The sequence below is a fragment of the Schistocerca americana genome, chromosome 3, assembly GCF_021461395.2.
Source record: "Schistocerca americana isolate TAMUIC-IGC-003095 chromosome 3, iqSchAmer2.1, whole genome shotgun sequence".
NCBI lineage: Eukaryota > Metazoa > Arthropoda > Insecta > Orthoptera > Acrididae > Schistocerca > Schistocerca americana.
The window spans coordinates 83,664,512-83,736,600 of NC_060121.1; positions in this window are offsets into that span (position 1 = coordinate 83,664,512).

The window sequence follows — 72,089 nt, forward strand, 5'->3', positions numbered from 1 at the left end:
GTGAAGCATCGGAATCTACAATTGACTGACAGGAGACGTTCAAATTATAGAAAGTAAGAGAGTCAGTCCTCTTGTACTTAAGTCGGCATTGTGCCTTCTGTATTAATTTCGGATGCATTCTCTGTGCTACATCGTCAATAAGAAGGGCCACGGTATACAGTAAACCTGAAGTGAAGCATCGGAATCTAAAACTGGACTCACAGGAGAGGTTTAATTCATAGAAAGTTAGAGTGTAGGTCCTCTTGTACTTAAGCTTTCATTGTGCCTTTTGTATTAATTTCGGATGCACTTTCTGTGTTTCATCGTCAATAAGCAGGTCCAAGGTTTACAGTAAACCTGAAGTAAAGCATCGGAATCTAAAACTGGACTCACAGGAGATGTTTAATTCATAGAGACTCTAGTGTAAGGCCTCGTGAACTGAAGTCGACATTGTGCCTTTTGTATTAAATTCGGATGCAGTTTCTGTGTTTCATCGTCAATAAGCAGCTCCAAGGTATACAGTAAACCTGAAGTGAAGCATCGGAATCTAAAACTGGACTCACAGGAGAGGTTCAAATCATAGGAAGTTAGAGTGTCAGTCCTCTTGTACTTAAGTCGGAATTGTGCAATTTATAATAAATTCGGATGCAATTTCAGGGCTTCATCGTCAATAAGAAGGTCCAAGGTATTTTTTAAACCTGAAGTGAAGCATCGGAATCTAAAACTGGACTCACAGGAGAGGTTTAAATCATAAATAGTTAGAGTGTCAGTCCTCTTGGATTTAAGTCGGCATTGTGCATTTTGTAATTAATTCGGATGCAATTTGTGTGTTTCATCGTCAATAAGAAGATCCAAGGTACACAGTAATCCTGAAGTGAAGCATCAGAATGTAAAACCGGACTCACAGGAGAGGTAAAATCATAGCAAGTTAGAGTGTCAGTCCTCTTGTACTTAAGTCGGCATTGTGCCTTTTTATTAAATTCGGATGCACTTTCTGTGTTTCATCGTCAATAAGAAGGTCCAAGGTATTCAGTAAACCTGAAGTGAAGCGTCGGAATCGAAACTGGATTCACTGGAGATGTTTAATTCATAGACAATTAGAGTGTCAGTCCTCTTGTGCTTAAGCTGGCATTGTGCCTTTAGTATTAAATTCGGATGCAATTTCTGTCTTCATCGTCAATAAGAAGGTCCAAGGTCTACAGTAAACCTGAAGTGAAGCATCGAATCCAAAAATGGACTTGCGGAGAGGATTAAATCATAGAATGTTAGAGAGTCAGTCCTCTTGGACTTATGTCATAATTCTACCTTTTGTATTAAATTCAGATGCAATATCTGTGTTTCATCGTCAATAAGAAGGTCCAAGGTATACAGTAAACCTGAAGTGAAGCATCCGAATCTAAAACGGAACTCACACGAGAGGTTTAAATCATAGAAAGTTAGAGTGCCAGTCCTCATGTACTTAAGTGGGCATTGTGCCTTTTGTATTAAATTCGGATGCAATTTCTGAGTTTCATCGTCAATACGAAGGTACAAGGTATACAGTAAACCTGAAGTGAAGCATCGGAATCTAAAACTGGACTCGACTAGAGGTTTAAATCATAGAACGTTAGAGAGTCAGTCCTCTTGTACTTAAGTCGGCATTGTGCCTTTTGTATTAAATTCGGATGCAATTTCTTTGTTTCATCGTCAAAAAGAAGGTCCAAGCAATACTGCAAACCTAAAGTGAAGCATCGGACTCTAAAACTGGACACATAGGAGGGGTTCAAATCATAGAAAGTTAGAGTACCAATCCCCTTATACTTAAGTCGGCATTGTGCCTTTTTTATTAAATTCGGATGCAATTTCTGTGTTTCATAGTCAATAAGAAGGTCCAAGGGATACTGTAAACCAGAAGTGAAGCAACCGAATCTAAAACTGGACTCACAGGAGAGGTTCAAATCATAGAAAGTTAGAGTGTCAGTCCTCTTGTACTTAAGTCGGAATTGTGCCTTTTGTATTACATTCGGATGCAGTTTCTGTGTTTCATCGTCAATAAGAAGGTCCAAGGTATACAGTAAACCTGAAGTGAAGCATCGGAATCTAAAACTGGACTCACAGGAGAGGTTTAATTCATAGAAAGTTAGAGTGTAGGTCCTCTTGTACTTAAGCTTTCATTGTGAGTTTTGTATTAAATTCGGATGCAATTTCTGTGTTTTATCGTCAATAAGAAGGTCCAAGGTATACAGTAAACCTGAAGTGAAGCATCGGAATCTAAAACTCAATTCACAGGAGAGGTTCAAATCATAGAATGTTAGAGTGTCAGTCCTCTTGTACTTCGGTCGGCATTGTGCCTTTTGTATCAAATTCGGATGCAATTTCTGTGTTTCATCGTCAATAAGAAGGTCCAAGGTTTACAGTTAACCTGAAGTGAAGCATCGGAATCTACAATTGACTAACAGGAGACGTTCAAATTATAGAAAGTAAGAGTGTCAGTCCTCTTGTACTTAAGTCGGCATTGTGCCTTCTGTATTAAATTCGGATGCATTCTCTGTGCTACATCGTCAATAAGAAGGGCCACAGTATACAGTGAACCTGAAGTGAAGTATCAGAATCTGAAACTGGACTCACAGGAGAGGTAAAATCATAGAAAGTTAGAGTGTCAGTCCTCTTGTACTTAAGTCGGCATTGTGCCTTTTGTATTAAATTCGGATGCACGTTCTGTGTTTCATCGTCAATAACCAGGTCCAAGGTATACAGTAAACCTGACGTAAAGCATCGGAATCTAAAACTGGACTCACAGGAGATGTTTAATTCATAGAGACTCTAGTGTAAGTCCTCTTGAACTGAAGTCGACATTGTGCCTTTTGTATTAAATTCGGATGCAATTTCTGTGTTTCATCGTCAATAAGAAGGTCCGAGGTATACAGTAAACCTGAAGTGAAGCATCCGAATCTAAAACGGAACTCACACGAGAGGTTTAAATCATAGAAAGTTAGAGTGCCAGTCCTCATGTACTTAAGTCGGCATTGTGCCTTTTGTATTAAATTCGGATGCAATTTCTGAGTTTCATCGTCAATACGAAGGTCCAAAGTATACAGTAAACCTGAAGTGAAGCATCGGAATCTAAAACTGGACTCGACTAGAGGTTTAAATCATAGAACGTTAGAGAGTCAGTCCTCTTGTACTTAAGTCGGCATTGTGCCTTTTGTATTAAATTCGGATGCAATTTCTGTGTTTCATCGTCAATAAGATGGTCCAAGGTATACAGTAAACCTGAAGTGAAGCATCGGAATCTAAAACTGGACTCACAGGAGAGGTTCAAATCATAGGAAGTTAGAGTGTCAGTCCTCTTGTACTTAAGTCGGAATTGTGCAATTTGTAATATATTCGGATGCAATTTCAGGGCTTCATCGTCAATAAGAAGGTCCAAGGTATTTTTTAAACCTGAAGTGAAGCATCGGAATCTAAAACTGGACTCACAGGAGAGGTTTAAATCATAAATAGTTAGAGTGTCAGTCCTCTTGGATTTAAGTCGGCATTGTACATTTTGTAATTAATTCGGATACAATTTGTGTTTTTCATCGTCAATAAGAAGATCCAAGGTATACAGTAATCCTGAAGTGAAGCATCAGAATGTAAAAACGGACTCACAGGAGAGGTAAAATCATAGAAAGTTAGAGTGTCAGTCCTCTTGTACTTAAGTCGGCATTGTGCCTTTTTATTAAATTCGGATGCACTTTCTGTGTTTCATCGTCAATAAGAAGGTCAAAGGTATGCAGTATACCTGAAGTGATGCGTCGGAATCTAACACTCAACTCACAGGATTGGTTCAAATCAAAGAAAGTTAGAGTGTCAGTCCTCTTGTACTTAAGTCGGAGTTGTGCAATTTGTAATAAATTCGGATGCAATTTCTGGGCTTCATCGTCAATAAGAAGGTCCAAAGTATACAGTAAACCTGAAGTGAAGCATCGGAATCTAAAACTGGACTCACAGGAGAGGTTTAAATCATAGAAAGTTAGAGTGTCAGTCCTCTTGGACTTAAGTCGGAATTGTGCATTTTGTATTAAATTCGGATGCAATTTCTGTGATTCATCGACAATACGAAGGTCCAAGGTATACGGTAAACCTGAAGTGAAGCATCGGAATCTAAAACTGGACTCGACTAGAGGTTTAAATCATAGAACGTTAGAGAGTCAGTCCTCTTGTACGTAAGTCGGCATTGTACCATTTGTATTGAATTCGGATGCAATTTCTGTGTTACATCGTCAATAAGAAGGTCCAAGGTATACAGTAAACCTGAAGTGAAGCATCGGAATCTAAAACTGAATTCACAGGAGAGGTTCAAATCATAGAAAGTCAGTGTGTCAGTCCTCTTGTACTGAAGTCGGCATTGTGGCTTTTGTATTAAATTCGGAAGCAATTTCTGTGTTTCATCGTTAATGAGAAGATCCAAGGTTTACAGTTAACCTAAAGTGAAGCATCGGAATCTAAAACTGGACTCACAGGAGAGGTTTAAACCATAGAAATTTAGAGTGTCAGTCGTCTTGTACTGAAGTCGGCATTGTGCCTTTTGTATTAAATTCGGATGCAATTTCTGTGTTTCATCGTCAATAAGAAGGTCCAAGGGATACAGGAAACCTGAAGTGAAGCATCGGAATCTAAAACTGGACTTAAAGGAGAGGTTCAAATCATAGTAAGTTAGAGTGTCAGTCCTCTTGTACTTAAGTCGGAATTGTGCCTTTTGTATTAAATTCCGATGCAATTTCTGGGCTTCACCGTCAATAAGAAGGCCCAAGCTATACAGTAAACCTGAAGTGAAGCATCGGAATCTAAAACTGGACTCACAGGAGAGGTTTAAATCATAGAAAGTTAGAGTGTCAGTCCTCTTGGACTTAAGCCGGCATTGTGCATTTTGTATTAAATTCGGATGCAATTTCTGTGTTTCATCGTCTTTAAGAAGGTCCAAGGTATAGAGTAATTCTGAAGTGAAGCATCGGAATCTAAAACTGGACTGACAGGAGAGGTTCAAATCATAGAAAGTTAGAGTGTTAGTCCTTTTGTATTTAAGTCGGCATTGTGAATTTTGTATTAAATTCGTATGCAATTTCTGTGTTACATCGTCAATACGAAGGTCCAATTGATACAGTAAACCTGAAGTGAAGCATCGGAATCTAAAACTGGACTCACAGGGGCGGTTCAAATCATAAAATGTTAGAGTGTTAGTCCTCTTGGACTTAGCCGGCAATGTGCATTTTGTATTAAATTTCTGTGTTTCATCGTCAACAAGCTCCAAGGTATACAGTAAAGCTGAAGTGAAGCATCGGAATCTAAAACGGGACTCACAGGAGAGGTTCAAATCATAGAAAGTTAGAGTGTCAGTCCTCTTGTACTTAAGTCGGATTTGTGCCTTTTGTAATAAATTCCGATGCAATTTCAGGGCTTCATCGTCAATAAGAAGGTCCAAGGTATACAGTAAACCTGAAGTGAAGCATCGGAATCTAAAACTGGACTCAAAGGAGAGGTTCAAATCATCGAATGTTAGAGTGTCAGTCCTCTGGTAATCAAGTCGGCATTTGCCTTTAGTATTAAGTTCTAATGCAATTTCTGTGTGTCATCGTCAAGAAGAAGGTCCAAGGTATACAGTAAACCTGAAGTGTAGCATCGGAATCTAGAACTGGACTCACAGGAGAGGTTCAAATCATTGAAAGTTAGAGTGTCAGTCGCCTTGTTTTTAAGACGGCATTGTGCCGTTTGTATTAAATTCGGATGCAATGTCTGTGTTTCATCGTCAATAAGAAGGTCCAAGGTATACAGTAAACCTGAAGTCATTCATCGGAATCTAAAACTGGACTCACAGGAGAGGTTCAAATCATTGAAAGTTATAGTGTCAGTCCTCTTGTACTCAAGTCGGAATTGTGCCTTTTGTAATATATTCGGATGAAATTTCTGGGCTTCCTCGTCAATAAGAAGGTCCAAGGTATACAGTAAACCTGAAGTGAAGCATCGGAATCTAAAACTGGACTCACAGGAGAGGTTTAAATCATAGAAAGTTAGAGTGTCAGTCCTCTTGGACTTAAGCCGGCATTGTGCATTTTGTATTAAATTCGGATGCAATTTCTGTGTTTCATCGACAATAAGAAGGTCCAAGGTATACAGTAAACCTGAAGTGAAGCATCGGAATCTAGAACTGGACTGATAGGAGTGGTTCAAATCATAGAAAGTTAGAGTGATAGTCCTCTTGTACTTAAGTCGGCATTGTGCCTTTTGTATTAAATTCGGATGCTATTTCTGAGTTACATCGTCAATACGAAGGTCCAATTGATGCAGTAACCCTGAAGTGTAGCATCGGAATCAAAAACTGGACTTACAGGAGTGGTTCAAATCATAAAAAGTTAGAGTGTCAGTCCTCTTGTACTTAAGTCGGCATTGTGAACTTTTGTATTACATTCGGATGCAATTTCTTTGTTTCATCATCAATAAGACGGTCCAAGGTATACAGTAAACCTGAAGTGAAGCATCAGAATTCAAAACTGGACTTACAGGAGAGGTTTAATTCATAGAAAGTTAGAGTGTCAGTCCTCTTGTACTTAAGTCGGCATTGTGCCCATTGTCTTAAATTCGGATGCAATTTCTGTGTTTCATCGTCTGTAATAAGGTCCAAGGGATACAGTAAACCTGAAGTTAAGCATCGGAATCTAAAACTGGACTCAAAGGAGGGGTTCTAATCATCGAAAGTTAGAGTGTCAGTCCTCTTGTCCTCAAGTCGGCATTTGCCTTTGTATTAAATTCGGATGCAATTTCTGTGTTTCATTGTCAATAAGAAGGTCCAAGGTATACAGTAAACCTGAAGTGTAGCATCGGAATCTAAAACTGGACTCACAGGAGAGGTTCAAATCATAGAAAGTTAGAGTGTCAGTCCTCTTGTACTTAAGTCGGCATTGTGTATTTTGTATTAAATTCGGATGCAATTTCTGTGTTACATCGTCAATACGAAGGTCCAATTGATACAGTAAACCTGACGTGAAGCATCGGAATCTAAAACTGGACTCACAGGAGAGGTTCAAATCATAGAAAGTTAGAGTGTCAGTCCTCTTGTACTTAAGTCGGAATTGTGCCTTTTGTATTACATTCAGATGCAGTTTCTGTGTTTCATCGTCAATAAGAAGGTCCAAGGTATACAGTAAACCTGTAGTGAAGCATCGGAATCTAAAACTGGACTCACAGGAGAGGTTCAAATCATTGAAAGTTATAGTGTCAGTCCTCTTGTACTTAAGTCGGAATTGTGCCTTTTGTAATAAATTCGGATGCAATTTCTGGGCTTCCTCGTCAATAAGAAGGTCCAAGGTATACAGTAAACCTGAAGTGAAGCATCGGAATCTAAAACTGGACTCACAGGAGAGGTTTAAACCATAGAAAGTTAGAGTGTCTGTCCTCTTGGACATAAGCCGGCATTGTGCATTTTGTATTAAATTTGGATGCAATTTCTGTGTTTCATCGACAATAAGAAGGTCCAAGGTATACAGTAAACCTGAAGTGAAGCATCGGAATCTAGAACTGGACTGATAGGAGTGGTTCACCTCATAGAAAGTTGGAGTGATAGTCCTCTTGTACTTAAGTCGGCATTGTGCCTTTTGTATTAAATTCGGATGCTATTTCTGAGTTTCATCGTCAATACGAAGGTCCAATTGATGCAGTAACCCTGAAGTGTAGCATCGGAATCTAAAACTGGACTCACAGGAGTGGTTCAAATCATAAAAAGTTAGAGTGTCAGTCATCTTGTACTTAAGTCGGCATTGTGCCTTTTGTATTACATTCGGATGCAATTTCTTTGTTTCATCATCAATAAGACGGTCCAAGGTATACAGTAAACCTGAAGTGAAGCATCAGAATTCAAAACTGGACTTACTGGAGAGGTTTAATTCATAGAAAGTTAGAGTGTCAGTCCTCTTGTACTGAAGTCGGCATTGTGCCTATTGTCTTAAATTCGGATGCAATTTCTGTGTTTCATAGTCTGTAATAAGGTCCAAGGGATACAGTAAACCAGAAGTGAAGCATCGGAATCTAAAACTGGACTCAAAGGAGGGGTTCTAATCATCGAAATTTAGAGTGTCAGTCCTCTCGTCCTCAAGTCGGCATTTGCCTTTGTATTAAATTCGGATGCAATTTCTGTGTTTCATCGTCAAAAAGAAGGTAAAAGGGATACAGTAAACCTGAAGTGATGAATCGTAATCTAAAACTGGACACACAGGAGAGGTTCAAATCATAGAAAGTTAGAGTGTCAATCCTCTTATACTTAAGTCGGCATTGTGCCTTTTGTATTGATTTCGGATGCATTTTCTGTGTTTCATCGTCAATAAGAACGTCCAATTTATACAGTAAACCTGAAGTGAAGCATCGGAATCTAAGACTGGACTCACAGGAGTGGTTCAAATCATAGAAAGTGTGTGTGTTTGTACTCTGGTACTTAAGTCGGCATTGTGCTTTTTGTATTAAATTTGGATGCAATATCTGTGTTTCATCGACAAAAAGAAGGTCCAAGCGATACTGCAAACCTAAAATGAAGCATCGGACTCTAAAACCGGACACACAGGAGAGGTTCAAATCATAGAAAGTTAGAGTGCCAATCCTTTTTATACTTAAGTCGGCATTGTGCCTTTTGTATTAAATTCGGATGCAATTTCTGTTTTTCATAGTCAATAGTAAGGTCCAAGGGATACAGTAAACCTGAAGTCAAGCATCGGAATCTAAAAACTGGACTCACAGGAGAGGTTCAAATCATTGAAAGTTAGAGTGCCAGTCCTCTTGGACTTAGCCGGCATTGTGCATTTTGTATTAAATTTCTGTGTTTCATCGTCAACAAGGTCAAAGGTATACAGTAAACCTGAAGTGAAGCATCGGAATCTAAAAACGGGACTCACAGGAGAGGTTCAAATCATAGAAAGTTAGAGTGTCAGTCCTCTTGTACTTAAGTCGGAATTGTGCCTTTTGTAATAAATTCCGATGCAATTTCAGGGCTTCATCGTCAATAAGAAGGTCCAAGGTATACAGCAAACCTGAAGTGAAGCATCGGAATCTAAAACTCGACTCACAGGAGAGGTTTAAATCACAAAAAGTTAGAGTGTCAGTCCTCTTGGACTTAAGCCGGCATTTGCATTTTGTATTAAATTTGGATACAATTTCTGTGTTTCATCGTCAAAAAGAAGGTAAAAGGGATACAGTAAACCTGAAGTGATGCATCGTAATCTAAAACTGGACACACAGGAGAGGTTCAAATCATAGAAAGTTAGAGTGTCAATCCTCTTATACTTAAGTCGGCATTGTGCCTTTTGTATTAATTTCGGATGGATTTTCTGTGTTTCATCGTCAATAAGAACGTCCAATTGATACAGTAAACCTGAAGTGAAGCATCGGAATCTAAGACTGGACTCACAGGAGTGGTTCAAATCATAGAAAGTTAGAGTGTCAGTACTCTGGTACTTAAGTCGGCATTGTGCTTTTTGTATTAAATTTGGATGCAATATCTGTGATTCATCTCTCAAAAAGAAGGTCCAAGCGATACTGCAAACCTAAAGTGAAGCATCGGACTCTAAAACCTGACACACAAGAGAGGTTCAAATCATAGAAAGTTAGAGTGCCAATCCTTTTTATACTTAAGTCGGCATTGTGCCTTTTGTATTAAATTCGGATGCAATTTCTGTTTTTCATAGTCAATAAGAAGGTCCAAGGGATACAGTAAACCTGAAGTCAAGCATCGGAATCTAAAACTGGACTCACAGGAGAGGTTCAAATCATTGAAAGTTAGAGTGTCAGTCCTCTTGGACTTAGCCGGCATTGTGCATTTTGTATTAAATTTCTGTGTTTCATCGTCAACAAGGTCCAAGGTATACAGTAAACCTGAAGTGAAGCATCGGAATCTAAAACGGGACTCACAGGAGAGGTTCAAATCATAGAAAGTTAGAGTGTCAGTCCTCTTGTACTTAAGTCGGAATTGTGCCTTTTGTAATAAATTCCGATGCAATTTCTGGGCTTCATCGTCAATAAGAAGGTCCAAGGTATACAGTAAACCTGAAGTGAAGCATCGGAATCTGAAACCGGACTCAAAGGAGAGGTTCAAATCATCGAATGTTAGAGTGTCAGTCCTCTGGTAATCAAGTCGGCATTTGCCTTTAGTATTAAATTCGGATGCTATTTCTGTGTTTCATCGCCAAGAAGAAGGTCCAAGGTATACAGTAAACCTGAAGTGTAGCATCGGAATCCAGAACTGGACTCACAGGAGAGGTTCAAATCATAGAAAGTTAGAGTGTCAGTCGTCTTGTTTTTAAGTCGGCATTGTGCCGTTTGTATTAAATTCGGATGCAATGTCTGTGTTTCATCGTCAATAAGAAGGTCCAAGGTATACAGTAAACCTGAAGTCAAGCATCGGAATCTAAAACTGGACTCACAGGAGAGGTTCAACTCATTGAAAGTTAGAGTGTCAGTCCTCTTGTACTTAAGTCGGAATTGTGCCTTTTGTAATAAATTCGGATGCAATATCTGGGCTTCCTCGTCAATAAGAAGGTCCAAGGTATACAGTACACCTGAAGTGAAGCATCGGGATCTAAAACTGGACTCACAGGAGAGGTTTAAATCATAGAAAGTTAGAGTGTCAGTCCTCTTGGACTTAAGCCGGCATTGTGCATTTTGTATTAAATTCGGATGCAATTTCTGTGTTTCATCGACAATAAGAAGGTCCAAGGTATACAGTAAACCTGAAGTGAAGCATCGGAATCTAGAACTGGACTGACAGGAGTGGTTCAAATCATAGAAAGTTAGAGTGTTAGTCCTCTTGTACTTAAGTCGGCATTGTGCCTTTTGTATTACATTCGGATGCAATTTCTTTGTTACATCATCAATAAGACGGTCCAAGGTATACAGTAAACCTGAAGTGAAGCATCAGAATCCAAAACTGGACTTTCAGGAGAGGTTTAATTCATAGAAAGTTAGAGTGTCAGTCCTCTTGTACTTAAGTCGGCATTGTGCCTTTTGTCTTAAATTCGGATGCAATTTCTGTGTTTCATCGACAGTAATAAGGTCCAAGGGATACAGTAAACCTGAAGTGAAGCATCGGAATCTAAAACTGGACTCAAAGGAGGGGTTCTAATCATCGAAAGTTAGAGTGTCAGTCCTCTTGTCCTCAAGTCGGCATTTGCCTTTGTATTAAATTCGGATGCAATTTCTGTGTTTCATTGTCAATAAGAATGTCCAAGGTATACAGTAAACCTGAATTGTAGCATCGGAATCTAAAACTGGACTCACAGGAGAGGTTCAAATCATAGAAAGTTTGAGTGTCAGTAATCTTGTACTTAAATCGGTATTGTGCCTTTTGTAATGAATTCGGATGCAATTTCTGGGCTTCATCGTTAATAAGAAGGTCCAAGGTATACAGCAAACCTGAAGTGAAGCATCGGAATCTAAAACTCGACTCACAGGAGAGGTTTAAATCACAAAAAGTTAGAGTGTCAGTCCTCTTGTACTTAAGTCGGAATTGTGCCTTTTGTATTACATTCAGATGCAGTTTCTGTGTTTCATCGTCAATTAGAAGGTCCAAGGTATACAGTAAACCTGAAGTGAAGCATCGGAATCTAAAACTGGACTCACAGGAGAGGTTTAATTCATAGAAAGTTAGAGTGTAGGTCCTCTTGTACTTAAGCTTTCATTGTGCCTTTTCTATTAAATTCGGATGCAATGTCTGTGCTTCATCGTCAATAAGAAGGTCCAAGGTATATAGTAAACCTGAAGTGAAGCATGGGAATCTAAAACTGGACTCAAAGGAGAGGTTCAAATCATCGAATGTAGAGTGTCAGTCCTCTTGTACTTAAGTCGGCATTGTGCCTTTTGTATTAAATTCGGATGCCATTTCTGTGTTTCATCGTCAATAAGATGGTCCAAGGTTTACAGTAAACCTGAAGTGAATCATCGGAATCTACAATTGAATGACAGGAGACGATCAAATTATAGAAAGTAAGAGTGTCAGTCCTCTTGCACTTAAGTCGGCATTGTGCCTTCTGTATTAAATTCGGATGCATTCTCTGTGTTACATCGTCAATAAGCAGGTCCAAGGTATACAGTAAACCTGAAGTAAAGCATCGGAATCTAAAACTGGACTCACAGGAGATGTTTATTTCGTAGAGACTCTAGTGTAAGTCCTCTTGAACTGAAGTCGACATTGTGCCTTTTGTATTAAATTTGGATGCAATTTCTGTGTTTCATCGTCAATAAGAAGGTAAAAGGTTTACAGGTAACCTAAAGTGAAGCATCGATATCTAAAACTGGACTCACAGGAGAGGTTTAAATCATAGAAAGTTAGAGTATCAGTCCTCTTGTACTTAAGTCGGCATTGTGCTTTTTGTACTAAATTCCGATGCAATTTCTGTAATTCATCGTCAATAAGAATGTCCAAGGTATACAGTAAACCTGAAGTGAAGCATCGGAATCTAAAACTGGACTCACAGGAGAGCTTCAAATCATAGAAAGTTAGAGTGTCAGTCCTCTTGTACTTAAGTCGGCATTGTGCCTTTTGCATTAAGTTCGTATGCAATTTCTGTGTTTCATCGTCAATAAGAAGGTTCAAGGGATACAGTAAACCTGAAGTGAAGCATGGGAATCTAAAACTGGACTCAAAGGAGAGGTTCAAATCATCGAATGTTAGAGTGTCAGTCCTGTTGTACTCAAGTCGGAATTTGCCTTTTGTATTAATTTCGGATGCAATTTGTGTGCTTCATCGTCAATAAAAAGATCCAAGGTACACAGTAATCCTGAAGTGAAGCATCAGAATCTAAAACCGGACTTACAGGAGAGGTAAAATCATAGAAAATTAGAGTGTCAGTCCGCTTGTACTTAGGTCGGCATTGTGCTTTTTTATTACATTCGGATGCACTTTCTGTGTTTCATCGTCAATAAGAAGGTCCAAGGTATACAGTAAAACTGAAGTGATGCATCGGAATCTAACACTCAACTCACAGGATTGGTTCAAATCATAGAAAGTTAGAGTGTCAGTCCTCTTGTACTTAAGTCGGCATTGTGCATTTTGTATTACATTCGGATGCAATTTCTGTGTTTCATCGTCAATAAGAAGGTCCAAGGTATTCAGTAAACCTGAAGTGAAGCAACGGAATCTAAAACTGGACTCCCTGGAGATGTTTAATTCATAGACAATTAGAGTGTCAGTCCTCTTGTACTTAAGCCGGCATTGTGCCTTTAGTATTAAATTCAGATGCAATTTCTGTCTTCATCGTCAATAAGAAGGTCCAAGGTATACAGTAAACCTGAAGTGAAGCATCGAATCTAAAACTGGACTCGAGGAGACTATTAAATCATAGAACGTTAGAGAGTCAGTCCTCTTGTACTTAAGTCGGCATTGTACCTTTTGTATTAAATTCAAATGCAATTTCTGTGTTTCATCGTCTATAAGAAGGTCCAAGGTATACAGTAATCCTGAAGTGAAGCATCCGAATCTAAAACGGAACTCACACGAGAGGTTTAAATTATAGAAAGTGAGAGTGCCAGTCCTCATGTACTTAAGTCGGCATTGTGCATTTTGTATTAAATTCGGATGCAATTTCTGAGTTCCATCGTCAATATGAAGGTCCAAGGAATACAGTAAACCTGAAGTTAAGCATCTTAATCTAAAGCTGGAATTACAGGAGAGGTTTAAATCATAGAAAGTTGGAGTGTCAGTCTTCTTGTACTTATGTCGGCATTGTGCCTTTTGTATTAAATTCGGATGCAATTTCTGTGTTTCATCGTGAATATGAAGGTCCAAGGTATACAGTAAACCTGAAGTGAAGCATCGGATTCTAAAACTGGACTCAAAGGAGAGGTTCAAATCATCGAATGTTAGAGTGTCACTCCTCTAGTACTCAAGTCGGCATGTGCCTTTTGTATTAAATTCGGATGCAATTTCTGTGTTTCATGGTCAATAGGATGGTCCAAGGTATACTGTAAATCCGAAGTGAAGCATCGGAATCTAAAGCAGGACTGACAGGAGAGGTTCAAATCATAGCAAGTTAGAGTGTCAGTCCTCTTGTACTTATGTCGGAATTGTCCCTTTTGTAATAAATTCGGATGCAATTTCTGTGTTTTATCGTCAATAAGAAGGTCCAAGGTATACAGTAAACCTGAAGTGAAGCATCGGAATCTAAAACTGGTCCGACAGGAGAGGTTCAAATCATAGGAAATTAGAGTGTCAGTCCTCTTGTACTTAAGTCGGCATTGTGCCTTTTGTATTATATTCGGATGCAATTTCTTTGTTTCATCGTCAATAAGACGGTCCAAGGTATACAGTAAACCTGAAGTGTAGCATCGGAAACAAAAACTGGACTCACAGGAGAGGTTTAAATCATAGAAAGTTAGAGTGTCAGTCCTCTTGTACTTAAGTCTGAGTTGTGCACTCTTTAATAAATTCGGATGCAATTTCTGGGCTTCATTGTCAATAAGAAGGTCCAAAGTATACAGTAAACCTGAAGTGAAGCATCGGATTCTAAAACTGGACTCAAAGGAGAGGTTCAAATCATCGAATGTTAGAGTGTAAGTCCTCTAGTACTCAAGTCGGCATGTGACTTTTGTATTAAATTCGGATGCAATTTCTGTGTTTCATGGTCAATAGGAAGGTCCAAGGTATACTGTAAATCCGAAGTGAAACATCGGAATCTAAAACAGGACTGACAGGAGAGGTTCAAATCATAGAAAGTTAGAGTGTCAGTCCTCTTGGACTTAAGCCGGCATTGTGCATTTTGTATTAAATTCGGATGCAATTTCTGTGTTTCATCGTCAATATGAGGGTCCAAGGTATACAGTAAACCTGAAGTGAAGCATCGGAATCTAAAACTGGACTCGACTAGAGGTTTAAATCAATGAACGTTTGAGAGTCAGTCCTCTTGTACTTAAGTCGGCATTATACCATTTGTATTAAATTCGGATGCAATTTCTGTGTTTCATCGTCAATAAGAAGTTCCAAGGTATACAGTAAACCTGAAGTGAAGCATCGGAATCTAAAACTGAATTCACAGGAGAGGTTCAAATCATAGAAAGTTAGAGTGTCCGTCCTCTTGTACTGAAGTCGGCATTGTGGCTTTTGTATTAAATTCGGATGCAATTTCTGTGTTTCATCGTCAATAAGAAGATCCAAGGTATACAGTTAACCTAAAGTGAAGCATCGGAATCTAAAAGTGGACTCACAGGAGAGGTTTAAACCATAGAAAGTAAGAGTGTCAGTCCTCTTGTACTTATGTCGGCATTGTGCCTTCTTTATTAAATTCGGATGCATTCTCTGTGTTACATCGTCAATAAGAAGGGCCACGGTATACAGTAAAAATGAAGTGAAGTATCAGAATCTAAAACTGGACTCACAGGAGAGGTAAAATCATAGAAAGTTAGAGTGTCACTCCTGTTGTACTTAAGTCGGCATTGTGCCTTTTGTATTAAATTCGGATGCACTTTCTGTGTTTCATCGTCAATAAGCAGGTCCAAGGTATTCAGTAAACCTGAAGTAAAGCATCGGAATCTAAAACTGGACTCACAGGAGATGTTTATTTCGTAGAGACTCTAGTGTAAGTCTGCTTGAACTGAAGTCGACATTGTGCCTTTTGTATTAAATTTGGATGCAATTTCTGTGTTTCATCGTGAATAAGAAGGCTCATGGGATACAGTAAACCTGAAGTGAAGCATGGGAATCTAAAACTGGACTCAAAGGAGAGGTTCAAATCATCGAATGTTAGAGTGTCAGTCCTCTTGTACTTAAGTCGGCATTGTGCCTTTTGCATTAAGTTCGGATGCAATTTCTGTGTTTCATCGTCAATAAGAAGGCTCATGGGATACAGTAAACCTGAAGTGAAGCATGGGAATCTAAAACTGGACTCAAAGGAGAGGTTCAAATCATCGAATGTTAGAGTGTCAGTCCTCTTGTACTCAAGTCGGAATTTGCCTTTTGTATTAATTTTGGATGCAATTTCTGTGTTTCATCGTCAATAAGAAGGTCCAAGGTATACAGTAAACCTGAAGTGTAGCATCGGAATCTAAAACTGGACTCACAGGAGAGGTTCAAATCATAGAAAGTTAGAGTATCAGTCCTTTTGTTTTTAAGTCGGTATTGTGCCGTTTGTATTAAATTCGGATGCAATTTCTGTGTTTCATCGTCAATAAGAAGGTCCAAGGTATACAGTAAACCTGAAGTGAAGCATCGGAATCTAAAACTGGACTCACAGGAGAGGTTCAAATCATAGGAAGTTAGAGTGTCAGTCCTCTTGTACTTAAGTCGGAATTGTGCAATTTGTAATAAATTCGGATGCAATTTCTGGACTTCATCGTCAATACGAAGGTCCAAGGTATTTAATAAACCTGAAGTGAAGCATCGGAATCTAAAACTGGACTTACAGGAGAGGTTTAAATCATAAAAAGTTAGAGTGTCAGTCCTCTTGGACTTAAGTCGGCATTGTACATTTTGTAATTAATTCGGATGCAATTTGTGTGCTTCATCGTCAATAAGAAGATCCAAGGTATACAGTAATCCTGAAGTGAAGCATCAGAATCTAAAACCGGACTCACAGGAGAGGTAAAATCATAGAAACTTAGAGTGTCAGTCCTCTTGTACTTAAGTCGGCATTGTGCCTTTTTTATTAAATTCGGATGCACTTTCTGTGTTTCATCGTCAATAAGAAGGTCCAAAGTATACAGTAAACCTGAAGTGATGCATCGGAATCTAACACTCAACTCACAGGATTGTTTCAAATCATAGAAAGTTAGAGTGTCAGTCCTCTTGTACTTAAGTCGGCATTGTGCATTTTGTATTACATTCGGATGCAATTTCTGTGTTTCATCGTCAATAAGAAGGTCCAAGGTATTCAGTAAACCTGAAGTGAAGCAACGGAATCTAAAACTGGACTCACTGGAGATGTTTAATTCATAGACAATTAGAGTGTCAGTCCTCTTGTACTTAAGCCGGCATTGTGCCTTTAGTATTAAATTCAGATGCAACTTCTGTCTTCATCGTCAATAATAAGGTCCAAGGTATACAGTATAACCTGAAGTGAAGCATCGAATCTAAATCTGGACTCGAGGAGAGGATTAAATCATAGAACATTAGAGAGTCAGTCCTCTTGTACTTAAGTCGGCATTGTACCTTTTGTATTAAATTCAAATGCACTTTCTGTGTTTCATCGTCAATAAGAAGGTCCAAGGTATACAGTAAACCTGAAGTGAAGCATCCGAATCTAAAACGGAACTCACTCGAGAGGTTTAAATCATAGAAAGTTAGAGTGCCAGTCCTCATGTACTTAAGTCGGCATTGTGCCTTTTGTATTAAATTCGGATGCTATTTCTGAGTTCCATCGTCAATATGAAGGTCCAAGGAATACAGTAAACCTGAAGTTAAGCGTCTTAATCTAAAGCTGGACTCACAGGAGAGGTTTAAATCATAGAAAGTTGGAGTGTCAGTCTTCTTGTACTTATGTCGGCATTGTGCCTTTTGTATTAAATTTGGATGCAAATTCTGTGTTTCATCGTCAATAAGAAGGTCCAAGGTATACAGTAAACCTGAAGTGAAGAATCGGATTCTAAAACTGAACTCAAAGGAGAGGTTCAAATCATCGAATGTTAGAGTATCAGTCCTCTAGTACTCAAGTCGGCATTTGCCTTTTGTATTAAATTCGGATGCAATTTCTGTGTTTCATGGTCAATAGGAAGGTCCAAGGTATACAGTAAACCCGAAGAGAAGCATCGGAATCTAAAACAGGACTGACAGGAGAGGTTCAAATCATAGAAAGTTAGAGTGTCAGTCCTCTTGTACTTAAGTCGGAATTGTCCCTTTTGTAATAAATTCGGATGCAATTACTGTGTTTCATCGACAATAAGAAGGTCCAAGGTATACAGTAAACCTGAAGTGAAGCATCGGAATCTAAAACTGGACTGACAGGAGAGGTTCAAATTATAGGAAGTTAGAGTGTCAGTCCTCTTGTACTTAAGTCGGCATTGTGCCTTTTGTATTATATTCGGATGCAATTTCTTTGTTTCATCGTCAATAAGACGGTCCAAGGTATACAGTAAACCTGACGTGTAGCATCGGAAACTAAAACTGGACTCACAGGAGAGGTTCAAGTCATAGAAAGTTAGAGTGTCAGTCCTCTTGTACTTAAGTCTGAGTTGTGCACTCTTTAATAAATTCGGATGCAATTTCTGGGCTTCATCGTCAATAAGAATGTCCAAAGTATACAGTAAACCTGAAGGGAAGCATCGGAATCTAAAACTGGACTCACAGGAGAAGTTTAAATCATAGAAAGTTAGAGTGTCTGTCCTCTTGGACTTAAGCAGGCATTGTGCATTTTGTATTAAATTCAGATGCAATTTCTGTGTTTCATCGTCAATAAGAAGTTCCAAGGTATACAGTAAACCTGAAGTGAAGCATCGGAATCTAAAACTGGACTCGACTAGAGGTTTAAATCATAGAACGTTTGAGAGTCAGTCCTCTTGTACTTAAGTCGGCATTGTACCATTTGTATTAAATTCAGATGCAATTTCTGTGTTTCATCGTCAATAAGAAGGTCCAAGGTATACAGTAAACCTGAAGTGAAGCATCGGAATCTAAAACTGAATTCACAGGAGATGTTCAAATCATAGAAAGTTAGAGTGTCAGTCCTCTTGTACTGAAGTCTGCTTTGTGGCTTTTGTATTAAATTCTGATGCAATTTCTGTGTTTCATCGTCAATAAGAAGATCCAAGGTTTACAGTTAACCTAAAGTGAAGCATCGGAATCTAAAAGTGGACTCACAGGAGAGGTTTAAACCATAGAAAGTTAGAGTGTCAGTCCTCTTGCACTTAAGTCGGCATTGTGCCTTTTGTATTACATTCGGATGCAATTTCTGTGTTTCATCGTCAATAAGAAGGTCCAAGGTATACAGTAAACCTGAAGTGAAGCATCGGTATCTAAAACGGAACTCACACGAGAAGTTTAAATCATAGAAAGCTAGAGTGCCAGTCCTCTTGTACTGAAGTCGGCATTGTGCCTTTTGTATTAAATTCGGATGCAATTTCTGTGTTTCATCGTCTTTATGAAGGTCCAAGGTATAGAGTAAACCTGAAGTGAAGCATCGGAATCTAAAACTGGACTGACAGGAGAGGTTCAAATCATAGAAAGTTAGAGTGTCAGTCCTCTTGTACTTATGTCGGCATTCTGCCTTTTGTATTAAATTCGGATGCAATTTCTGTGTTACATCGTTAATACGAAGGTCCAATTGATACAGTAAACCTGAAGTGAAGCATCGGAATCTAAAACTGGACTCACAGGAGCGGTTCAAATCCTAAAATGTTAGAGTGTCAGTCCTCTTGGACTTAGCCGGCATTGTGCATTTTGTATTAAATTTCTGTGTTCCATCGTCAACAAGAAGGTCCAAGGTATACAGTAAACCTGAAGTGAAGCATCGGAATCTAAGACGGGACTCACAGGAGAGGTTCAAATCTTAGAAAGTTAGAGTGTCAGTCCTCTTGTACTTAAGTCGGAATTGTGCCTTTTGTAATAAATTCCGATGCAATTTCAGGGCTTCATCGTCAATAAGAAGGTCCAAGGTATACAGTAAACCTGAAGTGAAGCATCGGAATCTAAAACCGGACTCAAAGGAGAGGTTCAAATCATCGAATGTTAGAGTGTCAGTCCTCTGGTAATCAAGTCGGCATTTGCCTTTAGTATTAAATTCAGATGCAATTTCTGTGTTTCATCGTCAAGAAGAGGGTCCAAGGTATACAGTAATCCTGAAGTGAAGCATCAGAATCCAAAACAGGACTTACAGGAGAGGTTTAATTCATAGAAAGTTAGAGTGATAGTCCTCTTGTACTTAAGTCGGCATTGTGCCTTTTGTAATAAATTCCGATGCAATTTCAGGGCTTCATCGTCAATAAGAAGGTCCAAGGTATAAAGTAAACCTGAAGAGAAGCATCGGAATCTAAAACCAGACTCAAAGGAGAGGTTCAAATCATCGAATGTTAGAGTGTCAGTCCTCTGGTAATCAAGTCGGCATTTGACTTTAGTATTAAATTGGGATGCAATTTCTGTGATTCATCGTCAAGAAGAAGGTCCAAGGTATACAGTAAACCTGAAGTGAAGCATCAGATTCCATAACTGGACTTACAGGAGAGGTTTAATTCATAGAAAGTTAGAGTGATAGTCCTCTTGTACTTAAGTCGGCATTGTGCCTTTTGTATTAAATTCGGATGCAATTTCTGAGTTACATCATCAATAAGAAGGTAAAATTGATGCAGTAAACCTGAAGTGAAGCATCGGAATCTAAAACTGGACTCACAGGAGTGGTTCAAATCATAAAAATTTAGAGTGTCAGTCCTCTTGCACTTAAGTCGGCATTGTGCCTTTTGTATTACATTCGGATGCAATTTCTTTGTTTCATCGTCAATACGACGGTCCAAGGTATACAGTTAACCTGAAGTGAAGCATCAGAATCCAAAACTGGACTTACAGGAGAGGTTTAATTCATAGAAAGTTAGAGTGTCAGTCCTCTTGTTCTTAAGTCGGCATTGTGCCTTTTGTCTTAAATTCGGATGCAATTTCTGTTTCATCGTCAGTAATAAGGTCCAACGGATACAGTAAACCTGAAGTGAAGCATCGGAATCTAAAACTGGACTCAAACGAGGGGTCCTAATCATCGAAAGTTAGAGTGTCAGTCCTCTTGTCCTCAAGTCGGCATTTGCCTTTTGTATTAAATTCGGATGCAATTTCTGTGTTTCATTGTCAATAAGAAGGTCCAAGGTATACAGTAAACCTGACGTGTAGGATCGGAATCTAAAACGGGACTCACAGGAGAGGTTCAAATCATAGAAAGTTAGAGTTTCAGTAAACTTGTACTTAAGTCGGAATTGTGCCTTTTGTAATAAATTCGGATGCAATTTCTGCTCTTCATCGTCACTAAGAAGGTCCAAGGTATACAGCAAACCTGAAGTGAAGCATCGGAATCTAAAACTCGACTCACAGGAGAGGTTTAAATCACAAAAAGTTAGATAGTCAGTCCTCTTGGGCTTAAGCCGGCATTTGCCTTTTGTATTAAAATTGGATGCAATTTCTGTGTTTCATCGTCAAAAAGAAGGTCCAAGGGATACAGTTAACCTGAAGTGAAGCATCGGAATCTTAAACTGGACACTCAGAAGAGGTTCAAATCATAGAAAGTTAGAGTGTTAATCCTCTTGTACTTAAGTCGGCATTGTGACTTTTGTATTAATTTCGGGTGTAATTTCTGTGTTTCATAGTCACTAAGAAGGTCCAAGGGTTACAGTAAACCTGAAGTGAAGCATCGGACTCTAAAACTGGACTCACAAGAGAGGTTTAATTCATAGAAAGTTAGAGTGTCATTCGTCTTGTACTTAAGTCGGCATTGTGCCTTTTGTATTAAATTCGGATGCAATTTCTGTGTTTAATCGGCAATAAGAAGGTCCAAGGTATACAGTAAACCTGAAGTGAAATATCGGAATCTAAGACTCAACTCACAGGAGAGGTTCAAATTATAGAAAGTTAGATTGTCAGTCCTCTAGTACTTAAGTCGGCATTGTGCCTTTTGTATTAAATTCGGATGCAATTTCTGTGTTTCATCGCCAACAACAAGGTCCAAGGTATACAGTAAACCTGAAGTGAAGCATCGGAATCTAAAACTCAACTCACAATAGTGGTTAAAATCATAGAAACTTAGAGTGTCAGTCCTCTTGTACAAAGGTCGGCATTGTGCCTTTTGTATTAAATTCGGATGCAATATCTGTGTTTCATCGTCAATATGAAGGTCCTAGGAATACAGTAAACCTGAAGTGAAGCATCGGAATCTAAAACTGGACAGACAGGAGAGGTTCAAATCATATTAAGTTCGAGTGTCAGTCCTCTTGTACTTACGTCGGCATTGTGCCTCTTGTATTAAATTCGGATGCAATTTCTGTATTTTGTCGTCATTAAGAAGGTCCTAGGTATACAGTAAACCTGAAGTGAAGCATCGGAGTCTAAAATTCAACTCACAATAGAGGTTCAAATCATAGAACGTTGGAGAGTCAGTCCTCTTGTACTTAAGTCGGCATTGTGCCTTTTGTATTAAATTCGGATGCAATTTCTATGTTACATCGTCCATACGAAGGTCCAATTGATACAGTAAAACTGAAGTGAGACATCGGAATCTAAAACTGGCCTCACTGGAGTGGTTCAAATAATAGAAAAAATAGAGTGTCAGTCCTCTTTTACTTAAGTCGGCATTGTGCCTTTTGTATTAAATTCGAATGCAATTTCTGTGTTTCATCGGCAATAAGAAGGTCCAAGGGATACAGTAAACCTGAAAAGAAGCATCGGGCTCTAAAACTGGACTCACAGGAGAGGTTTAATTCATAGAAAGTTAGAGTGTCAGTCCTCTTTTACTTATGTCGGCATTGTGCCTTTTGTATTAAATTCGGATGCAATTTCTGTGCTTCATCGTTAATAAGAAGGTCAAAGGTATATAGTAAACCTTAAGTGAAGCATCCGAATGTAAAACTGGACTCACAGGAGAGTTTTAAATCATAGATCGTTAGGGAGTCAGTATTTTTGTACTTAAGACAGCATTGAGCCTATTGTATTACATTCGGATGCAATTTCTGTGTTTCATCCTCAATAAGAAGGTCCAAGGTATACAGTAAACCTGAAGTGAAGCATCGGAATCTAAAACTCAACTCACAGGTGAGGTTCATATCAAAGAAAGTTAGAGTGTCAGTCCTCTTGTACTTAAGTCGGCATTTTGCCTTTTGTATTAAATTCGGATGCTATTTCTGTGTTTCATCGTCAATAAGAAGGTCTAAGGTTTTCAGTTAACCTGAAGTGAAGCATCGGAATCTAAAACTGGACTGACAGGAGAGGTTCAAATCGTAGAAAGTTAGAGTGTCAGACCTCTTGTAGCTAAGTCGGCTTGTGCCTCTTGTAATAAATTCGGATGCAATTTCTGTGTTTCATCGGCAATAAGAAGGTCCAGGGTATACAGTAAACCTGAAGTGAAGCATCGGAATCTAAAACTCAACTCACAGGAGAGGTTCCAATTATAGAAAGTTAGCGTGTCAGTCCTCTTGTACTTAAGTCGGCATTGTGCCTTTTGTATTAAATTCGGATGCAATTTCTGTGTTTCATCGTCAATAAGAAGGTCCAAGGTATACAGTAAACCTGAAGTGAAGCATCGGAATCTAAGACTCAACTCACAGGATTGGTTCAAATCATAGAAAGTTAGAGTGTCAGTCCTCTTGTACTTAAGTCGGCATTGTGCCTTATGTATTACATTCGGATGCAATTTCTGTGTTTCATCGTCAATAAGAAGGTACAAAGTATACAGTAAACCAGAAGTGAAGCATCGGAATCTAAAACTGGACTCACAGGAGATGTTTAATTCATAGAAATTTAGAGTGTCAGTCGTCTTGTACTTAAGTCGGCATTGTGCCTTTTGTATTAAATTCGGATGCAATTTCTGTGCTTCATCGTCAATAAGTAGGTCCAAGGCATACAGTAAACCTGAAGTGAAGCATCGGAATCTAAAACTGGACTCGAGGAGAGGTTTAAATCATAGAACGTTCGAGAGTCAGTCCTCTTGTACTTAAGTCGGCATTGTCCCTTTTGTATTAAATTCGAATGCAATTTCTGTGTTTAATCGTCAATAAGAAGGTCCAAGGTATACAGTAAACCTGAAGTGAAGCATCGGAATCTAAAACTCAATTCTCAGGAAAGGTTCAAATCATAGAAAGTTAGAGTGTCAGTCCTCTTGTACTGAAGTCGGAATTGTACCTCCTGTATTAAATTCGGGTGCAATTTCTGAGTTTCATCGTCAATAAGGAGGTCCAAGGTTTACAGTTAACCTGGAGTGAAGCATCGGAATCTAAAACTGGACTCACAGGCGAGGTTTAATTCATAGAAAGTGAGAGTGTCAGTCCTCTTGTACTTAAGTCGCCATTGTGCCTTTTGTCTTAAATTCGGATGCAATTTCTGTGTTTCATCGTCAGTAATAATGTTCAAGGGATACAGTAAACCTGAAGTGAAGCATCGGAATCTAAAACTGGACTCAAACGAGGGGTTCTAATCATCGAAAGTTAGAGTGTCAGTCCTCTAGTCCTCAAGTCGGCATTTGCCTTTTGTATTAAATTCGGATGCAATTTCTGTGTTTCATTGTCAATAAGAAGGTCCAAGGTATACAGTTAACCTGAAGTGTAGGATCGGAATCTAAAACTGGACTCACAGGAGAGGTTCAAATCATAGAAAGTTAGAGTGTCAGTAAACTTGTACTTAAGTCGGAATTGTGTCTTTTGTAATAAATTCGGATGCAATTTCAGGGCTTCATCGTCAATAAGAAGGTCCAAGGTATACAGCAAACCTGAAGTGAAGCATCGGAATCTAAAACTCGACTCACAGGAGAGGTTTAAATCACAAAAAGGTAGAGTGTCAGTCCTCTTGGGCTTAAGCCGGCATTTGCCTTTTGTATTAAATTTGGATGCAATTTCTGTGTTTCATCGTCAAAAAGAAGGTCCAAGGGATACAGTTAACCTGAAGTGAAGCATCGGAATCTACAACTGGACACACAGGAGAGGTTCAAACCATAGAAAGTTAGAATGTTAATCCTCTTGTACTTAAGTCGGCATTGTGACTTTTGTATTGATTTCGGGCGCAATTTCTGTGTTTGATAGTCACTAAGAAGGTCCAAGGGATACAGTAAACCTGAAGTGAAGCATCGGACTCTAAAACTGGACTCACAGGAGAGGTTTAATTCATAGAAAGTTAGAGTGTCAGTCCTCTTGTACTTAAGTCGGCATTGTGCCTTTGGTATTATATTCGGATGCAATTTCTGTGTTCAATCGGCAATAAGAAGGTCCAAGGTATACAGTAAACCTGAAGTGAAACATCGGAATCTAAAACTCAACTCACAGGAGAGGTTCAAATTATAGAAAGTTAGAGTGTCAGTCCTCTAGTCCTCAAGTCGGCATTTGCCTTTTGTATTAAATTCGGATGCAATTTCTGTGTTTCATTGTCAATAAGAAGGTCCAAGGTATACAGTTAACCTGAAGTGTAGGATCGGAATCTAAAACTGGACTCACAGGAGAGGTTCAAATCATAGAAAGTTAGAGTGTCAGTAAACTTGTACTTAAGTCGGAATTGTGTCTTTTGTAATAAATTCGGATGCAATTTCAGGGCTTCATCGTCAATAAGAAGGTCCAAGGTATACAGCAAACCTGAAGTGAAGCATCGGAATCTAAAACTCGACTCACAGGAGAGGTTTAAATCACAAAAAGGTAGAGTGTCAGTCCTCTTGGGCTTAAGCCGGCATTTGCCTTTTGTATTAAATTTGGATGCAATTTCTGTGTTTCATCGTCAATAAGAAGGTCCAAGGTATACAGTAAACCAGAAGTGATGCATCGGAATCTAACACTCAACTCACAGGATTGGTTCTAATCATAGAAAGTTAGAGTGTCAGTCCTCTTGTACTTAAGTCGGCATTGTGCCTTTTGTATTATATTCGGATGCAATTTCTTTGTTTCATCGTCAACAAGAAGGTCCAAGGTATACAGTTAACCTGAAGTGAAGCGTCGGAATCTAAAACTGGACTCGACTAGAGGTTTTAATCATAGAACTTTAGAGAGTCAGTCCTCTTGTACTTAAGTCGGCATTGTACCATTTGTATTAAATTCGGATGCAATTTCTGTGTTTCATCGTCAATAAGAAGGTCCAAGGTATACAGTAAACCTGAAGTGAAGCATCGGAATCTAAAACTGAATTCACAGGAGAGGTTCAAATCATAGAATGTTAGAGTGTCATTCCTCTTGTACTGAAGTCGGCATTGTTGCATTGTATTAAATTCGGATGCAATTTCTGTGTTTCATCGTCAATAAGAAGATCCAAGGTTTACAGTTAACCTAAAGTGAAGCATCGGAATCTGAAAGTGGACTCACAGGAGAGGTTTAAACCATAGAAAGTTAGAGTGTCAGTCCTCTTGCACTTAAGTCGGCATTGTGCCTTTTGTATTAAATTCGGATGCAATTTCTGTGTTTCATCGTCAATAAGAAGGTCCAAGGTATACAGTAAGCCTGAAGTGAAGCATCGGTATCTAAAACGGAACTCACACGAGAAGTTTAAATCATAGAAAGTTAGAGTGCCAGTCCTCTTGTACTGAAGTCGGCACTGTGCCTTTTGTATTAAATTCGGATGCAATTTCTGTGTTTAATCGTCTTTAAGAAGGTCAAAGGTATAGAGTAAACCTGAAGTGAAGCATCGGAATCTAAAACTGGACTGACAGGAGAGGTTCATATCATAGAAAGTTAGAGTGTCACTCCTCTTGTACTTATGTCGGCATTGTGCCTTTTGTATTAAATTCGGATGCAATTTCTGTGTTTCATCGTCAAGAAGAAGGTCCAAGGTATACAGTAAACCTGAAGTGAAGCATCAGAATCCAAAACTGGACTTACAGGAGAGGTTTATTTCATAGAAAGTTAGAGTGATAGTCCTCTTGTACTTAAGTTGGCATTGTGCCTTTTGTAATAAATTCCGATGCAATTTCAGGGCTTCATCGTCAATAAGAAGGTCCAAGGTATACAGTAAACCTGAAGTGAAGCATCGGAATCTAAAAGCGGACTCAAGGGAGAGGTTCAAATCATCGAATGTTAGAGTGTTAGTCCTCTGGTAATCAAGTCGGCATTTGCCTTTAGTATTTAATTCGGATGCAATTTCTGTGTTTCATCGTCAATAAGAAGGTCCAATTGATGCAGTAAACCTGAAGTGAAGCATCGGAATCTAAAACTGGACTCAAACGTGGGGTTCTAATCATCGAAAGTTAGAGTGTCAGTCCTCTTGTCCTCAAGTCGGCATTTGCCTTTTGTATTAAATTCGGTTGCAATTTCTGTGATTCATTGTCAATAAGAAGGTCCAAGGTATACAGTAAACCTGAAGTGTAGGATCGGAATCTAACACTGGACTCACAGGAGAGGTTCAAATCATAGTAAGTTAGAGTGTCAGTAAACTTGTACTTAAGTAGGAATTGTGCCTTTTGTAATAAATTCGGATGCAATTTCTGGGCTTCATCGTCAATAAGAAGGTCCAAGGTATACAGCATACCTGAAGTGAAGCATCGGAATCTAAAACTCGACTCACAGGAGAGGTTTAAATCACAACAAGTTAGACTGTCAGTCCTCTTGGGCTTAAGCCGGCATTTGCCTTTTGTATTAAATTTGGATGCAATTTCTGTGTTTCATCGTCAAAAAGAAGGTCCAAGGGATACAGTTAATCTGAAGTGAAGCATCGGAATCTAAAACTGGACACACTGGAGAGGTTCAAATCATAGAAAGTTAGAGTGTCAGTCCTCTTGTACTTATGTCGGCATTGTGCCTTTTGTATTAAATTCGGATGCAATTTCTGTGTTACATCGTCAATAAGAAGGTCCAAGGTATACAGTAAACCTGAAGTGAAGCATCGGAATCTAAAACGGGACTCACAGGAGAGGTTCAAATCATAGAAAATTAGAGTGTCAGTCCTCTTGTACTTAAGTCGGAATTGTGCCTTTTGTAATAAATTCCGATGCAATTTCAGGGCTTCATCGTCAATAAGAAGGTCCAAGGTATACAGTAAACCTGAAGTGAAGCATCGGAATCTAAAACCGGACTCAAAGGAGAGGTTCAAATCATCGGATGTTAGAGTGTCAGTCCTCTGGTAATCAAGTCGGCATTTGCCTTTAGTATTAATTTCGGATGCAATTTCTGTGTTTCATCGTCAAGAAGAAGGTCCAAGGTATACAGTAAACCTGAAGTGAAGCATCAGAATCCAAAACTGGACTTACAGGAGAGGTTTGATTCATAGAAAGTTAGAGTGATAGTCCTCTTGTACTTAAGTCGGCATTGTGCGTTTTGTAATAAATTCCGATGCAATTTCAGGGCTTCATCGTCAATAAGAAGGTCCAAGGTATACAGTAAACCTGAAGTGAAGCATCGGAATCTAAAACCGGACTCAAAGGAGAGGTTCAAATCATCGAATGTTAGAGTGTTAGTCCTCTGGTAATCAAGTCGGCATTTGCCTTTAGTATTAAATTCGGATGCAATTTCTGTGTTTCATCGTCAATAAGAAGGTCCAATCGATTCCGTAAACAGGAAGTGAAGCATCGGAATCTAAAACTGGACTCACAGGAGTGGTTCAAATCATAAAAATTTAGAGTGTCAGTCCTCTTGCACTTAAGTCGGCATTGTGCCTTTTGTATTACATTCGGATGCAATTTCTTTGTTTCATCGTCAATAAGACGGTCCAAGGTATACAGTAAACCTTAAGTGAAGCATCAGAATCCAAAACTGGACTTACAGGAGAGGTTTAATTCATAGAAAGTTAGAGTGTCAGTCCTCTTGTTCTTAAGTCGCCATTGTGCCTTTTGTCTTAAATTCGGATGCAATTTCTGTGTTTCATCGTCAGTAATAAGGTTCAAGGGATACAGTAAACCTGAAGTGAAGCATCGGAATCTAAAACTGGACTCAAACGAGGGGTTCTAATCATCGAAAGTTAGAGTGTCAGTCCTCTAGTCCTCAAGTCGGCATTTGCCTTTTGTATTAAATTAGGATGCAATTTCTGTGTTTCATTGTCAATAAGAAGGTCCAAGGTATACAGTAAACCTGAAGTGTAGGATCGGAATCTAAAACTGGACTCACAGGAGAGGTTCAAATCATAGAAAGTTAGAGTGTCAGTAAACTTGTACTTAAGTCGTAATTGTGTCCTTTGTAATAAATTCGGATGCACTTTCAGGGCTTCATCGTCAATAAGAAGGTCCAAGGTATACAGCAAACCTGAAGTGAAGCATCGGAATCTAAAACTCGACTCACAGGAGAGGTTTAAATGACAAAAAGGTAGAGTGTCAGTCCTCTTGGGCTTAAGCCGGCATTTGCTTTTTGTATTAAATTTGGATTAAATTTCTGTGTTTCATCGTCAAAAAGAAGGTCCAAGGGATACAGTTAACCTGAAGTGAAGCATCGGAATCTAAAACTGGACACACAGGAGAGGTTCAAACCATAGAAAGTTAGAATGTTAATCCTCTTGTACTTAAGTCGGCATTGTGACTTTTGTATTGATTTCGGACGCAATTTCTGTGTTTGATAGTCACTAAGAAGGTCCAAGGGATACAGTAAACCTGAAGTGAAGCATCGGACTCTAAAACTGGACTCACAGGAGAGGTTTAATTCATAGAAAGTTAGAGTGTCAGTCCTCTTGTACTTAAGTCGGCATTGTGCCTTTGGTATTATATTCGGATGCAATTTCTGTGTTCAATCGGCAATAAGAAGGTCCAAGGTATACAGTAAACCTGAAGTGAAACATCGGAATCTAAAACTCAACTCACAGGAGAGGTTCAAATTATAGAAAGTTAGAGTGTCAGTCTTCTTGTACTTAAGTCGGCATTGTGATTTTTTTATTAAATTCGGATGCACTTTCTGTGTTTCATCGTCAATAAGAAGGTCCAAGGTATACAGTAAACCAGAAGTGATGCATCGGAATCTAACACTCAACTCACAGGATTGGTTCTAATCATAGAAAGTTAGAGTGTCAGTCCTCTTGTACTTAAATCGGCATTGTGGATTTTGAATTACATTCGGATGCAATTTCTGTGTTTCATCGTCAATAAGAAGGTCCAAGGTATACAGTAAACCTGAAGTGAAGCATCGGAATCTAAAACCGGACTCACAGGAGATGTTTAATTCATAGAAAGTTAGAGTGTCAGTCCTCTTGTACTTAAGTCGGCTTTGTGCCCTTTGTATTAAATTCGGATGCAACATCTGTGCTTCATCGTCAATCTGAAGGTCCAAGGTATACAGAAAACCGGAAGTGAAGCATTGGAATCTAAAACTGGACTCGAGGAGTGGTTATATCATAGAAAGTTAGAGTGTCAGTCCTCTTGTACTTAAGTCGGCATTGTGCCTTTTGTAATAAATTCGGATGCAATTTCTGTGTTTCATCGTCAATAAGAAGGTCCAAGGTATACAGTAAACCTGAAGTGAAGCATCGGATTTTAAAACTGGACCGACAGGAGAGGTTCAAATCATAGAAAGTTAGGGTGTCAGTCCTCTTGTACTTAAGTCGGCATTGTGCCTTTTGTATTATATTCGGATGCAATTTCTTTGTTTCATCGTCAACAAGAAGGTCCAAGGTATACAGTAAACCTGAAGTGAAGCGTCGGAATCTAAAACAGGACTCGACTAGAGGTTTAAATCATAGAACGTTAGAGAGTCAGTCCTCTTGTACTTAAGTCGGCATTGTACCATTTGTATTAAATTCGGATGCAATTTCTGTGTTTCATCGTCAATAAGAAGGTCCAAAGTATACAGTAAACCTGAAGTGAAGCATCGGAATCTAAAACTGAATTCACAGGAGAGGTTCAAATCATAGAATGTTAGAGTGTCATTCCTCTTGTACTGAAGTCGGCATTGTTGCATTGTATTAAATTCGGATGCAATTTCTGTGTTTCATCGTCAATAAGAAGATCGAAGGTTTACAGTTAACCTAAAGTGAAGCATCGGAATCTAAAAGTGGACTCACAGGAGAGGTTTAAACCATAGAAAGCTAGAGTGTCAGTCCTCTTGCACTTAAGTCGGCATTGTGCCTTTTGTATTAAATTCGGATGCAATTTCTGTGTTTCATCGTCAATAAGAAGGTCCAAGGTATACAGTAAGCCTGAAGTAAAGCATCGGTATCTAAAACGGAACTCACACGAGAAGTTAAAATCATAGAAAGTTAGAGTGCCAGTCCTCTTGTACTGAAGTCGGCACTGGGCTTTTTGTATTAAATTCGGATGCAATTTCTGTGTTTCATCGTCTTTAAGAAGGTCCAAGGTATAGAGTAAACCTGAAGTGAAGCATCGGAATCTAAAACTGGACTGACAGGAGAGGTTCATATCATAGAAAGTTAGAGTGTCAGTCCTCTTGTACTTATGTCGGCATTGTGCCTTTTGTATTAAATTCGGATGCAATTTCTGTGTTACATCGTCAATAAGAAGGTCCAAGGTATACAGTAAACCTGAAGTGAAGCAATGGAATCTAAAACGGGACTCACAGGAGAGGTTCAAATCATAGAAAGTTAGAGTGTCAGTCCTCTTGTACTTAAGTCGGAATTGAACGTTTTGTAATACATTCCGATGCAATTTCAGGGCTTCATCGTCAATAAGAAGGTCCAAGGTATACAGTTAACCTGAAGTGAAGCATCGGAATCTAAAACCGTACTCAAAGGAGAGGTTCAAATCATCGAATGTTAGAGTGTCAGTCCTCTGGTAATCAAGTCGGCATTTGCCTTTAGTATTAAATTCGGATGCAATTTCTGTGTTTCATCGTCAAGAAGAAGGTCCAAGGTATACAGTAAACCTGAAGTGAAGCATCAGAATCCAAAACTGGACTTACAGGAGAGGTTTATTTCATAGAAAGTTAGAGTGATAGTCCTCTTGTACTTCAGTTGGCATTGTGCCTTTTGTAATAAATTCCGATGCAATTTCAGGGCTTCATCGTCAATAAGAAGGTCCAAGGTATACACTAAACCTGAAGTGAAGCATCGGAATCTAAAACCGGACTCAAGGGAGAGGTTCAAATCATCGAATGTTAGAGTGTTAGTCCTCTGGTAATCAAGTCGGCATTTGCCTTTAGTATTTAATTCGGATGCAATTTCTGTGTTTCATCGTCAATAAGAAGGTCCAATTGATGCAGTAAACCTGAAGTGAAGCATCGGAATCTAAAACTGGACTCAAACGTGGGGTTCTAATCATCGAAAGTTAGAGTGTCAGTCCACTTGTCCTCAAGTCGGCATTTGCCTTTTGTATTAAATTCGGATGCAATTTCTGTGATTCATTGTCAATAAGAAGGTCCAAGGTATACAGTAAACCTGAAGTGTAGGATCGGAAACTAACACTGGACTCACAGGAGAGGTTCAAATCATAGAAAGTTAGAGTGTCAGTAAACTTGTACTTAAGTCGGAATTGTGCCTTTTGTAATAAATTCGGATGCAATTTCTGGGCTTCATCGTCAATAAGAAGGTCCAAGGTATACAGCATACGTGAAGTGAAGCATCGGAATCTAAAACTCGACTCACAGGAGAGGTTTAAATCACAACAAGTTGGAGTGTCAGTCCTCTTGGGCTTAAGCCGGCATTTGCCTTTTGTATTAAATTTGGATGCAATTTCTGTGTTTCATCGTCAAAAAGAAGGTCCAAGGGATACAGTTAACCTGAAGTGAAGCATCGGAATCTAAAACTGGACACACTGGAGAGGTTCAAATCATAGAAAGTTAGAGTGTTAATCCTCTTGTACTTAAGTCGGCATTGTGCCTTTTGTATTAAATTCGGATGCAATTTCTGTGTTTCATCGTCAATAAGAAGGTCCAAGGGTGACAGTAGACCTGAAGTGAGGCATCGGAATCTAAAACTGGACTCACAGGAGTGGTTCAAAACATAGAATGTTAGAGTGTCAGTCCTCTTTTACTTAAGTCGGCATTGTGCCTTTTGTATTAAATTCGGATGCAATTTCTGTTCATCGTCAACAAGAAGGTCCAAGGTATACAGTAAACCAGAAGTGAAACATCGGAATCTAATGCTGGACTCACAGGAGACGTTTAATTCATAGAAATTTAGAGTGTCAGTCCTCTTGTACTTAAGTCGGCATTGTGCCTTTTGTATTAAATTCGGATGCAATTTCTGTTCATCGCCAATAAGAAGATCCAAGGTTTACAGTTAACCTGGAGTGAAGCATCGGAATCTAAAACTGGACTCGCAGGACAGGTTTAAATCATAGAAAGTGAGAGTGTCAGTCCTCGTGTACTTAAGTCGGCATTGTGCCGTTTAAATTAAATTCAGATGCAACTTCTGTGTTTCGTCGTCAATAAGGAGGTCCAAGGTTTACAGTTAACCTGGTGTGAAGCATCGGAATCTAAAACTGGATTCACAATAGAGGTTTAAATCATAGAAAGTGAGAGAGTCAGTCCTCTTGTACTTAAGTCGGCATTGTGCCTTTTGTACTACATTCCGATGCAATTTCTGTGTTTCATCGTCAATAAGAAGATTCGAGGTATACAGTATGCCTGAAGTGAAGCATCGGAATCTAAAACTGGACTCACAGGAGAGGTATAAATAGTAGAAAGTTAGAGTGTCAGTCCTGTTGTACTTAAGTCGCCATTGGGCCTTTTGTATTAAATTCGGATGCAATTTATGTGTTTCATCGTCAATAAGAAGGTCCAAGGTATACAGCAAACCTGAAGTGAAGCATCGGAATCTAAAACTGAACTCACACGAGAGGTTTAAATCATAGAAAGATAGAGTGTCAGTCCCCTTGTACTTAAGTCGGCATTGTGTCATTTGTATTAAATTCGGCTGCAATATCTGTGTTTCATCGTCAATATGAACGTCCAAGGAATACAGTAAAACTGAAGTGAAGCATCGGAATCTAAAACTGGACTCACACGAGAGGTTTAAGTCATAGAAAGTTGGAGTGTCTGTCTTCTTGTACTTAAGTCTGCATTGTCCCTTTTGTATTAAATTCGGATGCAACTTCTGTGTTTCATCGTCAATAAGAAGGTCCAAGGGATACAGTAAACCTGATGTGAAGAATCGAAACCTAAAACTGGACTGACAGGAGAGGTTCAAATCATTGAAAGTTAGAGTGCCAGTATTCTTGTCCTTAAGTCGGCATTGTGGCTTTTGTATTAAATTCGGATGCTATTTCTGTGTATCATCGTCAATAAGAAGGTCTAAGCTTTACAGTTAACCTGAAGTGAAGCATCGGAATCTAAAACTGGACTGACAGGAGAGGTTCAAATCATAGAAAGTTAGAGTGTCAGACCTCTTGTAGTTAAGTCGGCTTGTGCCTCTTGTATTAAATTCGGATGCAATTTCTGTGTTTCATCGGCAATAAGAAGGTCCAAGGTATACAGTAAACCTGAAGTGAAGCATCGGAATCTAAAACTCAACTCACAGGAGAGGTTCATATTATAGAAAGTTAGAGTGTCAGTCCTCTTGCACTTAAGTCGGCATTGTGCCTTCTGTATTAAATTCGAATGCTTTTTCTGTGCTACATCGTCAATAAGAAGGACCAAGGTATACAGTAAACCTGAAGTGAAGCATCAGAATCTAAAACTGGACTCACAGGAGAGGTAAATTCGTAGAAAGTTAGAGTGTCAGTCCTCTTGTACTTAAGTCGGCATTGTGCCTTTTGTATTAAATTCGGATGCAATTTCTGTGTTTCATCGTCAATAAGAAGGTCCAAGGTATACAGTGAACCTGAAGTTAAGCATCGGAATCTAAGACTCAACTCACAGGATTGGTATAATCATAGAAAGTTAGAGTGTCGGACCTCTTGTACTTAAGTCGGCATTGTGCCTTATGTATTACATTCGGATGTAATTGCTGGGTTTAATCGTCAATAAGAAGGTACAAGGGATACAGTAAACCTGAAGTGAAGCATCGGAATCTAATACTGGACTCACAGGAGATGTTTAATTCATAGAAATTTAGAGTGTCAGTCCTCTTGTAGTTAAGTCGGCATTGTGCCGTTTGTATTAAATTCGGATGCAATTTCTGTGCTTCATCGTCAATAAGTAGGTCCAAGGCATACAGTAAACCTGAAGTGAAGCATCGGAATCTAAAACTGGACTCGAGGAGAGGTTTAAATCATAGAACGTTCGAGAGTCAGCCCTCTTGTACTTAAGTCGGCATTGTCCATTTTGTATTAAATTCGGATGCAATATCTGTGTTTAATCGTCAATAAGAAGGTCCAAGGTACACAGTAAACCAGAAGTGAAGCATCGGAATCTAAATCTGGACTCACAGGAGATGTTTAATTCATAGAAATTTAGAGTGTCAGTCCTCTTGTACTTAAGTCGGCATTGTGCCTTTTGTATTAAATTCGGATGCAATTTCTGTGTTTCATCGTCAATAAGAAGGTCCAAGGTATACAGTAAACCTGAAGTGTAGCATCGGAATCTCAAACTGGACCCACAGGAGAGGTTCCAATCATAGAAAGTTAGTGTGTCAGTCCTCTTGTACTTAAGTCGGCATTGTGCCGTTTGTATTAAATTCGGATGCAATTTCTGTGTTTCATCGTCAATAAGAAGGTCCAAGGGATACAGTAAACCTGAAGTGAGGCATCGGGATCTAAAACTGGACTCACAGGAGTGGTTCAAAACATAGGATGTTAGAGTGTCAGTCCTCTTTTACTTATGTCGGCATTGTGCCTTTTGTATTAAATTCGGATGCAATTTCCGTTCTTCATCGTCAATAAGAAGGTCCAAGGGATACAGTAAACCTGAAGTGAAGCATCGGAATCTAAAACTGGGCTGACAGGAGAGGTTCAAATCATAGAAAGTTAGAGTGTCAGTCCTCTTGTACTTAAGTCGGCATTGTGCCTTTTGTATTAAATTCGGATGCAATATCTGTGTTACATCGTCAATACGAAGGTCCAATTGATACAGTAAAACTTAAGTGAAGCATCGGAATCTAACACTGGACTCAGAGGAGTGGTTCAAATCATAGAAAGTTAAAGTGTCAGTACTCTTATACTTATGTCGGCATTGTTTATTTTTTTTTAAATTCGGATGCAATTTCTAAGTTTCATCGTCAAAAAGAAGGTGCAAGGGATACAGTAAACCTGAAGTGAAGAATCGGAATCTAAAACTGGACACACAGGAGAGGTTCAAACCATAGAAAGTTGGAGTGTCAGTCCTCTTGTACTTAAGTCGGCATTGTGCCTTTTGTATTAAATTCGGATGCAATTTCTAAGTTTCATCGTGAATAAGAAGGTCCAAGGGATACAGTAAACCTGAAGTGAAGCATCGGAATCTAAAACTCAACTCACAATAGAGGTTCAAATAATAGAAAGTTTGTGTGTCAGTCCTCTTGTACTTAAGTCGGCGTTGTGCCTTTTGTATTAAATTCGGACGCAATTTCTGTGTTCAATCGTCAATACGAAGGTCCAAGGTATACAGTAAACCTGAAGTGAAGCATCGGAATCTAAAAGTCAATTCTCAGGCAGGTTCAAATCATAGAAAGTTAGAGCGTCAGTCCTCTTGTACTGTAGTCGGAATTGTGCCTTTTGTATTAAATTCAGATGCAACTTCTGTGTTTCATCGTCAATAAGGAGGTCCAAGGTTTACAGTTAACCTGGAGTGAAGCATCGGAATCTAAAACTGGACTCACAGGAGAGGTTTAATTCATAGAAAGTGAGAGTGTCAGTCCTCTTGTACTTAAGTCGGCATTGTGCCTTTTGTACTAAATTCCGATGCAATTTCTGTGTTTCATCATCAATAAGAAGATTCGAGGTATACAGTAAGCCTGAAGTGAAGCATCGGAATCTAAAACTGAACTCACACGAGAGGTTTAAATCATAGAAAGTTAGAGTGTCAGTCCCCTTGTACTTAAGTCGGCATTGTGTCATTTGTATTAAATTCGGGTGCAATTTCTGTGTTTCATCGTCAATAAGAAGGTCCTAGGGATACAGTAAACCTGAAGTGAAGCATCGGAATCTAAAACTGGACTCACAGGGGAGGTTTAAATTATAGAACGTTAGAGTGTCAGTCCTCCTGTACTTAAGTCGGCATTGTGCCTTTTCCATTAAATTCGGATGCAATTTCTGTGTTTCATCGTTAATAAGAAGGTCCAAGGTATACAGTAAAGCTGAAGTGAAGCATCGGTAACTAAAAATCAACCCACAGGAGAGGTTAAAATCATAGAAAGTTAAAGTGTCAGTCCTCTTGTACTTAAGTCGGCATTGTGCCTTTTGTATTAAATTCGGATGCAATTTCTGTGTTTCATCGTCAATAATAATGTCCAAGGTATACAATAAAACCTTAAGTGAAGCATCGGAATCTAAAACTGGACTCACTTGAGAGGTTTAAATCATAGAAAGTTAAAGTGTAAGTCCCCCTGTACTTAAGTCGGCATTGTGCCTTTTGTAATGAATTCTGATGCAATTTCTGTGTTTCATCGTCAATAATTAGGCCGAAGGTAATACAGTAAACCTGAAGTGAAGCATCGGAATCTAAAACTGGACTCACACGAGAGTATTAAATCATAGAAAGTTAGAGTGTCAGTCCTCTTGTACTTATGTCGGCATTGTGCCCTTTGTACTAAATTTGGATGCAACTTCTGTGTTTCATCGTCAATAAGAAGGTCCAAGGGATACAGTAAACCTGAAGTGAAGCATCGGAATCTAAAACTGAACTCACAGGGGAGGTTTAAATCATAGAACGTTAGAGTGTCAGTCCTCCTGTACTTAAAATGGCATTGTGCCTTTTCTATTAAATTCGGATGCAATTTCTGTGTTTCATCGTTAATAAGAGGGTCCAAGGTATACAGTAAACCTGAAGTGAAGCATCGGTAACTAAAACTCAACTCACAGGAGAGGTTAAAATCATAGAAGGGTAAAGTGTCAGTCCTCTTGTACTTAAGTCGGCATTGTGCCATTTGTATTACATTCGGATGCAATTTCTGTGTTTCATCGTCAATAAGATGGTCCAAGGTATACAGTAAACCTGAAGTGAAGTATCGGATTCTAAAACTGGACTTACAGGAGAGATTTAAATCATCGAACGTTAGAAAGTCAGTCCTCTTGTACTTAAGTCGGCATTGTGCCTTTTTTATTAAATTCGGATGCAATATCTGTGTTTCATCGTCAATAAGAAGGTCCAAGGTATACAGTAAAACTGAAGTAAAGCCTCGGAATCTAAAACTCAACTCACTGGAGACGTTCAAATCATAGAAAAATAGAGTGTCTGTCCTCTTGTACTGAAGTCGGCATAGTGCCTTTTGTATTAAATTCTGATGCAATTTCTGTGTCTCATCGTCAATAAGAAGATCCAAGTTATACAGTAAAACCTGAAGTGAAGCATCGGAATCTAAAACTGGACTCACAGGAGAAGTTTAAATCATAGAAAGTTAGAGTGTCAGTCCTCTTGTACTTAAGTCGTCATTGTGCCTTTTGCAATAATTCGGATGCAAATTCTGTGTTTCATCGTCAATAAGAGGGTCCAAGGTATACAGTAAACCTGATGTGAAGCATCGGAATCTAAAACTGAACTCACACGAGAGTTTTAAATCATAGAAACTTAGAGTGTCAGTCCTCTTGTACCTAAGTCGGCATTGTGCCTTTTGTATTAATATCGAATGCAATTTCTGTGTTTCATCGTCAATATGAACGTCCATGGAATACAGTAAACCTGAAGTGAAGCAATGAATCTAAAACTGGACTCACAGGAGAAGTTTAAATCATAGGAAGTTGGAGTGTGAGTCATCTTATACTTAAGTCGGCATTGTGCCTTTTGTATTAAATTCGGATGCAATTTCTTTGTTTCATCGTCAATAAGAAGTTCCAAGGTATACAGTAAACCTGAAGTAAAGCATCGGAATCTGAAACTCAACTCACAGGTGAGGTTCAAATCATAGAAAGTTGGAGTGTCTGTCCTCGTGTACTTAAGTCGGCATTGTGCATTTTGTATTAAATTCGGGTGCAATTTCTGTGTTTCATCTTCAATAAGCAGATCCAAGGTATACAGTAATACCTGAAGTGAAGCATCGGAATCTAAAACTGGACTCACAGGAGGGGTTTAAATCATTGAAAGTTAGAGTGTCAATCCTCTAGTACTTAAGTTGGCATTGTACCTTTTGTATTAAATTCGGATGCAATTTCTGTGCTTAATCGTCAATAAGAAGGTCCAAGGTATACAGTTAACCTGAAATGAAGCATCAGAATCTAAAACTGGACTCACAAGAGGGGTTTGAATCATAGAAAGTTAGAGTGTCAGTCCTCTTGTAGTTAAGTCGGCATTGTGCATTTTGTACTAAATTCCAATCAAATTTCTGTGTTTCATCGTCAATAAGAAGGTCCAAGGTATACAGTAAACCTGAAGTGAATCATCCGAATCTAAAACTGGACTCACAGGAGAGTTTTAAAACATAGAAAGTTAGAGTTTCAGTCCTCTTGTACTTAAGTCGGCATTGTGCCTTTTCTATTAAATTCGGATGCAAATTCTGTGTTTCATCGTCAATATGAAGGTCCAAGGTAAACAGTAAACCTGAAGTGAAGCATCGGAATCTAAAACTGAACTCACAGGAGAGGTTTAATTCATAGAAAGTTAGAGTGACAGTCCTCATGTACTTATGTCGGCATTGTGCCTTTTGTATTAAATTCGGATGCAATTTCTGTGCTTAATCGTCAATAAGAAGGTCCAAGGTATACAGTAAACCTGAAGTAAAGCATCGGAATCTAAAACTGGACTCACAGGAAAAGTTTAAATCATAGAAAGTTAGAGTGTCAGTCCTCTTGTACTTACGTCGGCATTGTGCCTTTTGCTTTAAATTCGAATGCAAATTCTGTGTTTCATCGTCAATAAGAGGGGCCAAGGTATACAGTAAACCTGAAGTAAAGCATCGGAATCTGAAACTCAACTCACAGGTGAGGTTCAAGTCATAGAAACTTGGAGTGTCTGTCCTCTTGTACTTAAGTCGGCATTGTGCCTTTTGTATTAAATTCGGATGCAATTTCTGTGTTTCATCGTCAATAAGATCCAAGGTATACAGTAAAACCTGAAGTGAAGCATCGGAATCTAAAACTGGACTCACAGGAGGGGTTTAAATCATTGAAAGTTAGACTTTCAATCCTCTTGTACTTAAGTCGGCATTGTGCCTTTTGTATTAAATTCGGATGCAATTTCTGTGCTTAATCGTCAATAAGAAGGTCCAAGGTATACAGTTAACCTGAAGTGAAGCATCAGAATCTAAAACTGGACTCACAAGAGAGGTTTAAATCATAGAAAGTTAGAGTGTCAGTCCTCTTTTACTTAAGTCGGCATTGTGCATTTTGTACTAAGTTCCAATTCTTTTTCTGTGCTTCATCGTCAATAAGAAGGTCCAAGGTATACAGTAAACCTGAAGTGAATCATCGGAATCTAAAACTGGACTCACAGGAGAGGTTCAAAACATAGAAAGTTAGAGTGTCAGTCCTCTTGTACTTAAGTCGGCATTGTGCCTTTTGTATTAAATTCAGATGCAAATTCTGTGTTTCACCGTCAATAAGAAGGTCCAAGGTAAACAGTAAACCTGAAGTTAAGCATCGGAATCAAAAACTGGACTCACAGGAGAGGTTTAAATCATAGAAAGTTGGAGTGTCAGTCTTCTTGTACCTAAGTCGGCATTTTGCCTTTTGTATTAAATTCGGATGCTACTTCTGTGTTTCATCGTCAATAAGAACGTCGAAGGTATACAGTAAACCTGAAGTGGAGCATCAAAATCTAAAACAGAACTCACACGAGAGGTTTAAATCATAGAAAGTTAGACTGTCAATCCTCTTGTACTTAAGTCGCCATTGTGCCTTTTGTATTAAATTCGGATGCAATTTCTTTGTTTCATTGTCAATAAGACGGTCCAAGGTAAACAGTAAACCTGAAGTGAAGCATCAGAATCAAAAACTGGAATCAAAGGAGAGGTTCAAGTCATCGAAAGTTAGAGTGTCAGTCCTCTTATACTTAAGTCGGCATTTTCCTTTTGTATTAAATTCGGATGCAATTTCTGTGTTTCTTCGGCAATAAGAAGGTCCAAGGAATACAGTAAACCTGAAGTGAAGCATCGGAATCTAAAACTGAACTCACACGAGAGGTTTAAATCATTGAAAGTTGGAGTGTCAGTCCTCTTGTACTTAAGCCGGCATTGCGCCTTTTGTATTAAACTCGAATGCAATTTCTGTGTTTCATCGTCAAAATGAACGGTTAAGGAATGCAGTAATCCTAAAGTGAAGCATCGGAATCTAAAACTGGACTCACAGGAGAGGTTTAAATCATAGAAAGTTGGAGTGTCAGTCTTCTTATACTTAAGTCGGCATTGTGCTTTTGTATTTAATTTGGATGCAGTTTCTTTGTTTCATCGTCAATAAGACGGTCCAAGGTATACAGTAAACCTAAAGTGAAGCATCAGAATCTAAAACGGGACTCACAGGAGAGGTTTACATCATAGAAAGTTAGAGTGCCAGTCCACTTGTACTTAAGTCGGCATTGTGTCTTTTGTATTAAATTCGGATGCAATTTCTGTGTTTCATCGTCAATAAGAAGGTCCAAGGGATACAGTAAACCTGAAGTGAAGCATCGGAATATAAAACAGGACTCAAAGGAGAGGTTCAAGTCATCGAAAGTTAGAGTGTCAGTCCTCTTGTACTCAAGTCGTCATTTGACTTTTGTATTAAATTCGGAAACAATTTCTGTGTTTCATCATCAATAAGAAGGTCCGAGGAATACTGTAAACCTGAAGTGTAGTATCGGAATCTATAACTGGACTCACAGGAGAGGTTCAAATCATAGAAAGTTAGAGTGTCAGTCCTCTTGTACTTAAGTCGGCATTGTGCCATTTGCATTAAATTCGGATGCAATTTCTGTGTTTCATCGTCAATAAGAAGGTCCGAGGAATACAGTAAACCTAAAGTGAAGCATCGGTATCTAAAACCGGAATCACAGGAGAGGTTTAAATCATAGAGAATTAGAGTGTCAGTCCTCTTGTACTTAAGTCGGCATTGTGCCCTTTGTATTAAATTCGGATTCAAGTTCTGTGTTTCATCGTCAATAAGAAGGTCAAAGGTATACAGTAAACCTGAAGTAAAGAATCGGAATCTAAAACTGAACTCACAGGAGAGGTTCAAATCATAGAAAGATAGAGTGTCAGTCCCCTTGTACTTAAGGCGGCATTGTACCTATTGTATTAAATTCGAATGCAATTTCTGTGTTTCATCGTCAATAAGAAGGTCCAAGGTATACAGGAGACCTGTAGTGAAGCATCGGAATCTATATCTGGACTCACAGGAGAGGTTCTAATCGTAGAAAGTTAGAGTGTAAGTCCTCTTGTACTTAAGTCGGCATTGTAATTTTTGTATTAATTTCGGATGCAATTTCTGTGTTTCATCGTCAATGAGAAGGTCCCAGGTATACAGTAAACGTGAAGTGAAGCATCGGAATCTAAAACTGGACTCACAGGAGAGGTTCAAATAATAGAAAGTTTGAGAGTCAGTCCTCTTTTACTTAAGTCGGCATTGTGCCTTTTGTATTAAATTCGGATGCAATTTCTGTGTTTCATCGTCAATACGAAGGTCCAGTTGGTACAGTAAACCTGAAGTGAAGCATCGGAATCTAAAACTGGACTCACAGGAGTGGTTCAAATCATAGAAAGTTAGAGTGTCAGCCCTCTTGTACTTAAGTCGGCATTGTGCCTTTTGTATTAAATTCGGATGCAATTTCTGTGTATCATCGTCAAAAAGAAGGTCCAAGGGATACAGTAAACCTGAAGTGAGGCATCGGAATCTAAAACTGGACACACAGGAGAGGTTCAAATCATAGAAAGTTTGAGTGTCAATCGACTTGTAATTAAGTCGGTATTGTGCTTTTTGTATTAAATTCAATTGCAATTTCTGTGTTTCATCGTCAATAAGAAGGTTTAAGGGATACTGTAAACCTGAAGTGAAGCATCGGAATCTAAAACTGGACTCACAGGAGAGGTTCAAATCGTAGAAAGTTAGAGTGTCAGTCCTCTTGAATTTATGTCGGCATTGTGCCTTTTGTATTATTTTCGAAAGCAATTTGTGTGTTTCATCGTCATCACGAATGTCCAAGGGATACAATAAACCTGAAGTGAAGCATCGAAATCTAAAACTGGACTCACAGGAGAGGTTTAAATCATAGAATGTTGGAGTGTCAGTCTTCTTATACTTAAGTCGGCATTGTGCCTTTTGTATTTAAATTGGATGCAGTTTCTTTGTTTCATCGTCAATAAGACGGTTCAAGGTATACAGTAAACCTAACGTGAATCATCAGAATCTAAAACGGGACTCACAGGAGAGGTTTACATCACAGAAGGTTAGAGTGTCAGTCCTCTTGTACTTAAGTCGCAATTGTGCCTTTTGTGTTAAATTCCGAAGCAATTTCTATGTTTCATCGTCAATAAGACGGTCCAAGGTATACAGTAAACCTGAAGTGAAGCATCAGAATCTAAAACCGGACTCACAGAGAGGTGTAAATCATAGAAAGTTAGAGTGTCAGTCCTCTTGTACTTAAGTCGGCATTGTGCCTTTCGTATTAAATTCGGATGCAATTTCTGTGTTTCATCGTCAATAAGAAAGTCAAAGGCATACAGTAAACCTAAAGTGTAGCATCGGAATCTAAAACTAAACTCACACAAGGGGTTTAAATGAAACAAAGTTAGAGTGTCAGTCCTCTTGTACTTAAGTCGGCATTGTGCCTTTTGTATCAAATTCGGATGCAATTTCTGTGTTTCATCGTCAATAAGAAGGTCCAAGGGATACAGAAAACCTGAAGTGAAGCATCGGAATCTAAAAATGGACTCACAGGAGAGGTTCAAATCATAGAAAGATAGAGTGTCAGTCCCCTTGTACTTAAGTCGGCATTGTACCTATTGTATGAAATTCGAATGCAATTTCTGTGTTTCATCGTCAATAAGAAGGTCCAAGGTATACAGGAGACCTGTAGTGAAGCATCGGAATCTATATCTGGACTCACAGGAGAGGTTCTAATCATAGAAAGTTAGAGTGCCAGTCCTCTTGTACTTAAGTCGGCATTGTGCCTTTTGTATTAAATTCGGATGCAATTTCTGTGTTTCATCGTCAATGAGAAGGTCCCAGGTATACAGTAAACGTGAAGTGCAGCATCGGAATCTAAAACTGGACTCACAGGAGAGGTTCAAATAATAGAAAGTTTGAGAGTCAGTCCTCTTTTACTTAAGTCGGCATTGTGCCTTTTGTATTACATTCGGATGCAATTTCTGTGTTTCATCGTCAATACGAAGGTCCAGTTGGTACAGTAAACCTGAAGTGAAGCATCGGAATCTAAAACTGGACTCACAGGAGTGGTTCAAATCATAGAAAGTTAGAGTGTCAGCCCTCTTGTACTTAAGTCGGCATTGTGCCTTTTGTATTAAATTCGGATGCAATTTCTGTGTATCATCGTCAAAAAGAAGGTCCAAGGGATACAGTAAGCCTGAAGTGAGGCATCGGAATCTAAAACTGGACACACAGGAGAGGTTCAAATCATAGAAAGTTTGAGTGTCAATCGACTTGTCCTTAAGTCGGTTTGTGGTTTTTGTATTAAATTCAATTGCAATTTCTGTGTTTCATCGTCAATAAGAAGGTTTAAGGGATACTGTAAACCTGAAGTGAAGCATCGGAATCTAAAACTGGACTCACAGGAGAGGTTCAAGTCGTAGAAAGTTAGAGTGTCAGTCCTCTTGTACTTATGTCGGCATTGTGCCTTTTGTAGTATTTTCGAAAGCAATTTCTGTGTTTCATCGTCATTACGAATGTCCAAGGGATACAATAAACCTGAAGTGAAACATCGAAATCTAAAACTGGACTCACAGAAGAGGTTTAAATCATAGGACGTTAGAGTGTCAATCCCCTTGTACTTAAGTCGGCATTGTGCCTTTTGTATTAAATTCGTATGCAATATCTGTGTTTCATTGTCATTAAGAAGGTCCAAGGGATACAGTAAACCTGAAGTGAAGCATCGGAATCTAAAACTCAACTCACAGGAGAGGTTCAAATCATAGAAAGTTAGAGTGTCAGTCCTCTTTTACTAAAGCCTGCATTGTGCCTTTTGTGTTAAATTCGGATGCAATTTCTGTGTATCATCGTCGTTAAGAAGGTCCAAAGTATACAGTAAACCCGAAGTGAAGCATCGGAATCTAAAACTGGCCTCACAGGAGAGGTTCAAATCATAGAGAGTTAGAGTGTCAGTCCTCTCGTACTTAAGTCGGCATTGTGGCTTTTGTATTAAATTCCGATGCAATGTCTGTGTTTCATCGTCAATAAGAAGGACCAAGGTTTACAGTAAACCTGAAGTGAAGCATCGGAATCTTAAACTGGACTCATAGGATAGGTTTAAATCATAGGAATTTAGAGTGTCAGACCTCTTGTACTTAAGTCCGCATTGTGCCTTTTGTATTAAATTCGGATGCAATTTCTGTGTTTCATCGTCAATAAGAAGGTCCAAGTTATACAGTAAACCTGAAGTGAAGCATCGGAATCTGAAACTCAAATCACAGGTGAGGTTCAAGTCATGGAAACTTGGAGTGTCTGTCCTCTTGTACTTAAGTCGGCATTGTGCCTTTTGTATTAAATTCGGATGCAATTTCAGTGTTTCATCGTCAATAAGATCCAAGGTATACAGTAAAACCGGAAGTGAGCATCGAAATCTAAAACTGGACTCACAGGAGGGGTTTAAATCATTGAAAGTTAGACATTCAATCCTCTTGTACTTAAGTCGGCATTGTGCCTTTTGTTTTAAATTCGGATGCAATTTCTGTGCTTAATCGTCAATAAGAAGGTCCAAGGTATACAGTTAACCTGAAGTGAAGCATCAGAATCTAAAACTGGACTCACAAGAGAGGTTTAAATCATAGAAAGTTAGAGTGTCAGTCCTCTTGTACTTAAGTGGCATTGTGCATTTTGTACTAAATTCCGATTCATTTTCTGTGCTTCATCGTCAATAAGAGGGTCCAAGGTATACAGCAAACCTGAAGTGAATCATCGGAATCTAAAACTGGACTCACAGGAGAGGTTCAAAACATAAAAAGTTAGAGTGTCAGTCTTCTTGTACTTAAGTCGGCATTGTGCCTTTTGTATTAAATTCAGATGCAAATTCAGTGTTTCATCGTCAATAAGAAGGTCCAAGGTAAACAGTAAACCTGAAGTGAAGCATCGGAATCTAAAACTGGACTCACAGGAGAGGTTTAAATCATAGAATGTTGGAGTGTCAGTCTTCTTGTACTTAATTCGGCATTGTGCCTTTTGTATTAAATTCGGATGCAATTTCTGTGTTTCTTCGTCAATAAGAAGGTCGAAGGTATACAATAAACCTGAAGTGGAGCATCAAAATCTAAAACAGAACTCACACAAGAGGTTTAAATCAAAGAAAGTTAGACTGTCAATCCTCTTGTACTTAAGTCGCCATTGTGCCTTTTGTATTAAATTCGGATAGAATTTCTTTGTTTCATTGTCAATAAGACTTTCCAAGGTATACAATAAACCTGAAGTGAAGCATCAGAATCAAAAACTGGACTCACAGGAGAGGTTTAAATCATAGAAAGTTAGAGTGTCAGTAGTCTTGTATTTAAGTCGGCATTGTGCCTAATGTATTAAATACGGATGCAATATCTTTGTTTCATAGTCAATATGAAGGTCCAAGGTATACAGTAAACCTGAAGTGAAGCATCGGAATATAAAACTGGAATCAAAGGATAGGTTCACGTCATCGAAAGTTAGAGTGTCAGTCCTCTTGTACTTAAAACGGCATTTTCCTTTTGTATTAAATTCGGATGCAATTTCTGTGTTTCTTCGGCAATAAGAAGGTCCAAGGAATACAGTAAACCTGAAGTGAAGCATCGGAATCTAAAACTGAACTCACATGAGAGGTTTAAATCATTGAAAGTTGGAGTGTCAGTCCTCTTGTACTTAAGCCGGCATTGCGCCTTTTGTATTAAATTCGAATGCAATTTCTGTGCTTCATCGTCAAAATGAACGTCCAAGGAATGCAGTAATCCTGAAGTGGAGCATCGGAATCTAAAACTGGACTCACAGGAGAGGTTTAAATCATAGAAAGTTGGAGTGTCAGTCTTCTTATACTTAAGTCGGCATTGTGCCTTTTGTATTTAATTCGGATGCAGTTTCTTTGTTTCATCGTCAATAAGACGGTCCAAGGTATACAGTAAACCTAAAGTGAAGCATCAGAATCTAAAACTGGACTCACGGGAGAGGTTTACATCATAGAAAGTTAGAGTGCCAGTCCACTTGTACTTAAGTCGGCATTGTGCCTTTTGTATTAAATTCGGATATAATTTCTGTGTTTCATCGTCAATAAGAAGGTCCAAGGGATACAGTAAACCTGAAGTGAAGCATCGGAATATAAAACTGGACTCAAAGGAAAGGTTCAAGTCATCGAAAGTTAGAGAGTCAGTCCTCTTGTACTCAAGTCGGCATTGTGCCGTTTGCATTAAATTCGGATGCAATTTATGTGTTTCATCGTCAACAACAAGGTCCAAGGTATACAGTAAACCTGAAGTGAAGCATCGAAATCTAAAACTGGACTCATAGGAGATGTTCAAATCATAGAAAGATAGAGTGTCAGTCCTCTTGTACTTAAGTCGCAATTGTGCCTTTTGTGTTAAATTCGGATGCAATTTCTCTGTTTCATCGTCAATAAGACGGTCCAAGGTATACAGTAAACCTGAAGTGAAGCATCAGAATCTAAAACCGGACTCACAGAGAGGTGTAAATCATAGAAATTTAGAGTGTCAGTCCTCTTGTACTTAAGTCGGCATTGTGCCTTTCGTATTAAATTCGGATGCAATTTCTGTGTTTCATCGTCAATAAGAAAGTCCAAGGCATACAGTAAACCTAAAGTGTAGCATCGGAATCTAAAACTAAACTCACACAAGGGGTTTAAATCAAACAAAGTTAGAGTGTCAGTCCTCTTGTACTTAAGTCGGCATTGTGCCTTTTGTATCAAATTCGGATGCAATTTCTGTGTTTCATCGTCAATAAGAAGGTCCAAGGGATACAGTAAACCTGAAGTGAAGCATCGGAATCTAAAAATGGACTCACAGGAGAGGTTCAAATCATAGAAAGATAGGGTGTCAGTCCCCTTGTACTTAAGTCGGCATTGTACCTATTCTATTAAATTCGAATGCAATTTCTGTGTTTCATCGTCAATAAGAAGGTCCAAGGTATACAGGAGACCTGTAGTGAAGCATCGGAATCTATATCTGGACTCACAGGAGAGGTTCTAATCATAGAAAGTTAGAGTGTCAGTCCTCTTGTACTTATGTCGGTATTGTGCCTTTTGTACTATTTTCGAAAGCAATTTCTGTGTTTCATCGTCATTAAGAATGTCCAAGTGATACAATAAACCTGAAGTGAAGCATCGAAATCTAAAACTGGACTCACAGAAGAGGTTTAAATCATAGGACGTTAGAGTGTCAGTCCTCTTGTACTTAAGTCGGCATTGTGCCTTTTGTATTAAATTCGTATGCAATATCTGTGTTTCATTGTCATTAAGAAGGTACAAGGGATACAGTAAACCTGAAGTGAAGCATCGGAATCTAAAACTCAACTCACAGGAGAGGTTCAAATCATAGAAAATATTAGAGTGTCAATCCTCTTTTACTAAAGCCGGCATTGTGCCTTTTGTGTTAAATTCGGATGCAATTTCTGTGTATCATCGTCAATAAGAAGGTCCAAGGTATACAGTAAACCTGAAGTGAAGCATCGAAATCTAAAACTGGACTCAAAGGAGAGGTTCAAATCATAGAGAGTTAGAGTGTCAGTCCTCTCGTACTTAAGTCGGCATTGTGCCTTTTGTATTAAATTCCGATGCAATGTCTGTGTTTCATCGTCAATAAGAAGGACCAAGGTATACAGGAAACCTGAAGTGAAGCATCGGAATCTTAAACTGGACTCATAGGATAGGTTTAAAACATAGAAAGTTAGAGTGTCAGTCCTCTTGTACTTAAGTCCGCATTGTGCCTTTTGTATTAAATTTGGATGGAATTTCTGTGTTTCATCGTCAATAAGAGGGCCCAAGTTATACAGTAAACCTGAAGTAAAGCATCGAAATCTAAAACTGGACACAGCGGAAAGGTTCAAATCATAGAAAGTTAGAGTGTCAATCCTCTTGGACATAAGTCTGCATTGTGCCTTTTGTACTAAATTCGGATGCAATTTCTGTGTTTCATCGTCAATACGAAGGTCCAAGGGATACAGTAAACCTGATGTGAAGCATCGGAATCTAAAAATGGACTCACAGCAGAGGTTCAAATCATAGAAAGTTAGAGTGTCAGTCCTCTTGTTCTTAAGTCGGCATTGTACCTTTTGTATTAAATTCGAATGCAATTTCTGTGTTTCATCGTCAATAAGAATGTCCAAGGTATACAGGAAACCTTTAGTGAAGCATTGGAATCTAAAACTGGACTCACAGGAGTGGTTCTAATCATTGAAAGTTATAGTGTCAGTCCTCTTGTACTTAAGACGGCATTGTGCCTTTTGTAAGAAATTCGGATGCAATTTCTGCGTTTCATCGTCAATAAGAAGGTCCAAGATATACAGTAAACCAGAAGTGAAGCATCGGCATCTAAAACGGGACTCACAGGAGAGGTTCAAATCATAGAAAATTAGAGTGTCAGTCCTCTTGTACTTAAGTCGGCATTGTGCCTTTTGTATTAAATTCGGATGCAGTTTCTGCGTTTCATCGTCAATAAGAAGGAACCAACGTATATAGTAAACCTGAAGTGAAGCATCGGAATCTAAAACTGGACCCACAGGAGAGGTTCAAATCATAGAAAGTCAGAGTGTCAGGCCTCTTGTACTTAAGACGGCATTGTGCCTTTTGTAATAAATTCGGATGCAATTTATGTGTTTCATCGTCAATAAGAAGGTGCAAGGGTTACAGTCAACCTGAAGTGAAGCATCGGAATCTAAAACTGGACTCACAGGAGAGGTTCAAAACATAGAAAGTTAGAGCGTCAGTCCTCTTGTAGTTAAGACGGCATTGTGCATTTTGTAATAAATTCGGATGAAATTTATGTGTTTCATCGTCAATACGCAGTTCCAATGTATACAGTAAACCTGAAGTGAAGCATCGGAATCTAAAACTGGACTCACAGGAGAGGTTCAAATCATAGAAAGTTAGAGTGTCAGTCCTCTTGTACTTAAGTCGGCATTGTGCCTATTGTATTAAATTAGGATGCAACTTCTGTTTTTCATCGTCAATAAGAAGGTCCCAGGTATACAGTAAACGTGAAGTGAAGCATCGGAATCTAAAACTGGACTCACAGGAGAGGTTCAAATCATAGAAATTGTGAGAGTCAGTCCTCTTTTACATAAGTCGGCATTGTGCATTTTGTATTAAATTTGGATGCAATTTCTGTGTTTCATCGTTAATACGAAGGTCCAGTTGGTACAGTAAACCTGAAATGAAACATCGGAATCTAAAACTGGACTCACAGGAGTGGTTCAAAGCATAGAAACTTAGATTGTCAGCCCTCTTGTACTTAAGTCGGCATTTCGCCTTTTGTATTAATTTCGGATGCAGTATCTGTGTATCATCGTCAAAAAGAAGGTCCAAAGGATACATTAAACCTGAAGTGAAGCATCAGAATCTAAAACTGGACACACATGAGAGGTTCAAATCATAGAAAATTAGAGTTTCAGTCCTTTTGTACTTAAGTCGGCATTGTGCTTTTTTTATTAAATTCGGATGCAATTTCTGCGTTTCATCGTCAATAAGAAGGTCCAACGTATATACTAAACCTGAAGTGAAGCATCGGAATCTAAAACTGGACCCACAGGAGAGGTTCAAATCATAGAAAGTCAGAGTGTCAGGCCTCTTGTACTTAAGACGGCATTGTGCCTTTTGTAATAAATTCGGATGCAATTTATGTGTTTCATCGTCAATAAGAAGGTGCAAGGGTTACAGTCAACCTGAAGTGAAGCATCGGAATCTAAAACTGGACTCACAGGAGAGGTTCAAAACATAGAAAGTTAGAGTGTCAGTCCTCTTCTACTTAAGACGGCATTGTGCTTTTTGTAATAAATTCGGATGAAATTTATGTGTTTCATCGGCAATACGCAGGTCCAATGTATACAGTAAACCTGAAGTGAAGCATCGGAATCTAAAACTGGACTCACAGGAGAGGTTCAAATCATAGAAAGTTAGAGTGTCAGTCCTCTTGTACTTAATTCGGCATTGTGCCTATTGTATTAAATTAGGATGCAACTTCTGTGTTTCATCGTCAATAAGAAGGTCCCAGGTATACAGTAAACGTGAAGTGAAGCATCGGAATCTAAAACTGGACTCATAGGAGAGGTTCAAATCATAGAAATTGTGAGAGTCAGTCCTCTTTAACATAAGTCGGCATTGTGCATTTTGTATTAAATTTGGATGCAATTTCTGTGTTTCATCGTCAATACGAAGGTCCAATTGGTACAGTAAACCTGAAATGAAACATCGGAATCTAAAACTGGACTCACAGGAGTGGTTCAAATCATAGCAAGTTAGATTGTCAGCCCTCTTGTACTTAAGTCGGCATTGCGCCTTTTGTATTAATTTCGGATGCAGTATCTGTGTATCATCGTCAAAAAGAAGGTCCAAAGGATACATTAAACCTGAAGTAAAGCATCAGAATTTAAAACTGGACACACATGAGAGGTTCAAATCATAGAAAATTAGAGTTTCAGTCCTTTTGTACTTAAGTCGGCATTGTGCCTTTTGTATTAAATTCCGATGCAATGTCTGTGTTTCATCGTCAATAACAAGGACCAAGGTATACAGGAAACCTGAAGTGAAGCATCGGAATCTTAAACTGGACTCATAGGATAGGTTTAAAACATAGAAAGTTAGAGTGTCAGTCCTCTTGTATTTAAGTCCGCATTGTGCCTTTTGTATTAAATTCGGATGGAATTTCTGTGTTTCATCGTCAATAAGAGGGTCCAAGTTATACAGTAAACCTGAAGTAAAGCATCGAAATCTAAAACTGGACACAGCGGAAAGGTTCAAATCATAGAAAGTTAGAGTGTCAATCCTCTTGGACATAAGTCTGCATTGTGCCTTTTGTACTAAATTCCGATGCAATTTCTGTGTTTCATCGTCAATACGAAGGTCCAAGGGATACAGTAAACCTGATGTGAAGCATCGGAATCTAAAAATGGACTCACAGCAGAGGTTCAAATCATAGAAAGTTAGAGTGTCAGTCCTCTTGTTCTTAAGTCGGCATGGTACCTTTTGAATTAAATTCGAATGCAATTTCTGTGTTTCATCGTCAATAAGAATGTCCAAGGTATACAGGAAACCTTTAGTGAAGCATTGGAATCTAAAACTGGACTCACAGGAGTGGTTCTAATCATAGAAAGTTATAGTGTCAGTCCTCTTGTACTTAAGACGGCATTGTGCCTTTTGTATGAAATTCGGATGCAATTTCTGCGTTTCATCGTCAATAAGAAGGTCCAAGATATACAGTAAACCTGAAGTGAAGCATCGGCATCTAAAACGGGACTCACAGGAGAGGTTCAAATCATAGAAAATTAGAGTGTCAGTCCTCTTGTACTTAAGTCGGCATTGTACCTTTTGTATTAAATTCGGATGCAATTTCTGCGTTTCATCGTCAATAAGAAGGTCCAACGTATATAGTAAACCTGAAGTGAAGCATCGGAATCTAAAACTGGACCCACAGGAGAGGTTCAAATCATAGAAAGTCAGAGTGTCAGGCCTCTTGTACTTAAGACGGCATTGTGCCTTTTGTAATAAATTCGGATGCAATTTATGTGTTTCATCGTGAATAAGAAGGTGCAAGTGTTACAGTCAACCTGAAGTGAAGCATCGGAATCTAAAACTGGACTCACAGGAGAGGTTCAAAACATAGAAAGTTAGAGTGTCAGTCCTCTTGTACTTAAGACGGCATTGTGCCTTTTGTAATAAATTCGGATGAAATTTATGTGTTTCATCGTCAATACGCAGTTCCAATGTATACAGTAAACCTGAAGTGAAGCATCGGAATCTAAAACTGGACTCACAGGAGAGGTTCAAATCATAGAAAGTTAGAGTGTCAGTCCTCTTGTACTTAAGTCGGCATTGTGCCTATTGTATTAAATTAGGATGCAACTTCTGTGTTTCATCGTCAATAAGAAGGTCCCAGGTATACAGTAAACGTGAAGTGAAGTATCGGAATCTAAAACTGGACTCATAGGAGAGGTTCAAATCATAGAAATTGTGAGAGTCAGTCCTCTTTTACATAAGTCGGCATTGTGCATTTTGTATTAAATTTGGATGCAATTTCTGTGTTTCATCGTCAATACGAAGGTCCAATTGGTACAGTAAACCTGAAATGAAACATCGGAATCTAAAACTGGACTCACAGGAGTGGTTCAAATCATGGAAAGTAAGATTATCAGCCCTCTTGTACTTAAGTCGGCATTGCGCCTTTTGTATTAATTTCGGATGCAGTATCTGTGTATCATCGTCAAAAAGAAGGTCCAAAGGATACATTAAACCTGAAGTGAAGCATCAGAATTTAAAACTGGACACACATGAGAGGTTCAAATCATAGAAAATTAGAGTTTCAGTCCTGTTGTACTTAAGTCGGCATTGTGCCTTTCGTATTAAATTCGGATGCAATTTCTGCGTTTCATCGTCAATAAGAAGGTCCAACGTATATACTAAACCTGAAGTGAAGCATCGGAATCTAAAACTGGACCCACAGGAGAGGTTCAAATCATAGAAAGTCAGAGTGTCAGGCCTCTTGTACTTAAGACGGCATTGTGCCTTTTGTAATAAATTCGGATGCAATTTATGTGTTTCATCGTCAATAAGAAGGTGCAAGGGTTACAGTCAACCTGAAGTGAAGCATCGGAATCTAAAACTGGACTCACAGGAGAGGTTCAAAACATAGAAAGTTAGAGTGTCAGTCCTCTTCTACATAAGACGGCATTGTGCCTTTTGTAATAAATTCGGATGAAATTTATGTGTTTCATCGTCAATACGCAGGTCCAATGTATACAGTAAACCTGAAGTGAAGCATCGGAATCTAAAACTGGACTCACAGGAGAGGTTCAAATCATAGAAAGTTAGAGTGTCAGTCCTCTTGTACTTAATTCGGCATTGTGCCTATTGTATTAAATTAGGATGCAACTTCTGTGTTTCATCGTCAATAAGAAGTCCCAGGTATACAGTAAACGTGAAGTGAAGCATCGGAATCTAAAACTGGACTCATAGGAGAGGTTCAAATCATAGAAATTGTGAGAGTCAGTCCTCTTTTACATAAGTCGGCATTGTGCATTTTGTATTAAATTTGGATGCAAATTCTGTGTTTCATCGTCAATACGAAGGTCCAATTGGTACAGTAAACCTGAAATGAAACATCGGAATCTAAAACTGGACTCACAGGAGTGGTTCAAATCATAGAAAGTTAGATTGTCAGCCCTCTTGTACTTAAGTCGGCATTGCGCCTTTTGTATTAATTTCGGATGCAGTATCTGTGTATCATCGTCAAAAAGAAAGTCCAAAGGATACATTAAACCTGAAGTGAAGCATCAGAATCTAAAACTGGACACACATGAGTGGTTCAAATCATAGAAAATTAGAGTTTCAGTCCTTTTGTACTTAAGTCGGCATTGTGCCTTTTGTATTAAAATCGGATGCAATTTCTGTGATTCATCGTCAATATGAAGGTCCAAGGCATTCAGTAAACCAGAAGTGAATCATCGGAATCTAAAACTGGACTCTCAGGAGAGATTCAAATCATAGAAAGTTAGAGTGTCAGTCCTCTTGTACTTAAGTCGGCATTGGGCTTTTGTATTAAATTCGGATGCAATTTCTGTGTTTCATCGTCAATAAGAAGGCCTAAGGCAAACAGTAAACCTGAAGTGAAGCATCGGAATCTCAAACTGGACTCACAGGAGTGGTTCAAATCATTGAAAGTTAGACTGCCAGTCCTCTTGTACTTAAGTCGGCATTGTGCCTTTTGTATTAAATTAGGATGCAATTTCTGTGTTTCATCGTCAACAAGAAGGTCCAAGGTATATAGTAAACCTGAAGTGAAGCATCGGAATCTAAAACTGGACGCACAGGAGAGGTTCAAATCATTGAAAGTTAGAGTGTCAATTTTCTTGTACTTAAGGCGGCATTGTGCCTTTTGTATTAAATTCGGATGCCATTTCTGTGTCTCATCGTCAATAAGAAGGTCCAAGGTATACAGTAAACTTGAAGTGAAGCATCGGAATCAAGAACTGGACTCTCAGGAGAGGTTCAAATCATAGAAAGTTAGAGTGTCAGTCCTCTTGTACTTAAGTCGGCGTTGTGCTTTTTGTATTACATTCGGATGCAATTTCTGTGCTTCATCGTCAATAAGAAGGTCCAAGGGATACAGTAAACCTGAAGTGAAGCATCGGAAACTAAAACTGGACTCACAGGACAGGTTCAAATCATAGAAAGTTAGAGTGTCAGTCCTTATGTACTTAAGGCGGCATTGTTCCATTTGTATCAAATTCGGATGTAATTTCTGTGTTTCATCGTCAATAAGAAGGTCCAACGTATATAGTAAACCTGAAGTGAAGCATCGGAATCTAAAACTGGACTCACAGGAGAGGTTCAAATCACAGAAAGTCAGAGCGTCAGGCCTCTTGTACTTAAGGCGGCATTGTGCCTTTTGCATCAAATTCAGATGCAATTTCTGTGTTTCATCGTCAATAAGAAGGTCCAAGGTATACAGTAAACCTGAAGTGAAGTTTCGGAATCTAAAACTGGACTCACAGGAGAGGTTCAAATCATAGAAAGTTAGTGTGTCAGTCCTCTTGTACATAAGTCGGCATTTTGCCTTTTGTATTAAAATCAGATGCAATTTCCCTGTTTCGTCGTCAATAAGATGGTCCAATTGATACAGTTAACCTGAAGTGTAGCATCTGAAACTAAAACTGGACTAACAGGAGATGTTCAAATCATAGAAAGTTAGAGAGTCAGTCCTCTTGTACTTAAGTCGGCATTGTGCCTTTTGTATTAAATTAGGCTGCAATTTCTGTGTTTCATGTCAATAAGAAGGTCCAAGGTATCCAGTAAGCCTGAAGTGAAGCATCGGAATCTAAAACTGGACTCACAGGAGAGGTTCAAATCGTAGAAAGTTAGAGCGTCAGTCCTCTTGTACTTAAGTCGGCATTGTGCCTTTCGTATTAAATTCGGATGCAATTTCTGTGTTTCATCGTCATTAAGAAGGTGCAAGGGATACAGTTAACCTGTAGTGAAGCATCGGAATCTAAAACTGGACTCACAGGAGAGGTTCAAATCATAGAAAGTTAGTGTGTCAGTCCTCTTGTACTTAAGACGGCATTGTGCCTTTTGTAATAAATTCGGATGCAATTATGTGTTTCATCGTCAATAAGCAGGTCCAATGTATACAGTAAACCTGTAGTGAAGCATCGGAATCTAAAACTGGACTCACAGGAGAGGTTCAAATCATAGAAAGTTAGAGTGTCATTCCTCTTGTACTTAAGTCGGCATTGTGCCTATTGTATTAAATTAGGATGCAACTTCTGTGTTTCATCGTCAAAAATAAGGTCCAAGGGATACAGTAACCCCGAAGTGAAGCATCGGAAACTAAAACTGGACTCACAGGAGAGGTTCAAATCATAGAAAGATAGAGTGTCAGTCCTCTTGTACTTAAGTCGGCATTGTGCCTTTTGAATTAAATTCGGATGGAATTTCTGTGTTTCATCGTCAATAAGAAGGTCCAAGGTATATAGTAAACCTGAAGTGAAGCATCGGAATATAAAACTGGACCCACAGGAGAGGTTCAAATCAAAGAAAGTCAGAGTGTCAGGCCTCTTGTACTTAAGTCGGCATTGTGCCTTTTGTATGAAATTCGGATGCAATTTCTGTGTTTCATCGTCAATACGAAGGTCCAAGGTATACAGTAAACCTGAAGTGAAGCATCGGAATCAAAAACTGGACTTTCAAGAGAGGTTCAAATCATAGAATGTTAGTGTGTCACTCCTCTTGTACTTAAGTCGGCATTGTGCTATTTGTATTACTTTCGGATGCAATATCTGTGCTTCATCGTTAATAAGAAGGTCCAAGGGATACAGTAAACCTGAAGTGAAGCATCGGAAACTAAAACTAGACTCACAGGAGAGGTTCAAATCATAGAAATTTAGAATGTCAGTCGTCTTGTACTTAAGTCGGTAGTGTGCCTTTTTTATTAAATTCGGATGCAATTTCTGTGTTTCATCGTCAATAAGAAGGTCCAAGGGATACAGTAAACCTGAAGTGAAGCATCGGAATCTAAAACTGGACTCACGGGAGAGGATCAAATAATAGAAAGTTAGAGTGTCAGTAATCTTGTACTTAAGTCTTCATTGTGCCTTTTGTATTAAATTCGGATGCAATTTCTGTGTTTCATCGTCAATAAAAAGGTCCAAGGAATACAGTAAACCTGAAGTGAGCATCGGTATCTAAAACTGGAATCAATGGAGAGGTTTACATAATAGAAGATTAGAGAGTCAGTCCACTTGTACTTAAGTCGGCATTGTGCCTTTTGTATTAAATTCGGATTCAATATCTGTGTTTTATCGTCAATAAGAAGGTCCAAGTTATACAGTAAACCTGAATTAAAGCATCGGAATCTAAAACTGGACTCACAGGAGAGGGTCAAATCATAGAAAATTAGAGTGTCAGTCCTCTTGTATTTAAGTCGGCATTGTGCCTTTTGTAGTAAATTCGGATGCAATATCTGTGTTTCATCGTCAATAAAAAGTCCAAGGGATACAGTAAACCTGAAGTAAAGCATCGGAATCTAAAACAGGACCCACAGGAGAGGTTTAAATCATAGAAAGTTAGAGTGTCAGTCCTCTTGTACTTAAGTCGGCATTACGCCTTATGTATTAAATTCGGATGCTATTTCTGTGTTTCATCGTCAATAAGACGGTGCAAGGTATACAGTAAACCGGAAGTGAAGCATCGGAATCAAAAACTCAACTCACAGGAGAGGTTCAAATCATAGAAAGTTAGCGTGTCAGTCCTCTTGTACTTAAGTCGGCATTGTGCTTTTTGAATTTAACTCGGATGCAATTTCTGTGCTTAATCGTCAATAAGAAGGACCAATGTATACAGTAACCCTGAAGTGAAGCATCAGAATCTAAAACTGGACTCTCAGGAGGGGTTTAAATCATAGAAAGTTAGCGTGTCAGTCCTCTTGTACTTAAGTCGGCATTGTGCCTTTTGAATTTAACTCGGATACAATTTCTGTGCTTAATCGTCAATAAGAAGGACTAATGTATACAGTAACCCTGAAGTGAAGCATCAGAATCTAAAACTGGACTCTCAGGAGAGGTTCAAGTCATAGAAAGTTAGAGTGTCAGTCCTCTTGTACTTAAGTCGGCATTGTGCCTTTTGAGTTTAACTCGGATGCAATTTCTGTGCTTAATCGTCAATAAGAAGGACCAATGTATACAGTAAATCTGAAGTGAAGCATCAGAATCTAAAACTGGACTCACAGGAGAGGTTTAAGTCATAGAAAGTTAGAGTGTCAGTCCTCTTGTACTCAAGTCGGCATTGTGCCTTTTGTATTAAATTCGGATGCAATTTCTGTGTTTCATCGTCAATAAGAAGGTCCAAGGTATACAGTAAACCTGAAGTGGAGCATCGGAAACTAAATCTCAACTCATAGGGTTGGTTCAAATCATAGAAAGTTAGAGTGTCAGTCCTCTTTTACTAAAGTCGGCATTGTGCCTTTTGCATTAAATTCGGATGCAATTTCTGTGTTTCATCGTCAATAACAAGGTCCAAAGTATACACTAAAACCTGAAGTGATGCATCGGAATCTAAAACTGGACTCACAGGAGAGGTTTAAATCATAGAACGTTAGAGTGTCAGTCTTCTTGAACTTATGTCTCCATTTTGCCTTTTGTATTAAATTCAGATGCAATTTTTTTGGTTCATCGTCAATAAGACGGTCCAAGGTATACAGTGAACCTGAAGTGAAGCATCAGAATCTAAAACTGGACTCACAGGACGGGTTTCCATCATAGAAAGTTAGAGTGTTAGTCCCCTTGTACTTAAGTCGGCATTGTGCCTTTTCTATTAAATTCGGATGCAATTTCTGTGTTTCATCGGCAATAAGAAGGTCCAAGGTATACAGTAACCTTGAAGTGAAGCATCGGAAACTAAAACTGGACTCACAGGAGAGGTTCAAATCATAAAAAGATAGAGTGTCAGTCCTCTTGTACTTAAGTCGGCATTGTGCCTTTTGTATTAAATTCGGATGCAATTTCTGTGTTTCATCGTCAATAAGATGGTCCAAGGTATATAGTAAACCTAAATTAAAGCATCGGAATCTAAAACTGGACTCACAGGAGAGGTTCAAATCATAGAAAATTAGTCATTTGGTACTTATGTCGGCATTGTGCCTTTCGTATTAAATTCGGATGCAATTTCCGTGTTTCATCGCCAATAAGAAGGTCCAAGGTATACAGGACACCTTTAGTGAAGCATCGGAATCTAAAACTGGACTCACAGGATAGGTTCAAATCATAGAAAGTTAGAGTGTCAGACCTCTTCTACTTAAGTCGGCATAGTGCCTTTTGTTTTAATTTCGGATGCAATTTCTGTGTTACATCGTCAATAAGATGGTCCAAGGGATACAGCAAACCTGAAGTGAAGCAGCGGAATCTAAACTGGAGTCACAGGAGAGGTTCCAATCATAGAAAGTTAGAGTGTCAGTCCTCTTGTACCTAAGTCGGCATTGTGCCTTTTGTATTAAATTCGGATGCAATTTTTGTGTTTCGTCGTCAATAATAGGGTCCAAGGTATACAGTAAACCTGAAGTGAAGCATCGGAATCTAAAACTGGACTCACAGAAGAGGTTCAAGTCATAGAAAGTTAGAGTGTCAGTCGTCTTGTACTTAAGTCGGCATTGTGCCTTTTGAGTTTAACTCGGATGCAATTTCTGTGCTTAATCGTCAATAAGAAGGACCAATGTATACAGTAAATCTGAAGTGAAGCATCAGAATCTAAAACTGGACTCACAGGAGAGGTTTAAGTCATAGAAAGTTAGAGTGTCAGTCCTCTTGTACTCAAGTCGGCATTGTGCCTTTTGTATTAAATTCGGATGCAATTTCTGTGTTTCATCGTCAATAAGAAGGTCCAAGGTATACAGTAAACCTGAAGTGGAGCATCGGAAACTAAATCTCAACTCATAGGGTTGGTTCAAATCATAGAAAGTTAGAGTGTCAGTCCTCTTTTACTAAAGTCGGCATTGTGCCTTTTGTATTAAATTCGGATGCAATTTCTGTGTTTCATCGCCAATAACAAGGTCCAAAGTATACACTAAAACCTGAAGTGAAGCATCGGAATCTAAAGCTGGACTCACAGGAGAAGTTTAAATCATAGAAAGTCAGAGTGTCAGTGCTCTTGTACTTAAGTCGGCATTGTGCATTTGTATTAAATTCGAATGCAATTTCTGTGTTTCATCGTCAATATGAACGTTAAAGGAATACAGTAAACCTGAAGTGAAGCATCGGAATCTAAAACTGGACTCACAGGAGAGGTTTAAATCATAGAACGTTAGAGTGTCAGTCTTCTTGAACTTATGTCTCCATTGTGCCTTTTGTATTAAATTCAGATGCAATTTTTTTGGTTCATCGTCAATAAGACGGTCCAAGGTATACAGTAAACCTGAAGTGAAGCATCAGAATCTAAAACTGGACTCACAGGACGGGTTTCCATCATAGAAAGTTAGAGTGTTAGTCCCCTTGTACTTAAGTCGGCATTGTGCCTTTTCTATTAAATTCGGATGCAATTTCTGTGTTTCATCGGCAATAAGAAGGTCCAAGGTATACAGTAACCTTGAAGTGAAGCATCGGAAACTAAAACTGGACTCACAGGAGAGGTTCAAATCATAAAAAGATAGAGTGTCAGTCCTCTTGTACTTAAGTCGGCATTGTGCCTTTTGTATTAAATTCGGATGCAATTTCTGTGTTTCATCGTCAATAAGATGGTCCAAGGTATATAGTAAACCTAAATTAAAGCATCGGAATCTAAAACTGGACTCACAGGAGAGGTTCAAATCATAGAAAATTAGAGTGTCAGTCATTTGGTACTTATGTCGGCATTGTGCCTTTCGTATTAAATTCGGATGCAATTTCCGTGTTTCATCGCCAATAAGAAGGTCCAAGGTATACATGACACCTTTAGTGAAGCATCGGAATCTAAAACTGGACTCACAGGATAGGTTCAAATCATAGAAAGTTAGAGTGTCAGACCTCTTGTACTTAAGTCGGCATTGTGCCTTTTGTTTTAAATTCGGATGCAATTTCTGTGTTACATCGTCAATAAGATGGTCCAAGGGATACAGCAAACCTGAAGTGAAGCAGCGGAATCTAAACTAGAGTCACAGGAGAGGTTCCAATCATAGAAAGTTAGAGTGTCAGTCCTCTTGTACCTAAGTCGGCATTGTGCCTTTTGTATTAAGTTCGGATGCAATTTTTGTGTTTCGTCGTCAATAATAGGGTCCAAGGTATACAGTAAACCTGAAGTGAAGCATCGGAATCTAAAACTGGACTCACAGGAGAGGTTCAAGTCATAGAAAGTTAGAGTGTCAGTCCTCTTGTACTTAAGTCGGCATTGTGCCTTTTGAGTTTAACTCGGATGCAATTTCTGTGCTTAATCGTCAATAAGAAGGACCAATGTATACAGTAAATCTGAAGTGAAGCATCAGAATCTAAAACTGGACTCACAGGAGAGGTTTAAGTCATAGAAAGTTAGAGTGTCAGTCCTCTTGTACTCAAGTCGGCATTGTGCCTTTTGTATTAAATTCGGATGCAATTTCTGTGTTTCATCGTCAATAAGAAGGTCCAAGGTATACAGTAAACCTGAAGTAAAGCATCGGAAACTGAATCTCAACTCACAGGATTGGTTCAATTCATAGAAAGTTAGAGTGTCAGTGCTCTTGTACTTAAGTAGGCATTGTGCATTTGTATTAAATTCGAATGCAATTTCTGTGTTTCATCGTCAATATGAACGTTAAAGGAATACAGTAAACCTGAAGTGAAGCATCGGAATCTAAAACTGGACTTACAGGAGAGGTTTACATCATAGAAAGTTAGAGTGTCAGTCCTCTTGTACTTAAGTCGGCATTGTGCCTTTTCTATTAAATTCGGATGCGATTTCTGTGTTTCATCGACAATAAGAAGGTCCAAGGTATACAGTAAACCTGATGTGTAGCATCGGAATCTAAAACTCAACTCACAGGAGAGGTTCAAATTATAGAAAGCTAGGGTGTCAGACGTCTTGTACTTAAGTCGGCATTGTGCCTTTTGTATTTAATTCGGATACAATTTCTGTGTTTTATCGTCAAAAATAAGGTCCAAGGGATACAGTAACCCTGAAGTGAAGCATCGGAAACTAAAACTGGACGCACAGGAGAGGTTCAAATCATAGAAAGATAGAGTGTCAGTCCTCTTGTTCTTAAGTCGGCATTGTGCCTTTCGTATTAAATTTGGATGCAATATCTGTGTTTCATCGTCAATAAGAAGGTGCAAGGGATACAGTTAACCTGAAGTGAAGCATCGGAATCTAAAACTGGACTCACAGGAGAGGTTCAAATCATAGAAAGTTAGAGTGTCAGCCCTCTTGTACTTAAGACGGCATTGTGCCTTTTGTAATAAATTCGGATGCAATTTATGTGTTTCATCGTCAATAAGCAGGTCCAATGTATACAGTAGACCGGAAGTGAAGCATCGGAATCTAAAACTGGACTCACAGGAGAGGTTCAAATCATAGAAAGTTAGAGTGTCAGTCCTCTTGTACTTAAGTCGGCATTGTGCCAATTGTATTAAATTAGGATGCAACTTCTGTGTTTCATCGCCAAAAATAAGGTCCAAGGGATACAGTAACCCTGAAGCAAACCATCGGAAACTATAACTGGACTCACAGGAGAGGTTCAAATCATAAAAAGATAGAGTGTCAGTCCTCTTGTACTTAAGTCGGCATTGTGCCTTTTGTATTAAATTCGGATGCAATTTCTGTGTTTCATCGTCAATAAGAAGGTCCAAGGTATATAGTAAACCTGAAGTGAAGCATCGGAATCTAAAACTGGACCCACAGGAGAGGTGCAAATCAAAGAAAGTCAGAGTGTCAGGCCTCTTGTACTTAGGTCGGCATTGTGCCTTTTGTATTAAATTCGGATGCAATTTCTGTGTTTCATCGTCAATAAGAAGGTCCAAGGTATACAGTAAACCTGAAGTGAAGCATCGGAATCAAGAACTGGACTCTCAAGCGAGGTTCAAATCATAGAAAATTAGAGTGTCAGTTCTTTGGTACTTAAGTCGGCATTGTGCCTTTTGTATTAAATTCGGATGCAATTTCTGTGTTTCATCGTCAATAATAGGGTCCAAGGTATACAGTAAACCTGAAGTGAAGCATCGGAATCTAAAACTGGACTCACAGGAGAAGTTCAAGTCATAGAAAGTTAGAGTGTCAGTCCTCTTGTACTTAAGTCGGCATTGTGCTTTTTGTAGTACATTTGGATGCAATATCTGTGTTTCATCGTCAATAAAAAGTCCAAGGGATACAGTAAACCTGAAGTAAAGCAGCGGAATCTAAAACTGGACTGACAGGAGAGGTTTAAATCATAGAAACTTAGAGTGTCAGTCCTCTTGTACTTAAGTCGACATTGTGCCTTATGTATTAAATTCGGATGCAATTTCTGTGTTTCATCGTCAATAAGACGGTGCAAGGTATGCAGTAAACCAGAAGTGAAACATCAGAATATAAAACTCAACTCACAGGAGAGGTTCAAATCATAGAAAGTTAGCGTGTCAGTCTTCTTGTACTTAAGTCGGCATTGTGCCTTTTGAATTTAACTCGGATGTAATATCTGTGCTTCATCGTCAATAAGAAGGACCAATGTATACAGTAAACCTGAAGTGAAGCATCAGAATCTAAAACTGGACTCACAGGAGAGGTTTAAATCATAGAAAGTTTGAGTGTCTGTCCTCTTGTACTTAAGTCGGCATTGTGCCTTTTGTATTAAATTCGGATGCAATTTCTGTGTTTCATCGTCAATAAGGAGGTCCAAGGTATACAGTAAACCTGAGCTGAAGCATCGGAAACCAAATCTCAACTCACAGGATTGGTTCAAATCATAGAAAGTTAGAGTGTCAGTCCTCTTGTACTTTAGTCGGCATTGTGCCTTTTGTATTAAATTCGGAGGCAATTTCTGTATATCATCGTCAATAAGAAGGTCCAAAGTATACACTAAAACCTAAAGTGAAGCATCGGAATCTAAAACTGGACTCACAGGAGAGGTTTAAATCATAGAAAGTTAGAGTGTCAGTCCTTTTGAACTTATGTCTCCATTGTGCATTTTGTATTAAATTCAGGTGCAATTTTTTTGGTTCATCGTCAATAAGACGGTCCAAGGTATATAGTAAACCTGAAGTGAAGCATCGGAATCTAAAACTGGACCCACAGGAGAGGTTCAAATCAAAGAAAGTCAGAGTGTCAGAACTCTTGTACTTAAGTCGGCATTGTGCCTTTTGTATTAAATTCGGATGCAATTTCTGTGTTTCATCGTCAATAAGAAGGTCCAAGGTATACAGTAAACCTGAGGTGAAGCATCGGAATCAAAAACTGAACGCATAGGAGAGGTTTAAATCATAGAATGTTAGAGTGTCAGTCCTCTTGAACTTATGTCTCCATTGTGCCATTTGTATTACATTCAGATGCAATTTTTTTGCTTCATCGTAAATAAGACGGTCCAAGGTATACAGTAAACCTGAAGTGAAGCATCAGAATCTAAAACTGTACTCACAGGACAGGTTTACATCATAGAAAGTTAGAGTGTCAGTTCTCTTGTACTTAAGTCGGCATTGTGCCTTTTCTATAAAATTCGAATGCAATTTCTGTGTTTCATCGTCAATAAGAAGGTCCAAGGTATATAGTAAACCTGAAGTGAAGCATCGGAATCTAAAACTGGACCCACAATAGAGGTTCAAATCAAAGAAAGTCAGAGTGTCAGAACTCTTGTACTTAAGTCGGCATTGTGCCTTTTGTATTAAATTCGGATGCAATTTCTGTGTTTCATCGTCAATAAGAAGGTCCAAGGTATACAGTAAACCTGAAGTGAAGCATCGGAATCAAAAACTGGACTCTCAAGAGAGGTTCAAATCATAGAAAGTTAGTGTGTCAGTCCTCTTGTACTTAAGTCGACATTGTGCCTTTTCTATTAAATTCGGATGCAATTTCTGTGTTTCATCGTCAACAAGAAGGTCCAAGGTATATAGTAGACCTGAAGTGAAGCATCGGAATCTAAAACTGGACCCACAGGAGAGGTTCAAATCAAAGAAAGTCAAAGTGTCAGAACTCTTGTACTTAAGTGGGTAGTGTGCCTTTTGTATTAAATTCGGATGCAATTTCTGTGTTTCATCGTCAATAACAAGGTCCAAAGGATACAGTAAACCTGAAGTGAAACATCGGAATCTAAAACTGGACTCACGGGAGAGGATCAAATAATAGAAAGTTAGAGTGTCAGTCCTCTTGTACTTAAGTCTTCATTGTGCCTTTTGTATTAAATTCGGATGCAATTTCTGTGTTTCATCGTCAATAAAAAGGTCCAAGGAATACAGTAAACCTGAAGTGAAGCATCGGTATCTATAACTGGAATCACAGGAGTGGTTTAAATAATAGAAAATTAGAGTCAGTCCTCTTGCACTTAAGTCGGCATTGTGTCCTTTGTATTAAATTCGGATTCAATATCTGTGTTTTATCGTCAATAACAAGGTCCAAGGTATACAATAAACCTGAAGTGAAGCATCGGAAACTAAATCTCAACTCACAGGATTGGTTCAAATCATAGAAAGTTAGAGTGTCAGTCCTCTTGTACTTTAGTCGGCATTGTGCCTTTTGTATTACATTCGGATGCAATTTCTGTGTTTCATCGTCAATAAGATGGTCCAAGGGATACACCAACCTGAAGTGAAGCATCGGAAACTAAAACTGGACTCACAGGAGAGGTTCCAATCATAGAAAGCTAGAGTGTCAGTCCTCTTGTACTTAAGTCGGCATTGTGCCTTTTGTATTAAATTCGGATGCAATTTCTGTGTTTCATCGTCAATAATAGGGTCCAAGGTATACAGTAAACCTGAAGTGAAGCATCGGAATCTAAAACTGGACTCACAGGAGAAGTTCAAGGCATAGAAAGTTAGAGTATCAGTCCTCTTGTACTTAAGTCGGCATTGTGCTTTTTGTAGTACATTCGGATGCAATATCTGTGTTTCATCGTCAATAAAAAGTCCAAGGGATACAGTAAACCTGAAGTAAAGCAGCGGAATCTAAAACTGGACTCACAGGAGAGGTTTAAATCATAGAAACTTAGAGTCTCAGTCCTCTTGTACTTAAGTCGGCATTGTGCCTTATGTATTAAATTCGGATGCAATTTCTGTGTTTCATCGTCAATAAGACGGTGCAAGGTATACAGTAAACCGGAAGTGAAGCATCGGAAAATAAAACTCAACTCACAGGAGAGGTTCAAATCATAGAAAGTTAGCGTGTCAGTCCTCTTGTACTTAAGTCGGCATTGTGCCTTTTGAATTTAACTCGGATGTAATATCTGTGCTTCATCGTCAATAAGAAGGACCAATGTATACAGTAAACCTGAGGTGAAGCATGAGAATCTAAAACTGGACTCACAGGAGAGGTTTAAATCATAGAAAGTTTGAGTGTCAGTCCTCTTGTACTTAAGTGGGCATTGTGCCTTTTGTATTAAATTCGGATGCAATTTCTGTGTTTCATCGTCAATAAGGAGGTCCAAGGTATACAGTAAACCTGAAGTGAAGCATCGGAAACTAAATCTCAACTCACAGGATTGGTTCAAATCATAGGAAGTTAGAGTGTCAGTCCTCTTGTACTTTAGTCGGCATTGTGCCTTTTGTATTAAATTCGGATGCAATTTCTGTGTTTCATCGTCAATAAGAAGGTAAAAGTATACACTAAAACCTGAAGTGAAGCATCGGAATCTAAAGCTGGACTCACAGGAGAAGTTTAAATCATAGTAAGTTAGAGTGTCAGTGCTCTCGTACTTAAGTCGGCATTGTGCCTTTTGTATTAAATACGAATGCAATTTCTGTGTTTCATCGTCAATATGAACGATAAAGGAATACAGTAAACCTGAAGTGAAGCATCGGAATCTAAAACTGGGCTCACAGGAGAGGTTTAAATCATAGAAAGTTAGAGTGTCAGTCCTTTTGAACTTATGTCTCCATTGTGCATTTTGTATTAAATTCAGATGCAATTTTTTTGGTTAATCGTGAATAAGACGGTCCAAGGTATACATTAAACCTGAAGTGAAGCATCAGAATCTAAAACTGGACTCACAGGACGGGTTTACATCATAGAAAGTTAGAGTGTCAGTCCTCTTGTACTTAAGTCGGCATTGTGCCTTTGCTATTAAATTCGGATGCAATTTCTGTGTTTCATCGGCAATAAGAAGGTCCAAGGTATACAGTAAACCTGATGTGAAGCATCAGAATCTATAACTGGACGCACAGGAGAGGATTAATTCATAGAAAAATTAGAGTGTCAGTCCTCTTGTACTTTAGTCGGCATTGTGCCTTTGCTACTAAATTCGGATGCAATTTCTGTGTTTCATCGTCAATAAGAAGGTCCAAGGTATACAGTAAAACTGAGGTGAAGCATCGGAATCTAAAACTGAACTCACATGAGTGGTTTAAATCATAGAATGTTAGAGTGTCAGTCCTCTTGAACTTATGTCTCCATTGTGCCATTTTTATCACATTCAGATGCAAATTTTTTGGTTCATCGTAAGTAAGACGGTCCAAGGTATACAGTAAACCTGAAGTGAAGCATCAGAATCTAAAACTGTACTCACAGGACAGGCTTACATCACAGAAAGTTAGAGTGTCAGTTCTCTTGTACTTAAGTCGGCATTGTGCCTTTTCTATTAAATTCGGATGCAATTTCGGTGTTTCATGGGCAATAAGAAGGTCCAAGGGATACAGTAAACCTGAAGTGAAGTATCGGAATCTAAAACTGGACTCACAGGAGAGGTGTAAATCATAGAAAGTTGGTGTGTAAGTCTTCTTATACTTAAGCCGGCATTGTGCCTTTTGTATTAAATTCGAATGCAATTTCTGTGTTTCATCGTCAATAAGAAGGTCCAGGGTATACAGTAAACCTGAAGTAAAGCGTCGGAATCTAAAACTCAACTCACAGGAGAGGTCTATCTCATAGAAAGTTAGTGTGTCAGTCCACTTGGACTGAAGTCGACATTGTCCATTTTGTATTAAATTCGGATGCAATTTCTGTGTTTCATCGTCAATAAGAAGGCCCAAGGTATACAGTAAACCTGAGGTGAAGCATCGGAATCTATAACTGGACTCACAGGAGAGGTTCAAATCATAGAAAGTTAGAGAGTGTCAGTCCTCTTGTACTTAAGTCGGCATTGTGCCTTTTGTAATAAATTCAGATGCAATTTCTGGGCTTCATTGTCAATAAGAAGGTCCAATGTACACAGTAAAACTGAAGTGAAGCATCGGAATCTAAAACTGGACTCACAGGAGAGGTTTAAATCATAGAAAGTTAGAGTGTCAGTCCACTTGGACTGAAGTCGACATTGTCCATTTTGTATTAAATTCGGATGCAATTTCTGTGTTTCATCGTCAATAAGAAGGCCCAAGGTATACAGTAAACCTGAAGTGAAGCGTCGGAATCTAGAACGGGACTCACAGGAGAGGTTCAAATCATAGAAAGTTAGAGTGTCAGGCCTCTTTTACTTAAGTCGGCAATATGCCTATTGTATTAAATTTGGATGCAATTTCTGTGTTCATCGTCAAAAAGGAGGTCCAAGGGATACAGCAAACCTGAATTGAAGCATGGGAATCTAAAACTGGACTCACAGGAGAGAGTCAAGTAATAGAATGTTAGAGTGTCAGTCCTCTTTTACTTAAGTCGGCATTGTGCCTTTTGTATCAAATTCGGATGCAATTTCTGTGTTTCATCGTCAATACGAAGGTCCAAATGATACTGTAAACCTGAAGTGAGGCATCATAATCTAAAACTGGACTCACAGGAGTGGTTCAAATCATAGAAAATTAGAGTGTCAGCCCTCTTGTACTTAAGTCGGCATTGTGCCTTTTGTGTTATATTCGGATGCAATCTCTGTGTTCATCGTCAAGAGGAATGTCCAAGGAATACAGTAAACCTGAAGGGAGGCATCGGAATCTAAAACTGGACTCACAGGAGAGGTTCAAATCATAGAAAGTTGGAGTGTCAGTCTTCTTATACTTAAGCCGGCATTGTGCCTTTTGTATTAAATTCGAATGCAATTTCTGTGTTTCACCGTCAATAAGAAGGTCCAAGGTATACATTAAAACTGAAGTAAAGCGTCGGAATCTAAAACTCAACTCACAGGAGAGGTCTATCTCATAGAAAGTTAGAGAGCCAGTCCTCTTGTACTTAAGTCGGCTTTGTGCCTTTTGTCTTAAATTCGGATGCAATTTCTGTGTTTCATCGACAATAAGAAGGTCCAAGGAATACAGTAAACCTCAAGAGAAGCATCGGTATCTAAAACTGGACTCACAGGAGAGGTTTAAATCATAGAAAGTTGGAGTGTCAGTCTTCTTATACTTAAGCCGGCTTTGTGACTTTTCTCTTAAATTCGGATGCAATTTCTGTGTTTCATCGTCAATAAGAAGGGCCAAGGTATACAGAAAACCTGAGGTGAAGCATCGGAATCTATAACTGGACTCACAGGAGAGGTTCAAATCATAGAAAGTTAGAGTGTCAGTCCTCTTGTACTTAAGTCGGCACTGTGATTTTTGTATTAAATTCGGATGCAATTTCTGTGTTTCATCGTCAATAAGAAGGTCCAAGGTGTACAGTAAACCTGAAGTGAAGCATCGGAATCAAAAACTGGACTCTCAAGAGAGGTTCAAATCATAGAAAGTAAGTGTGTCAGTCCTCTTGTACTTAAGTCGGCATTGTGCCTTTTCTATTAAATTCGGATGCAATTTCTGTGTTTCATCGTCAATAAGAAGGTCCAAGGTATATAGTAAACCTGAAGTGAAGCATCGGAATCTAAAACTGGACCCACAGGAGAGGTTCAAATCAAAGAAAGTCAGAGTGTCAGAACTCTTGTACTTAAGTCGGTAGTGTGCCTTTTGTATTAAATTCGGATGCAATTTCTGTGTTTCATCGTCAATAGGAAGGTCCAAAGGATACAGTAAACCTGAAGTGAAACATCGGAATCTAAAACTGGAGTCACGGGAGAGGATCAAATAATAGAAAGTTAGAGTGTCAGTCCTCTTGTACTTAAGTCTTCATTGTGCCTTTTGTATTAAATTCGGATGCAATATCTGTGTCTCATCGTCAATAAAAAGGTCCAAGGAATACAGTAAACCTGAAGTGAAGCATCGGTATCTAAAACTGGAATCACAGGAGAGGTTTAAATAATAGAAAATTAGAGTCAGTCCTCTTGTACTTAAGTCGGCATTGTGCCTTTGTATTAAATTCGGATTCAATATCTGTGTTTTATCGTCAATAAGAAGGTCCAAGGTATACAGTAAACCTGAAGTAAAGCATCGGAATCTAAAACTGGACTCACAGGAGAGGTTCAAATCATAGAAAATTAGAGTGTCAGTTCTTTGGTACTTAAGTCGGCATTGTGCCTTTTGTATTAAATTCGGATGCAATTTCTGTGTTTCATCGCCAATAAGAAGGTCAAGGTATACAGGAAACCTTTAGTGAAGCATCGGAATCTAAAACTGGACTCACAGGATAGGTTCAAATCATAGAAAGTTAAAGTGTCAGTCCTAGTGTACTTAAGTCGGCATTGTGCCTTTTGTATTACATTCGGATGCAATTTCTGTGTTTCATCGTCAATAAGATGGTCCAAGGGAGACACCAACCTGAAGTGAAGCATCGGAAACTAAAACTGGACTCACAGGAGAGGTTCCAATCATAGAAAGTTAGAGTGTCAGTCCTCTTGTACTTAAGTCGGCATTGTGCCTTTTGTATTAAATTCGGATGCAATTTCTGTGTTTCATCGTCAATAATAAGGTCCAAGGTATACAGTAAACCTGAAGTGAAGCATCGGAATCTAAAAGTGGACTCACAGAGGAAGTTCAAGGCATAGAAAGTTAGAGTGTCACTCCTCTTGTACTTAAGTCGGCATTGTGCTTTTTGTAGTACATTCGGATGCAATATCTGTGTTTCATCGTCAATAAAAGTCCAAGGGATACAGTAAACCTGATGTAAAGCAGCGGAATCTAAAACTGGACTCACAGGAGAGGTTTAAATCATAGAAACTTAGAGTGTCAGTCCTCTTGTACTTAAGTCGGCATTGTGCCTTATGTATTAAATTCGGATGCAATTTCTGTGTTTCATCGTCAATAAGACGGTGCAAGGTATACAGTAAACCGGAAGTGAAGCATCGGAATATAAAACTCAACTCACAGGAGAGGTCCAAATCATAGAAAGTTAGCGTGTCAGTCCTCTTGTACTTAAGTCGGCATTGTGCCTTTTGAATTTAACTCGGATGTAATATCTGTGCTTCATCGTCAATAAGAAGGACCAATGTATACAGTAAACCTGAAGTGAAGCATCAGAATCTAAAACTGGACTCACAGGAGAGGTTTAAATCATAGAAAGTTTGAGTGTCAGTAATCTTGTACTTAAGTGGGCATTGTGCCTTTTGTATTAAATTCGGATGCAATTTCTGTGTTTCATCGTCAATAAGGAGGTCCAAGGTATACAGTAAACCTGAAGTGAAGCATCGGAAACTAAATCTCAACTCACAGGATTGGTTCAAATCATAGAAAGTTAGAGTGTCAGTCCTCTTGTACTTTAGTCGGCATTGTGCCTTTTGTATTAAATTCGGATGCAATTTCTGTGTTTCATCGTCAATAAGAAGGTAAAAGTATACACTACAACCTCAAGTGAAGCATCGGAATCTAAAGCTGGACTCACAGGAGAAGTTTAAATCATAGTAAGTTAGAGTGTCAGTGCTCTCGTACTTAAGTCGGCATTGTGCCTTTTGTATTAAATTCGAATGCAATTTCTGTGTTTCATCGTCAATATGAACGTTAAAGGAATACAGTAAACCTGAAGTGAAGCATCGGAATCTAAAACTGGACTCACAGGAGAGGTTTAAATCATAGAAAGTTAGAGTGTCAGTCCTTTTGAACTTATGTCTCCATTGTGCATTTTGTATTAAATTCAGATGCAATTTTTTTGGTTCATCGTCAATAAGACGGTCCAAGGTATACATTAAACCTGAAGTGAAGCATCAGAATCTAAAACTGGACTCACAGGACGGGTTTACATCATAGAAAGTTAGAGTGTCAGTCCTCTTGTACTTAAGTCGGCATTGTGCCTTTGCTACTGAATTCGGATGCAATTTCTGTGTTTCATCGGCAATAAGAAGGTCCAAGGTATACAGTAAACCTGATGTGAAGCATCAGAATCTATAACTGGACGCACAGGAGAGGTTTAATTCATAGAAAAATTAGAGTGTCAGTCCTCTTGTACTTAAGTCGGCATTGTGC